The sequence below is a fragment of the Phaseolus vulgaris genome, chromosome 3 (genome assembly GCF_000499845.2).
Source record: "Phaseolus vulgaris cultivar G19833 chromosome 3, P. vulgaris v2.0, whole genome shotgun sequence".
In the NCBI taxonomy this organism is placed as follows: Eukaryota; Viridiplantae; Streptophyta; class Magnoliopsida; order Fabales; family Fabaceae; genus Phaseolus; species Phaseolus vulgaris.
This window is the reverse complement of record NC_023757.2, coordinates 37,101,151-37,169,453: the sequence shown is the minus strand read 5'-3', so window position 1 is coordinate 37,169,453 and position 68,303 is coordinate 37,101,151. Positions and strand designations below refer to the sequence as shown.

General features: G+C 29.4%; 8 protein-coding genes across 10 annotated transcripts in view; 5 read left to right on the top strand and 3 right to left on the bottom strand.

The window, feature by feature from the left end:
- Window positions 1–2,791, top strand: part of LOC137807441 (uncharacterized) — a 4,107-nt gene extending 1,316 nt beyond the window's left edge. For both annotated transcript variants that reach the window (XM_068608087.1, XM_068608086.1), the window contains 4 exons: window positions 464–521; window positions 620–703; window positions 856–997; window positions 2,083–2,791. In XM_068608087.1, coding sequence (XP_068464188.1) covers window positions 464–521; window positions 620–703; window positions 856–997; window positions 2,083–2,451 — 653 coding nt within the window. In that variant the 3' untranslated portion in view covers window positions 2,452–2,791. The remainder of the gene's footprint in view (window positions 1–463; window positions 522–619; window positions 704–855; window positions 998–2,082) is intronic.
- Window positions 2,792–9,643: 6,852 nt separating this feature from the next.
- LOC137807440 (leucine aminopeptidase 1-like) lies at window positions 9,644–15,308 on the top strand. The gene is made up of 10 exons (XM_068608085.1): window positions 9,644–9,928; window positions 10,211–10,625; window positions 10,719–10,913; window positions 11,057–11,282; window positions 12,609–12,735; window positions 13,100–13,195; window positions 13,704–13,781; window positions 14,117–14,177; window positions 14,399–14,586; window positions 14,960–15,308. The coding sequence occupies exons 1-10, from the start codon at window positions 9,740–9,742 to the stop codon at window positions 15,095–15,097; spliced, it is 1,713 nt and encodes a 570-aa protein (XP_068464186.1). The 5' UTR covers window positions 9,644–9,739; the 3' UTR covers window positions 15,098–15,308.
- A 2,065-nt stretch (window positions 15,309–17,373) lies between these two features.
- On the top strand, window positions 17,374–20,741 carry LOC137807438 (uncharacterized). Of its 2 annotated transcripts, none has more exons than XM_068608083.1 (7): window positions 17,374–17,676; window positions 18,024–18,065; window positions 19,198–19,280; window positions 19,372–19,473; window positions 19,582–19,796; window positions 19,978–20,072; window positions 20,156–20,741. In XM_068608083.1, exons 1-7 carry the CDS (start codon window positions 17,535–17,537, stop codon window positions 20,407–20,409), a joined length of 933 nt encoding a protein of 310 aa, XP_068464184.1. In that variant the 5' UTR covers window positions 17,374–17,534; the 3' UTR covers window positions 20,410–20,741. The 2 variants fall into 2 exon arrangements, with proteins under 2 accessions (XP_068464184.1, XP_068464185.1); XM_068608084.1 differs by having other exon boundaries at window positions 17,447–17,839; window positions 19,372–19,474; window positions 19,583–19,796.
- A 2,444-nt stretch (window positions 20,742–23,185) lies between these two features.
- LOC137805907 (transmembrane 9 superfamily member 9-like) lies at window positions 23,186–26,410 on the top strand. Its single transcript, XM_068605788.1, has 7 exons — window positions 23,186–23,400; window positions 23,802–23,966; window positions 24,057–24,166; window positions 24,266–24,374; window positions 24,462–24,574; window positions 24,682–24,832; window positions 24,939–26,410. The coding sequence occupies exons 1-7, from the start codon at window positions 23,281–23,283 to the stop codon at window positions 26,097–26,099; spliced, it is 1,929 nt and encodes a 642-aa protein (XP_068461889.1). The 5' UTR covers window positions 23,186–23,280; the 3' UTR covers window positions 26,100–26,410.
- A 2,753-nt stretch (window positions 26,411–29,163) lies between these two features.
- Window positions 29,164–38,074, bottom strand: LOC137807437 (probable cyclic nucleotide-gated ion channel 5). The gene is made up of 8 exons (XM_068608082.1): window positions 37,882–38,074; window positions 36,510–36,597; window positions 35,314–35,896; window positions 34,130–34,342; window positions 33,698–34,005; window positions 31,812–31,923; window positions 30,505–30,741; window positions 29,164–30,125 (listed from the first exon to the last, which is right to left on the bottom strand). Exons 2-8 carry the CDS (start codon window positions 36,569–36,571, stop codon window positions 29,430–29,432), a joined length of 2,211 nt encoding a protein of 736 aa, XP_068464183.1. The 5' UTR covers window positions 36,572–36,597; window positions 37,882–38,074; the 3' UTR covers window positions 29,164–29,429.
- Window positions 38,075–46,373: 8,299 nt separating this feature from the next.
- On the bottom strand, window positions 46,374–48,083 carry LOC137805906 (early nodulin-55-1). The gene is made up of 2 exons (XM_068605787.1): window positions 47,843–48,083; window positions 46,374–47,023 (listed from the first exon to the last, which is right to left on the bottom strand). Exons 1-2 carry the CDS (start codon window positions 48,039–48,041, stop codon window positions 46,617–46,619), a joined length of 606 nt encoding a protein of 201 aa, XP_068461888.1. The 5' UTR covers window positions 48,042–48,083; the 3' UTR covers window positions 46,374–46,616.
- Window positions 48,084–55,424: 7,341 nt separating this feature from the next.
- Window positions 55,425–59,321, bottom strand: LOC137807428 (uncharacterized). Its single transcript, XM_068608074.1, has 9 exons — window positions 58,023–59,321; window positions 57,329–57,413; window positions 57,129–57,224; window positions 56,873–57,025; window positions 56,662–56,769; window positions 56,431–56,550; window positions 56,049–56,174; window positions 55,873–55,956; window positions 55,425–55,783 (listed from the first exon to the last, which is right to left on the bottom strand). Exons 1-9 carry the CDS (start codon window positions 59,015–59,017, stop codon window positions 55,658–55,660), a joined length of 1,893 nt encoding a protein of 630 aa, XP_068464175.1. The 5' UTR covers window positions 59,018–59,321; the 3' UTR covers window positions 55,425–55,657.
- Window positions 59,322–68,138: 8,817 nt separating this feature from the next.
- LOC137807427 (serine carboxypeptidase 24) overlaps window positions 68,139–68,303 on the top strand; it is a 5,947-nt gene continuing 5,782 nt past the window's right edge. The window contains exon 1 of the mRNA XM_068608073.1: window positions 68,139–68,303. This exon is cut by the window's right edge and continues 778 nt beyond it. The gene's annotated coding sequence lies outside the window, so the exon portion shown is untranslated.

Here is a 68,303-nt window from a genome sequence, read left to right as displayed (position 1 = left end):
CTTTCGACAGATATTTTCTGTTGTCTGGTCTTATTGGAGCTCATATTGATGTAGCGTGAATTGTGTGATTCCATTTGTATGTCATTGTATTATTTAGGATATGAATTAATGTGAAATGAGAGCGAAGTTGGGTTTATCAACACAGATATTTCAGTTGTCTTCATTTGCTTGAAATATAATGTACAACAAGCATGCGTGTGTAGCTGAAGGTCCAATGTATTTTGCCACGGAAATATGCCTTTGTTTTTAGATTTGGGTTGATATTTTTCAGCCATTGAAGAGAAAATTGGGAATCCTGGGTGAATGCATTATCTGAACCTGATATAGCTTGATAGCAGTAGAGTCTAATGCACAGAAGCCCTACCTTTCTTGGAAATTCCTTTATAATTATTGTTTTGAGTTTTCTGGACTACATAGCTTTTTTCAGAGTTATTTCCTGACCAAGTTTACTCATTCATATTAGAACCATGTTACGCTACCTTCCACGATGAAGAATGGGGAGTTCCAGTACATGATGACAAGTATGTGATGTGATCCACAAAAAGTAATCTTGTTATATTGGCCGGAAAAGGAATACACCTTGTATTATATTTTTGTTGACGCTCCTTATCTTGTGTAGGAAACTATTTGAGCTTCTTGTTCTCTCGAGTGCTCTGTCAGAACTCACTTGGCCAGCTATTCTAAGCCAAAGGCACATCTTTAGGTATTACCTTTGTAGATGTTCTTAATTTATTTAATTTTTAAAATTATTCATTATTGGCCTCAAACCTGTACTGGTTAGCTGCTACCTCAGCTGTAGCCCATTATTTTCTCTTTGACTGTTTACATTATTTTTGTTAACAAAGTTCTTTGCAGGGAAGTTTTTGCGGATTTTGATCCAGTTGCTGTCTCAAAATTTAATGAGAAGAAGATAATGGCTCCAGGAACCGCTGCAAGCTCCTTACTTTCTGACCTTAAACTGCGTGCCATAATTGAGAATGCACGTCAAATATCAAAGGTATATTAGTTTTCTCGTGACTTTTGCACCCTTCATTATGGAATATGCAAACTCTAGGGTTGGATCATGATTATTTGTTGATTGCTGGACCATTCAAAGACAAGATTACACCCTTGGTGTTATTGCACCGTCATACCTAAAATAAAATCATTCTATATTAGGTGTCTCTGGATTTAATAACATGTCCAGTGAACAAGTGATATAGGTGATACTTCGTACTTCCTTATTTATGATCAATGAAATAGAGGAGTATTGGGGTCTGCAAGTTTATCCTTATTAGGCATTCTAGTTAGGAATGTAATCAGCTACTTCATATTTCTCAAGTGTGAAAGCATTTTTTTTAATTAACAGCTTTCTTTATTTTCTGCAATTGATCTTTGGGAGAACTTCCTAAAACATGAATCAATTTTAATAAATTTTAAAAAGAAAAACGAAGGTATTTAATTTCTAAAGTATAAAAGTGATCATCCTTGCCCATTTATTTTTCACAAAGTATTAGATTCATAACAACCGGGCAAGCAGAATAATTTAATTCCATTTTAATAATTAAAACATTTTTTGTTTTATTTTTAAACAAGATTGGAGTTTCCTTTCTGTGATTCAGTTTAGTGTTTTTAACACATGTAATTTACCCATGAGATATCTTAAAATTTTCTGCAAAATTAATTGGAAAACTTTATATTTTCTTCCCATATCTCCATGCATTGATAAACTGAATGACTTAAATTGGTGTTTAATGGCCAGTTGATCAGGTAGGTTAGGTAATAAAGGTTTTGTGGTCCTGGCCCTTATTCAATTTCTATGACCCATATGGGACAAACCATGATATTAAGCCGCTGTACAGTCTGAGCTTCTTTTATTCTAAATTACAACAATGATATGCATCCTAATTATTTTTATTCTTTAACCAGCCAGCATGCTTAGCTGGTTTGTCCCTAGTCACCTATCAGTCTTCATACTTTTCTAAACGTACAACGCTACAATGCTTTATTTTCACTTGACTGCCATAATTACATTTTGCACAATTTGCACCATGGTTATGATTATCATTGCAACTAACTTTTTGCAGGTTTTACTGATGCCAGGTAATAGAAGAGTTCGGGTCATTTGACAAGTATATTTGGAGTTTTGTGAACCACAAGCCTATAATTAGCAGATTCCGATATCCTCGACAGGTTCCTGTAAAAACACCAAAAGCCGATGTTATTAGCAAAGACCTGGTGAAAAGAGGTTTCCGAGGTGTGGGTCCCACGGTCATATACTCCTTCATGCAGGTTGTGGGGTTAACAAATGACCACCTCATCAGTTGCTTCAGATTCCAAGATTGTATGGCTGGTGCAGAAGGGAAGGAAGAGAATGCCACCAAAGATGATGCACAGCAAAAGGAGTGTGATCATGTGATGGAATCTGATCTGTCCATTGCCATCGATAATTTGAGTTTATCGTCAGAGTGATTGATTGACGACTCAACAACTGTCTTGGCTGATAGAGATCCTGGTTCTGTTGCAGTTCATCTAGTAGACCAAATTCATACTACTTAGGCCTTAGATCGAGTCGTGATGGAGGAGAACTTGTGTACCTATCTCATGAAACCCCGAAACGGGAAGCATAGCTAGTTGAATTAAATCAACTTAGAACCTAACTACCCATCATGTTGTATGTGGCTCCTGGAGGGAGGCCTTAACAAATTGGAGTACAATTTTTTGTACAGTAAAAAATATTGGTGATTAGAAATATCTTTTATTAAGCCAGTGGCAGCAGGTGATAGATAACCTGCTCTTTGATACCGTCTCATTCTGATTACAGTTGCATACTTTCATGCATGCATTGTGTTGTTTAGCTAGAGTTTGAACTGAATGATGGATGACCATGATACAACAGTGGCGTGCGTTTATTTGTCACCGTGGGAGCAGGACTATTCATTCTGATAGATGTGTGCTTCGTTTGGATTCCACCGGCAGTGGTGGGGCATTGCTTGCTCTCTGAAAGTGATAATTGTGACGGATGGTGGCTTGTCACAACCAATGTTTCATATCTCTTTCTGCTCCAATTTATTTCAATCTTACGCAAAATCCTTTGGCTCCTTTTTTCTGGTAACCAAGAAGTTGATGGGGAGAGAGATTCCTGAACAACAGAATTTCACACATCATCATCACAAACGTTAGTCTGAGGTTTGTTTTTCATCACCCTTTGTTTACCTCCAAAAATACAAAAATAATTTGTTCATGCGTCCTTGCCTGAGTATTTTTACAAACGGACAAACAACAAAACACTCAATTACTATAATTACGAAATCTTAAAAAAAATTCAATGCTGTGGCGATGTCTCTTTTTGTCTTTCACAACCCTTGAGAATGATGAGCTTTTTTTTGTCTTGTGTTCATGAACTCAATAATTTTCTGCGTGTTAAGGCATAAGGAATCTTTATTTATACTTTCCATGATGACAGCTAAGTCACTTTTTCATTATAAAACAATATTACCAGAAAATGGGTGGCATATTTATTGAATCACCAGAGAAGATAACCACAATCTATGACTCGGATATGCATCTATAACCATTTACCACAAACAAAATCTACAAACTAACAAACCATTACTACCCAGATAAATTTATTATAAGAACATATCCTTTATAAGATTCGAAATTGACGCGGCTACCATTCACCAAATGCAAGCTTAGGAATAGATATAAACATATCAACACTAGACTCAGTTAATTAACATTGGTGGTAATTATGATTAAACGTTTTTATGCGTGCTTAGATCATCTAACCAAATAATAGAGTTTTTACATTTTACAATTGTGTTATAGATGATCAACCTTTTACGAGACTTTTTATAATCGAGTTTCATTACTATGTCAATTTGTAAGTAAATAACTGTTTCACATTTGGATATATTTGAATGTAACAACCTTTTTTGTTGAGTACTTTGATTGACTTGCATTTATGAGTGATCATTATAAAATATGCGTTTGTCTTTATGAGTAATTGTACAGAAGAATAATGTAGAATTGAGTACTATTTGGTTCTTATATTATATTAAGGAAAAAATCAATTTCTTCCTCAATATTTTAAAAAGTTTAAATGTTGTTTTAATTTTTTTTTAAAGTTTAATTTGATCCTAATTTTATTAAAAAGCTCAATTTGATCTTAATTTTTTTTAAAGTTAAATATGGTCTTAACTTGTAAAAATAATTCAATGTGGTGGTTGAAACTTTTTAAAAATAATTTAATGTGTGGTAATAACACATAATTTAATGTGTAGAGTGAAATAATCGCTGAGATAAGTCTATTTTAATGAGAACAGTCTAACTATTTAATAAGAACAATCTAAATGAATAAACCAAATTAAATCATTTAAAAAAAATTAAAAACATGTTGAAGTCAAAAGATTAAAGAATACCAAGTAGGTCCAAGAAGAATCTGGAATTGAAAACTCAAAAGAATAATAAAGATAACAAAAGAAAAAAAAAAGAGAGAGAGAAAGAATGAATGAATCTAGTCCAATTTAAAGGTGATAATCTCTTTTCTTTCGTGGTCATATTTTTTTAAGTAAATATTTAAACATTCAAAAAATTAAATAACGTCAATTTAAAAAAAGTAAAATATAAATATTATAATTGACATGATACAATACACAAATTTAAAGAAGTTCTAGATATTGATTAATTATTTAGGGGGGAAATGTTTGTATATTGTTGTTTTATTTTAAAGTTGGATGGCTATAACATTGTTATTTTTCCATTATATTAGCTATTAAAAATAAATCAGAGCACTCAATTGTTCATATATTGGAAAGTTTCAATGCAAAAATAGGTTTCCATTTTCAACCAGCAACCATCAATTCTTAGTAGCATCTTATCTTTATAATCTACATCCAGTACGTCAATTAGTTTCTGAATTCATCTACACACAGTCAGCATTAATGGCTTTCGGATGTTAGGTGTCTCATCAATTTTCTCACAGGAAAATTATAGTTTCGAAGAATTATGATTCTAAAAATTATAAAAATAAATAAATTTTGTTTGATTTATACAAAATTCGCAAAAAATATTTATATTGATTCTCTAGACACTAAAAATTAGTGTAGAAGATCTTAGATTAGATTGACTATAGACTTATACAAATGAGTGTGAATTTTACAAGATGATTTTGGGAATGGGAGAATGAATAAGTTTTAAAACTCACATTTTAGTAATAAGGTTTGATAGATTAATCGTGTTATTTTTTATGGACCATCATTAATTATTTACAAATATCTAGTTATTTACAAATATCTAGTCTTATATATAAGATTATTTATGATTCAACATGAGAAAAATTGTGTTGAAGATATCGATTAAAAATAAAATTAATTTATATGATATAAATGATAGAATTTTACAACGATTTTGTGATGATAAATTGATTTCAATTCACTTATTAATATATTATTAAAATATAATATTATACTAAATCCATTCAATATATGATATTGTTTGAGGTTTTTTTTTATTTTGATTCAAAATATTAGAATTTCGTCTATAAAAGGTTTCATGGAAAACCTAGTAAAATATAATTTTTTGGAAAACATTGATTCATGAAAATGTTATTTTTAAAAATACAAAATTAAATATAACAACTAAATTTTTTCTTTCCAACTAACACTTTTATCAATTTATAAGGGTTGCCATAAAGTAGAAACACGAGTTTGAATCGACAAATTATACTTTCAAGACGTTTCATGATCAGCACAAATAAAAACAATAGGGTAATTTTCAACAACAACTTTCTTTTTACTGATTGGATAATTTTGCACATTTCATTTCTTTTTCATTTATTATTTAACGATGAAACTTAAAAAGACAAATAATAAAAAAAACTTTTATAATTATCAATCTTCCTTCTTTTTAGATTTAATCATCACACGATCATCAAAAGGGAAAACAAAAAGAAATAGAAAATTCAAATCTTAATGAAAGGAAAACAACATTTTTTCATCACAATGATTTTTTTCCCATTTAAAAAAAAAATCTAAGAAACAATAGGAAAAAAAATTATGAAAAAAAGTGAACAAAGCTTTATTTAACACCTAAAACAAAATGTTATAAAAAATAAATAGTAAAGACAACAAAAATTGTATGTGGGAATCGTTATCAGCTGTGTAAAGGTTAAAACATTTTTTTTAATCAATAATTAAAATAGGAACATTTCATTACTGGTTACTTTATACAAAATTCACAAATTTATAAGGACAAAATATTATTTAAGCTTAAATTTAAATTATATATAAATATTTATTCTAATGGGAATACCTAATACCGGGAAAGCGTTTGCTTATATAATTTTTTTACATTCTTGAGTATATAAAAAAAGAAATGTTTATTTTCACATTCTTTAGAATTTTTTCAAAAACTTTTTTTGACATCTTTTATTCTCAAAGGGTAGGAAAATTATATTATTATAAAAATGTGAAAAATCATTTTAACCCATTATAATTTTTAATTTAATTTTATTTTAATTATATAAAAAACAATAAAGTATTTTTACGAATATCAAAATTAATCACATACATTTCTAGATATGTTTAAAGGTAACATTTCAGTTATAATGTTTAAAAGATAATAATTATTGGCATCGTAACTTAAAGAAACGCATGCTAATTTTAAAAATTTCCTCATAACTACGGCATATTTAATTAACGTAGATTTGTTCTTTTCTTTGAGTTTCACAACCGTAATTAAAGCTTTTGATAATTACATTATTGTAAAACACAACATTACTTTTAATTCACTCTCAAGCTAACAGAAAATAATTGTTTTCAAAAGAATTATTATATAATAAACGTGAGTTGTACATAATTTTTTAAAAATATGTGATATCTTCCTATTGATTATTATTATTATTAAAAAATAACTTTAATTCTAACTTAATTTTATAAAATTGATTTAGAGAATTTTTTTTATCTACTCTTATACTATAAAATCTCCTAATATCTAATAGACACGTCTTTAATAATTATTTTAATATTCTATATTTAAGAAACGTTTTAAAACATATTGTATAATTTTCAGTCTATGGTATATTAGAGAAAAATAGTTACTAAATTCTTTATTACCTTAGTCTTTTTAAGTTATACTTTTGCCTTTTGTTTTAAATTGTATTCCTTATATTGAAAAGAATACACACGCATTATAAATATAATTTCTCTGATGAACATAATGGTGTGGTAATCGACAACGGTGACACATCAAAAGTAATGACAAAGCATCCAATGAAAAAAGGAATCTACCAAAGCCAAAAGTCACAATAAGCAACAAAATATCTTGTTTCATCATTCCCTCCAATGCAAACAAATAAATTTAAGAAATCTAAATCAAAGATAAAAAACAATGTAAAATAATAAGTAAAGAGAAATACTAATTCAACTTGTCTTTTAACATACATAATTGCCCTCTATAAGACATAAAATACATTTAATTAGTTAATATTTTAAAGGATAAAATATGATTTTGGTGAACTTTTAGTCCATAATGCTTTGTTTGGATTAGAGAATGGAAAAGAGATAGTGAATTTGAGATGATTTGAAGGAAAAGTGTAAAGAAAGATAGGGTGTTTGGATTAATGTAAATAGAGCGGAAAGTGTGGGAAAAATTTATAAAAGTTTGTGAATGATGTGATAGATGTGACTGAAATTATATATTTTTTAATTGATAAAAATATAAATTTACATATTTATCCTTATATTTAAAAATGGTTAAAAATTAATTTGATATATTTATTTATAAATTATAATTATTTTTAATTAAAATATTATTTAAATATTTGTTAAAAATTTATTTTTATATTAAATAATATTATTATTTTATCTTTCCTTTTTTAATTAATATAATTATTATATAAATTTATTATTTAATTATTAAAAAATATATTTATTTTTATTATTATTATTTATATTTATAATTTATTGTATATAATATATAATATGATTAATTATGTTTTTATAATAATTTTTTTTATAATTTTGATTATATTTTTTATATTTAAATTTTAAATAAAAATAATAATAATTTAAGTTTAAAATAAAAAGGGTAAAAAAGTAAATTAAGGTTAATTAATTAAAAAATATAAAAATATACAACTTTTTCACATATTTGCGAATAAAGTTTTGGATGCAATTTTTTTTTCGATTTATGTGCACTTTTGTGTTTTTATTACGTGGATTCATTCGCATTTCAGGATAAATAGTGTTTACGTGCCTTTCTCCGCTTTGAAACAAACGGAGCCTAAAAGATAATTCATGTGTTTTGATTTTGCAAAACTAAAATGTGTTTAAAAGTGTGTTTGGATTAGGGAGGGAATGTATGAGAATTTGAGAGAGTAGATGCATGAGGATGTAAGAGGAAAATGTGAAGAAAGTGATGTTGTTTGGATTGAGATATGTTAAAGTAGATGTCTAAGGAAAGTGTATGAGAGTTTGTGAGTGATGCGATGGTTGTGAAGAAATTTTGAATTTTTTTAAATATATAAAATGTTATTTTACAAATTTATCCTTACCTATTAAATTTTTTTAATAATAAAATAATTTTTTTAAACATATTCATAGATTTAAAAATTATAATTAAAAAAATATATATATATTAAATGTAAATAGGTATAATTTAAAAATTATAATTAAAAAAAATTAATTTAACAAATTAAATAAGATCATAAACTTTACGTAATTTGTTAAAATATTAACATGTATTGTAAAATCCGAAAATAAATTATATATTATATAAATAATGAAAAATAAAAAATACTATAACAGAAATATAAGGTAATTAAAAATAAAAAATAATTTTATAAAAAATATAATTAAATAAATTATAACTCATAAACATAATAATTTATACACAAAATATATTAATACAAACACAACAACAAATTAAATAAAAATAGGAATTCAAGTAATTTCTCAAAATATTAAACATATATTATAAAATTAGGAAATAAATCACATCTTATATAAATAAACAAAAAATACAATTTTTTAATTTTTTTTTTCAGTAATAGAAAAAAAAACACTATAACACTAGAATAAACGAAGGTAAATTCGAAAAAAATATATGTTGGTGTGACTTTTTCTCTATATTTCTTCATTTTGAGAGAATAAGATATTTATGGTTCATAAGTATATCCATTCATTCTCTTTCTCACAAAACTCTGGATCCAAATAGTTGATATCTTACCACTTCTTTACTTGTGAACAATACACCAACATAAGCAAACAGATCTTAAAAGTATTGATTAATGATTATGTTAAATGAGTTACTTATATTATTAATGAAATGAATTACATATATAAGTGATTCATTCTTAGTTTTTTCTAAAATATGTATAATTTTTTTCTAGTTCATCTAAAATGTGAGTATTTTACTTTTGATCTTTGAAAATTAAAAGAAAAATCATTAGTAAAATTGAATAATTTAAATTAGTAAGTATTGAAAATAAATAAAAATTCCTTTTTATATAATTGCTAACTTAAACCAATTTGATACAATTTTAACTTTATTGGAACAATAACCAAAAGTACATTTATTTCTTTTAAGAACTAAAAGATAAATTAGGAAGATTTAAGAGGAACCAAGATTATAGTTTACCCTTTTTCTAAAATATCACATGAAACAATAAAAAATGGAAAGATATAATATTGTTAGGAGTAGAAATTGAAGGAAAATAAAGATGGAAGATTATAAATAAGGTAGAGTCTGCACTGATATGGCAGCCATTGGTAGCATCCTCGTTTGTTTCAGAGCATCTTCGTCTTCTCCCTTTCTCACTAGATTACCCTCGCGTCTCCACTTCGCCGCATTCCCTCTGCGTTCTCCCACGAGGAAACTCATGTCGCAAACTCTCACACGAGCCACTCTCGGTCTCACACACCCTTCTAATATCGAAACCCCCAAGGTCAAAACTCGTTAACTCATTTTCTCCGTCAATCTCCCTCCCCATCTGATGCTTAACTTTGCATGTGCTTTAACGATTTCGAAAGCTACTAACTTGTGGATTTTTTCATTGTGGGGGTTTGCTTTCGATTTGACATTTTTGGGCATGCGTAATTGAATTTGGATTTCGAATGTATTGGTGTATTTGTTTTAAACAAAAATTCTTTTGTATTTGTATATTTGTGCGTGTTAATTTGTGTGATGCTGAAAATGCGTGTTTTGTGTTTGTGAAAATTCGTGGAAGATCTGTTTTGCTGCCAAGGATGTTGATGTGACGGAATGGAAGGGGGACATTCTGGCAGTGGGTGTTACGGAGAAAGATTTGGCTAAAGATGCAAACTCGAGGTTTGAGAATGTGATTTTGAGCAAGATTGACTCAAAGTTGGGTGGTCTGTTAGCTGAAGCCTCTTCTGAAGAGGATTTCTCTGGCAAAGTTGGTCAATCAACTGTTCTTAGAATTACAGGACTTGGATCAAAGAGGGTTAGCTTGATTGGTCTTGGACAGTTATCTTCCACTCCTGCACCTTTTAAGGGTCTTGGCGAGGCCGTAGTGGCGGCGGCCAAGTCTTCTCAAGCAAGCAGTGTTGCGGTTGTTCTTGCCTCTTCCGAGGGGCTCTCTGCACCATCAAAGCTTAGCACTGCTTATGCAATTGCGTCTGGTATTGGATTTGTGGTTTGTATTTGTTTGAAATGTATTGAGGCCTGTGATTTTGTAGTTATGCTTGACGATGTGTGGGCTTGAAATGTGCCAGGGGCTGTGCTGGGATTATTTGAAGATAATAGATACAAGTCAGAAGCCAAAAAGCCAGCGCTTCAGTCCATTGACATTATTGGTCTAGGGACAGGACCTGAACTGGAGAAGAAACTTAAGTATGCTGGAGATGTTTCTTCCGGAATTATCTTTGGAAGGGAGCTTGTAAATTCTCCTGCTAATGTGCTCACACCAGGTTCATATGGCACTTTGAATGTTATGATATGATATATTGTTTCCAGTCCTTGCAATTGTTGGGCAGGCAGTTGCAGTTCCATATCTGAGAGGGAATTATCCTTCTCTAAAATTGATCTGTACTTGATAATTTGTTTATCTCAGGGGTATTGGCAGAAGAGGCAGCTAATATTGCTTCTACATACAGTGATGTTTTCACTGCTAAAATATTAAATGCTGAACAATGCGAGGAATTGAAAATGGGGTCCTACCTAGGTGTTGCTGCAGCCTCGGCAAATCCTCCTCATTTTATCCATCTATGTTACAAACCATTGAGTGGACCTGTCAATGCCAAGTTGGCTTTAGTTGGAAAAGGTTTGACTTTTGACAGGTAATTAGTTGACCTATTTATTTATTTTTCTCTGTAACTCAATTACGGACGATCTGGAATTGAATTTCCCCAGTGTGTTATCCATGGTTTTGATTTTGGTATTATAACTTCAATCTAGCATGACGTAACTTCAACTGGTTATGATGTTGTAACTTTATAACTGGGATTTTCCCTAGTGATCATTTGGTATGGTTCCAGTATTATAACTTCCATACAAGACTGATCAATCTTAAACAGCTTTTCCCTTGCGTATCTTGCTTGATTTTTTATTCTGGTGTTATAACTTCAAATGGTTTTAAAGTTTATGCTGATGTTCTGCTGGTAAATAAATATTTGATATGAGATATTAATTAGATTGCTTCATTGTTCCCACCTCTACATTGAGTGTGTTTTGGCAAGACATTTTAGTTAACTCGAACACATTTTGTCATCAGCTTGTAGCATTTTTTAAGATACTATTTGAAGCAGCTTTTGAGCATATAACACTTTTTTTTCCATTTTTATTTTCAATGCTTTAATAAAATTTATCATTCATTATTCCCTTTAATATTTCATTGTTTGTTTTTATTATTACGTGATTAATCCTATTTTTTATTTGTTAATAAATATCTATTCTGCAAACAAAATGCAACAATAGTTCAAAACTATAATTACTTTAAAGTATATATATTTACATGGTAAAAAATTATGTAAGCACATTTTTTATGTTATTATACATCTCTCAACTAGTTCAGCTATTAATTTACGAAATGCTTAAGTTAGCTTAATCATTTTTAGCTTTCAATTAAAAATTAACTTTTTAGCTTTTGGGTAGCTTATTAGTTACTTTTGTCCAACATGGTCATTAGAAATTCTGAGTCCTCATTATTGAATAAGAGTGTTTTTTGAAGTGAATTTTATCCTCATTAAGCCTCATTAGACACGAGTTCTCCTGCATTGAACATTTAATAACATTTTTTTATTTATAATTTGTTATTCCTTTTAAATACTATTTCTTAAATTTAATTTCAATTTTGGTTTGATTTCATCATTAAATCTTCATGCATTGCAATATTGTGTCAAATTGAAGATATTTTTGTCAGATAAACTAAAATTTAAGATTATTCTAATCTTGATCAATCTTAATTTGAATCTATTTTCAATTTTTGTATTTGACTCTGATATCAATACAAATCACGTGTCTCAATGTTAGTAATTCATTTTCATAATTTCTTCCACAACGTTAAAAAGTATTGTCTTGTTAATTTATTTGTTTTCTTTGTTATTATAATGAGAACATTATTATTTTCTTTAATTTGAGTTCTTATGATATGTGCATATTATTAGTGGTGGCTACAACATCAAGACTGGACCTGGCTGTTCAATTGAACTTATGAAATTTGATATGGGTGGTTCAGCTGCAGTTTTAGGCACAGCAAAGGCACTTGGTCAAATCAAACCTCCAGGGGTGGAGGTCAGTCATTTATATCATCGGTCATGACTTTCTCTTTCCATAGAACTGACATTTGACTTGATTGATTAACACATGAAACTTATTCATGTGTCTTTCAATCTTCCAATGTTATGTCAAGACTTTACTCAAGGGTATGGGTGATGGTTGGGATGTGGAAATAATGGGCTCATATACATAAAACCTAGTGCAATTTCTGTTGCAGGCTCAGCTAATGTTTTCCATAATGAACCTATGAAATGAGTGTTCATTCTTGTTTCCTGTGGTTTGATTTGTAAAGAGTTCTGATGGATATTGTGTAGTGTCTTTTGTAGTGTAATAATAAGAATTCATGCATTGCCCATATTTAATCATCCCGCATGTGCAGGTTCATTTTATTGTTGCTGCTTGTGAGAATATGATAAGTGGAACAGGTATGAGGCCTGGAGATGTTGTCACAGCTTCAAATGGAAAGACTATAGAGGTGAGAATTTACAATATATTTTTTAGTTTGTAGATTAGTACATTAAGTTTAACTTGTTTTGTCATACTGAATTGTGGTATTTGGTCGATTTTGGTTCTGTTTCAACCATTATTTTGCTGTATTCCTAGTTCGCAAACAAACATATCATAAGGTCCAATGGTAATTCTTTATATAATGATTAGTGAAAATGTCACTGGTGCTTCTTGGAATATTTTATTTGAACATTAGAATGAAATGTATAAGCTATTTCCATTTGAGGTCCCTTGAATTGCTAATCATGTTTTGGGATGGAACCTATTACTATCATTTTCAGTCAGTCAGTATTGCAAATCTATTTTTGCTACATCTGGTACTAACTGTTAATAAATATAAATGTATGTACTTAATGCAACTGATAATCAATGAATTGGAGTTTTGACATCTATGATTTATTTAACAGAACATGTGTAGTGGGTCTACCTCATATTGGTTGGTACTAAGGATTTGATGGGCTTAACATCTTCTGTAGGTTAACAACACTGATGCTGAAGGTAGACTTACTCTGGCAGATGCTTTGGTATATGCTTGTAACCAAGGTGTTGAAAAGGTATACCTTATACAACTATGCATTTGTTTTTGTTTATGCCTGTAATGTCCCCATAAATCATAAAAGTTCCAGGTATCCCTCCCAAAATAATTTCTTAGCATTTACTAGTTTTTTGTATGCTTGATGGATGGTTAGGAATTATTTTTAACAAGAGTTAGAGAAATTATTATAAACATTTTAATTTGTCTGAATGAAATAAAAATTCAAATAGTTGATGAATATATATACTACACATTAAAATTATTTGGGTAAGTTCACTCAAGCTTGAAAATTGTTTGTCAGGTGTGTTGTTTGTTTTTAGAATGATGCTAATAGGGTGATCAACTGTTCTTCAGATTATTGATTTGGCAACCTTAACTGGGGCTTGCGTAGTTGCTCTTGGACCCTCAATTGCAGGTAATTATAAAGTAAAAACTAATACATCGATTACGGAGTACCAATATATTCTTGTGAGAATCACATGAAGGCCCAATATTTTAGTCAGCACTGAAAGCACTTAAAATTAGTACTACTTTGTGGAAGTAGAAGGAAATAAGCTTTAGGAGAGGCTGGACCTGAAAGATATATCTGTGAAAATGCTTGTGATTGATTACTATTGCTAACTATTGTTTTTGAAGGTGTGTTTACACCCAGTGATGACCTAGCAAAGGAAGTTTTTGAAGCTTCTGATGTGAGTGGGGAGAAACTATGGAGGCTGCCATTAGAGGAGAGTTACTGGGAATCAATGAAATCAGGAGTGGCTGATATGGTGAATACTGGTGGTCGACAAGGTGGTGCTATTATTGCCGCTCTCTTCTTAAAACAGGTATGCACTCCAGCCTAATAATGATATAAATCTTGTTATTCTTAATTTTTTTTTCTCCTCAAACTGGTTGGGAAGTCATGACTAAGGAAGATTAATTATATCTGAATGATGTACTGCTATTTCGTCACTCCGTGGTTCTCCCAGTGCCATGCAAACTTTGACAGCAGACAAGCAGTGGCCACGTAAAGTGCATGAACTGGCACATGAACTGTTAATAAACTCCTACAAACCATTTATTTAAGGAGAATTGTTGGAGGAAAAAAGATAGCTGCATTGTAAATATATACTGTGTATTTCTTATTGTCTGGCTTTCAGTTGTGTAATCTTTTTGCACATTTATGTTAGGGGTTTCTGAAACAATTTCCCTTTACAGTTTGTTGATGAAAAGGTTCAATGGATGCATATTGACATGGCTGGTCCTGTGTGGAATGACAAGAAACGGTCAGGAACAGGATTTGGAGTTGCTACTTTAGTGGAATGGATTTTGAAAAATGGTTCAAATGCCAACTGAAATCTTTCAAATCTTGCTCAAGGTGTTGTCTGAAGCTCACACAGGATGAGAAAAACTCATCTTGTATTGTTTCTGCTTCAATGGGGTTTTTGGTTTGCTTTGGTTATAATTATATGAATAAGTTATTTGAAGGGATGGAAAATGTGGTACGGTGAGCCATGATTTAGTGTATTCAAACTCCTTTTTATACAAAGAACCTTTTGGTTTCTAACTATTGGCCATTCATAATTTGTCTTTTTTTTATGGCTTTTATATCTTTATTTAATGGATATATTATTAACAACTCTGCAGCATGAATTTTGCCAATGCATTTTTTAGTGCATATTTTTTAAATTTTATAACCTTTAATCATCATGATAACTTTTAATTAATAATTCATCTTAAGTAATAAAATAAATAATGTCCATAAAATGAATAAAGATTACAACGATAGTATGCTGTGCAGAATCAAATCACATAGTAAATGATGTTAATAAAATGAATATAGAATACTTAATAATTAAAAAGTAAATATGTTGAAAATGAGTGATATACAGTGTGCATCTCAATTTCAACAAATCTATGTTTTATAACTACTGATGTTTTTTAAGAATTATACATCTCTCCTTTTAGTATATTTACAGAACTATATAAATAATAGAAGAAGAAAAATATAAGTAAGATGATAATGTCATAGCATATATTTTATAATTAATAATATATGTAAAATTAAATATAATTTGTGTATTTTAAAATAAAATTCTGGTCACAGTAATTTTTTTACTTTTAAAAAATAAAATCACTATTATAGTCTTCACCAACATTATTTAATTATTTGTGTCTAACAGAATGTTACATGAGCAGTGGATGTTAACGTGTCTGATATGATTATGGTCTATGAATAGCTTGATTAAGTATGTGGATTTCACCAATATCGGATTATATTTTTTAAATATATAATTAAATTTTAGGTTTAGTCTATTAAACTCATAGACTTTGTGGTTTTAATCCCCACATTCAACATATTTTAGAGAAGGAAACATTTAAAACATGAAAATCATATAAGTAGTAATAAAAAAATAATTTCATTTAGTTGGTTATATTTTAGTTTGTAGATTTTATCTTAAATCAAAACTTAATTCACTCTTTATTGATAGGTTTTTGCTCTAAAATTATTTCATGAACAAACTTATCTTTTTCATTTAAAATTCAAATTTCATTAATCAAATCTTAATCTATTGGAACAATATTCACCCTGTGTATAATGTCAAAGTATCTTATTAAGAGTGTGTCTCAGTTTAATAAAAAAAAAAGTTTCAAATTAGATTTGATCAGATTGAACTTTTAGATCTTTTTAATAGATCTAATCCACCTTAATTAAGTTGAATTTTACTTACAATTTTTGGAAAACATTTTTTAAAATTGAAATTTTTTAAACATCATTTATATTTTTTAAATTGAAGTGTAAATATAAAAAAATTATAACTATTAATTAAATATCTAAACTAAAACGAACAAAAATAGCAAACAAGTAAATTACTAAACAATAAACATATTTTGTAATAATTTTGATTGAAATGAATTGAGTTTTTATTTAATATACATAACTCATAGTTCTATCCATAAGAAATTAGATATTTAAGTTAAATTTAATTTAATAACAGAAAATATAGTCTAATTTATTTGAATTGGATTGAATTATCAAATTATCCAACTAATAAACATTTGTAACTTTTATCTTTCCTAAAATAAATACTATGAAAAAATACGTTCTTTTTTATGATTTCACATGTTACAATAAAAATCATCCTTTAACACCAAAATCAAAATGTAATAATTTTATAAATATAATGTTTATCCTATTTATATAATTTTTTCAACCCAGACAACATTTTAGTTCTTTTACTATTATTAGTTATTAGGTTTGGTCTTAATTTTTCTTTCTTTTACTTGGACAACCTAACAAACAGAAATTACAAACCTTAAAATAAAAAAACTTTCATATAAAAAATTAATTTTTTACAGGAAATGAAGTATGAAACTTCACTTTTAAAACATGAAGAAATAAAATTAAGGGTGTCTCTTTATTATTTTAGTTGGGCAGGTAAAGTAGAAGATGGAAAATGGAAGAAGGCATGACACAGAACCTCACTTCACCACCAACTTCATTTCACACATACAGTACAAGTTCAAGTTCAAGTTCAAGTTTTTGTTTTACTTCACAACTACCAAAATAATTAAAAAAGCAAAAAGAAAAAAAAAAGACCACCCTTTTTTTCCTGTCTGGTGTTTTTTTTGTTGAAAGGGTGTTTCTATGACAAAGATTATATATTATATCTATATAAGACCATGACATCCTATTCAGCATTTGTTCTTTCTTCAAGCATTCGTTATTCGTTTCAATCGATTAGCTATGAAGTAGAGAGAAGAGCAGAGAGAGAGAGAGAGTGAAGAAAAAATGAGTGTATCATTGACTGTGATGACCTTCAATCTCCATGATGATGAGCCACATGACAGTCCTAATTCGTGGGAGAAGAGAAGGGATTTGTGCATAAGCGTTATTACCAATTACTCACCCATCATCCTTTGTACCCAACAAGGTTTCTCTTATTGATTTCCACTTGGGGTTGCTCAAAATGCTTGCTTTCCTGCTTTTTTCTGCGATTTGGGTTAAGGTTTTGCTAGATCATTCTTGATCCTTCTGGATGAAGCTTGCTTTCAATATACAAGTTCTTTGTCAGCAGAAATGCGGTTTTTTTAAGGGTGGGGTGATAGTCATTGTTTGATTTGAAATTTTTTGCTTTGTTTGTGTATCTTATATCCCCTTTCTCATCTGATTGATTGATCTGGATTGTTTTAGTCGATATTGTGTTTTCTGTTTCCCCTTTGATTACTGTGATTCAATTTACTTACCCTCTTCTTTGTATTGATGTTCATCTGGATTCAGGAGTGAAAACACAATTGGATTTTCTCCAGCAGGGTTTGCCAGGTGAAGAACCTTTTGAATAAGTTGTTCTTCTGCTTCCGAAAATATTAATTTATGTCCACGCATATTGTGGTACTAGCATGTTTTGTATCTTACGACATAATGCACGTTCCATTGGCCATAGCCACGGCCTTGTTGCTGGATTACATGATTAGCTGCTGGTTATGAAGAGAAATATCTCAACGAAAGCATCATGTTGCTTAAAATCTGCATAAATTTTAAATGAACTACTGCTTGCTAAGCAGATGTTCTAATGTGGTGTCTGTCCAGCAGATTATTTGGTTTTGTTAAAATGATTGAGTAGTGTATTAAAAAGTGTCAAAATTTTACATAAATTAATATTCTTACTAGAATAAGAATCTTCATCTGTAAATAGGAGGATACACCCAAAAGTTGTTTTGATTAAATTCAAGGGGAAGTGGAACATAAGTGTTGTAGAAATTTATTACGATTTCACTTGTTATAAAATGCCAAAATGATCAAAATGTCTGAAATATCAGTCAAAAATCTTGCAGAGATAAGTGTAAGCACGGCTATTAGATGTTTCAGGAAATATTGCCATCTTTCTCCTGTGACTTGTTTATTTTTCTTTTACCATTTGGTCCTTTAATTTGAACACGAGGAAAATTTTCAGCTCAAATTGACTAGCTTGTGAACTGCAATAAAAGCAAATGATGCATTAAATGCAAGGAAGAATATGGGAATACTATTATCACAACATTGTGGTTATCAATCGTACTAATCAGCACGGTGAAACCTGGCGACAATTGGAAACTAGAAATATTAAGGAAAACTAATGCTCTTTACAAGAATGATACCTACCATTGTGTCTTTCAATCACTTATGAAAATCTTGTTTTGTTGAGGTGAGCTTACAAGATAAATGCAACTTCGATGGAGTTGTGTAAAGGTGCAAGCTCTTACCGAAAAGGGCTTTTTTTGAATACCAGTGGTAGTGCTTGTTGTAATGGCCTCTATCAAGTGGAGACTTCATTTTCATTTTCTTGTATTCAGCACTAACTCAAGTCACCGTTAGACATTATAAATTCACTTGTCTTTTATATAAGCAATTCCATCTAAGTATTTTTTTTTTGTACTTAATATTTCTTTGTTTCTACTTTGATGAAATTATTCAGGTTATGATCAGTTTGGGATATCACGGAAAGGGCCCCAAGACACTACTGACGAACATTGCACTATCTTCTATGATAAGGAAAAGGTGCAAGATTTTTTTTCAGTAATTGGTATTATTTTTTATTTAACTGATTGAAGAACTAACTGGTTCACCCATTTTCCCCCCTTAAATAAAGGTCGAGCTTCTTGAAGGTGGAACGTTTTGGTTGTCTGAGTCTCCCTCTGTACCTGGAAGCATTTCATGGGGTTCAGAAGTTCCTTGCATAGCAACATGGGCTATATCCTTATGATTTAGAAATGAAATTGCAGCTTCAATTGTTTTCAAACTTTGTTTTACTTTTGTTGGACAATCTTAGGATCACTTGGTTCCTTGACATGATGTCCACACATTTCAACTGAAAGGAGTTGAGCCTCCTGGATTCTCATTTCAGATAGTAAATACAAACATGGACGAGTTTAGTCCTCGGGCCCGCAGACGAAGTGCTTTACTTACATGGCAGCACATTGCATCCTTACCCCCTAGCCTACCAGTTGTGTACTGTGGAGGATTTAATACACAAAAGGAATCAACTACTGGACGCTTTCTTCTTGGAAGATCAAGGTAGTTTCTTATCACATATACTTCCAATTGTTTGTTACCATCAATATCAATTTCATATCAAGTTCATATTTGCTTTAGTCTTGGTCACCTTTGTTACTCATTTACACTGGATATGTGAAGAGGTACATACAGACTACTGTAGAGTAGTTTGTAACTTGTGTGTTTATGTAACTGAGTGCAGAGAACATGGTGTTGTTGGGGATATGAGGGATGCATGGCCTAGTGCTCGTAGGAGAAAAAATGTTGACCTAATCCGCACTTATCATGGATTCAAGGGTACTTTTCCCTGTGCTTTTTTATACTATTTGTTTTATGGTATTACCAGTCACTTACCTAGCAATATCTGGTGTTATTATTAGGGGAGAAACAAGGAACCCTTGAATTCTTGAAGCTAATTTTTAGAGCTCTTTGCCTCTGCTGGGATCGGCAAACACAGGATCTTCACATTGATTGGATCCTTTTCAGAGGTAGATCTCTGATTCCTGTTTCTTGTGAAGTGGTAAATGATAACATTGATGGGTATTATCCATCATCACATTTTCCTATATGTACCGAGTTTATGCTTCCTCGCACTGTAAGAATGCTAGAATCACCTGTACAAGAAGATAGCTAATATTTTTTACTAGCCAAGGAGGTAGATCTCTTTTTCCCTCCATCATGTCTTTATATAGTGTAGTGTTATTGAGGAGAAGAGTATTGAAGTATGAAAATGTGGACACATCATTATCAGCAAAATTTGTTAGCTGAATACTGGCCACATAATTGAGGATCATGTGTTGAAACACATATTATTTGATTTGCTTGTCATTACTTTGATTTTGGAATGTTGTGATATTTATGACGTATGATGTGAGTCTGTGACCACACTCCAAAATGTGGATGGATTAAATGACTTCAGAAACTGAGTTTGTTAATACATTGATAGAATGTCTGGATTTTTTCCTACTGAACCAGCCTCTTGTATTATCTATTCAACTTATTCATACAACTTTATCTTTAAAGTTTGAAAGGATTTCGTGTGCACTAATGTATTCAGATTCCTCATATAACTATTCCTTTTAATTTTTATTCATGTCATTAAATAGTAAGGATTCGATGATAATTACTTGTTTACAGTTCTACTAAATAAAATTACTTAATATGTGTTGCATGCTGCATCTTTACTAGTTAAAAGTTATAGGAGTAGTATCTCATAACCTCTTAATACTGTGTTTGTATGAAAACTGTTGGGGATCCCACAACTAAAGATAATGATATTGTGCAAACCTTTCACTTTATAAGATCGGTTTTGTAAGGTTGAGTTGGACTAAGTTCACCTTTTAATATGATATGAAAGTCATTTTGAAACCTATTCTAACGATGTTTGTTATGAGATCGTTATCGGACTATTCTTAAATATATTTCCACGTATGAGTTTGAAGGTTGTCTTTTATAAGATTGAGTTAAATATAAAGTTTTTATCTTAATAAAAATCCTTAGATTGAAAATATAATATGTTTGGGATTAAGACTAAATCATTTTTAAAATAATGAAAATTTTATAGGAGATTTTTTTACATTAAAACAAAGAAATTTTAAGTGACACTGAAATAAAAAGGTAAAAAGTTGAAAATTTTGTTTTCTGGTTTTCTTATCAACTGTCATGTTGAAGTTTTTGGTTTTCATTCTTTTATTTCTGCACCTCTCTTTACCTTTGTGTTCTTTTGCTTTTCTCTTATTCTCACTCCTTTCTTCCCTTCTCCATCCTTCTTTCAAACACTCTTACTATACTTCTCTTCTTCTCTCGGTTTTGTTTTGTAACATTCACCCTCCTATGTTTTTTTTATTATCCATATCCTAGTAAAAATGTATTTTAAGGGTTAAGACTTCTGACATTGTTATTCCATCACAGGTCTTAGAAAAAAATAATTTCTTTTGTAAGATAAAAATAACTTGTGAAGGATTAATTTATAAAGAGTTACTCATTTAACATTTAAAGATTGATTTAAATTTAAGCACAAATTAATTTTATTAAAAAGTTATTTTATTTATTTTTATTTTACTCTCGTGTAAAAACTTGTAAATAAAACCTAAATTTGGTATAGTAATGGTTTCTGAAGTTATTATCTGATTAATATATATAAATTGTATACATTTCTTCATAAACGCTTATGAAAAATGAAGAAATAAGCTGCTTAAATACAACTTTTGGATAAACTGTTACAATGTTCTCTATTTAACTTGTTGATTTTAATTTATCTATAAATTAGTTTTAGTTTATGGATTTTTTTTTCTCATATACATATCTATACAAAAATATTTACATAATGCCATAATTATTTATATAGTCTAAATAATTGTATTAAAAATCATACTCAATAAAAGTCAATTAGTAATGGATTAATAATCTTTACACTGATTGTACTTAAAATTTAGTTATGTTTTATGAATAGCTTTGTTATTGATATTTACTTTTTTTATTTCAATTTTTTTTTCATATTTGTAAGTTTGAAATATGAAGTAATAAGAAAGGATTAGATATCTGTTAATCTATAATTATAAGTTCTATATGGATAAATTTCTTTAAAAAATAATTTATTCTAAGTTCATAATTGCATTTCGTCTGGTTGAAATATAATGTCAAATCTAATGTCATTCAATTTAATCAAAAGTGTTATAATTTCTTATGTAAAGAAAATAATGCAACAAGCAACAGAATTGATTATCTAATTAGATACATTTCACAATCTATATATTTGAATTGAATTCAAGTCTTTAAAAGGAAACCAATTTTTTTTCTTACTAAGCCTATATCGCATATTAATAAAAAAAGATATTAAAAACGTTTGCATTTAATTTGAGTTTAAAAATTAAAATTCGAATCATATATTTGGTCAAATAAGATGAGGTCACGGGTGCAAATTTTTAGCTCTAAAAAACAACATTAAGGATATTTCATTAGTATAAAAAATAGAAATTATTATTTCATGAATAAATTATATAAATTTGGGTTTGAAGTTGAATCCAATCACCTAATAAATTTTGCTAATTTGGCATCATCAACTTCTAGATTCAATTATTGAAATAATAATTAGAAAAGATAATGAATTATTAGAGAATTTATGATAAGAAGAAAGTGGAAAAAAGTTATATATGGATGATGCAGTGTAATTAGATTTATTATTAAGTGTGAGTGTGAAGTTAATTGAAAGTAGGTGAATGGAGTTGGAGAGTGGTGGCATGATTTAACATGAACGAACCAATTGTTCCAAACATGGTGGAGAGTTAGTTAATCACCGTTAAAACATCGTGATCCATTCAGTGCCGCACGTCATGATCTCATTCATGTTCATGGGTTGGGAATGTCTCACACTTTTTTGTGTCTCAACTACTTTTTAAAAAAACCACATTTGTATTTTAACGAACAAAACAATAAAATCTGACAAAAAAAATCACCACAGAACAGAACAGGGGAAGAGAAAGAGAGCGTGTGTTGCTTGGAAACAATGGCGAGGGAGCCTCTGGCTCGTGACCTATGCATCTATGTGTGCATCTGCATTCTACTCATTGCCCACCAAACTACCTGTTTTTACCTCCCTGGTGTTGCCCCTGAGGATTTCTGGAAGGTTATTCCATTTTTTCTTTTCCTTCAAAATCTATTCTTTTTAAGTAGTTTAGGCCTGTTCATGTTAGATCAGTTATGGATCATGTTGGTTTTATGCTTTCTCTACCCTATATTTTTCACCTTGCTGGCTGTAGATCCTTACTTTATTCATTTTCATTTGCCGAGGTGATGAACAATTTAGATTCTGTGATGAGATGTGATTTGGATTAGTTTTCATGGCTAGTTTATGCTAATCGTCATTCCATCATGCAATGCCAATGGCTGCAATAAGGCCTGTGTGAAACTTTGCATGTTTGGCATTCTTAGATTGCACCCAAGTTTTGTGTTTCCTAGACATAGTTGAGATGATTTGTGGTGATTTGTGACGTTTAATTATTATGATGCTGTGTTGATTGGTGACAGGGAGATCCATTGAGGGTGAAAGTGAACAAACTGTCTTCCACAAAAACACAGCTTCCTTACTCATACTACTCACTGCCTTATTGTCGCCCGAAACGTATTGTTGACAGTGCAGAAAATCTGGGGGAAGTTCTCAGGGGTGACCGCATTGAAAACTCACCCTATGTGGTTGGTTTGAATATTTTGGGCAGGTTCTAGCTTTCTACCTTTTCTTTGTTAGTTTCAGAACTAAAATATTAAGCATTTCGATTCTTCCAGTTCAAAATGAGAGAACCACAGCTGTGCAATGTTGTTTGTCGTCTAGCTCTGGATGACCAGACGGTAAAAGAGTTCAGGGAAATGATAGATGATGAGTATCGGGTGAACATGTGAGGCACTAATCACCCTGAAGCTTATATCTCATGAAACTTTGTTCTGGCAATAATGCCTTTGTGACAAAAGGATATTTTATCCTCGCATTGTTGCAGGATTCTAGACAATCTTCCTTTGGTTGTTCCTATTAGAAGGCTTGATCAGGAATCTTCCATGGTGTATCTGCATGGCTTCCTTGTTGGTCTTAAGGGACAGTATTCTGGAGTATGTACAACCTAACTCACTACTCACTCATACTTTATACCCATTCTTTTTATTTCATTTTGACCTCCAGTGCTCAACTCTTCACAGATCAAAGAGGAGAAGTATTTTATCCACAACCACTTAGCATTTGTGGTTAAGTATCATAGGGATCCACAGCTAGGATTATCAAGGATTGTAGGATTTGAAGTTAAACCATTCAGGTTGTGTTGTCATTCTTTTTCACGTGGTTGTTTAAGTAGTTTTGTGCTACTCTCTTGATTTCATCGTTAGTAATGCTTGTACATTGAAATTATTCCTATGAATTCAGCGTAAAGCATGAATACGAAGGAGATTGGAATGAGAATACCCGCTTAACCACCTGTAATCCCCATGCCAAAAAGCTAGTCACCAGCTCTGAAACTCCTCAAGAGGTTGAAAGCAAGAAGGAAGTCATTTTTACCTATGATGTTGAGTTCGAGGTTAGTTACCACAACTCACAGCAATTGAATTACCATTGTAGAGTGCTCCTAAGAATTGGATTTGGATGTTGATTTTATTTAACTTGGTGGAATTTTGAGCTTGTAGGAAAGTGATGTGAAGTGGGCATATCGGTGGGATACCTATCTTCTAATGGCCGATGACCAGATTCACTGGTTTTCAATAGTAAACTCTTTGATGATTGTACTTTTCCTTTCGGGCATGGTGGCTATGATAATGTTGCGGACACTGTATCGTGATATCTCAAAGTACAATCAGTTAGAGACACAAGAAGAAGCACAAGAAGAGACAGGATGGAAACTAGTGCATGGGGATGTGTTCAGGCCTCCACCAAACTCAGATTTACTGTGTATATATGTTGGAACAGGTGTTCAGTTTTTTGGAATGATTGTTGTGACCATGATGTTTGCTGCCCTTGGATTTTTGTCTCCCTCAAATAGAGGAGGTTTGATGACAGCCATGCTCTTGTTGTGGGTATTAATGGGATTGTTTGCAGGATATACTTCAGGGCGTCTTTATAAGATGTTCAAGGGAATAGAATGGAAGAAAATCGCTTTTGGAACAGCCTTTATATTTCCTGCCACTGCCTTTACAGCATTCTTTGTGCTAAATGCTCTGATATGGGGGCAGAGGTCTTCTGGGGCAGTGCCATTTCAAACAATGTTTGCTCTTCTTTTACTATGGTTTGGCATCTCATTTCCACTAGTATTTGTTGGTGGTCTTCTGGGGTTCAACAAAATGCCACCAATTGAGAATCCTGTTAAGACAAACAAGATAGCCAGACAGATTCCAGAGCAGGCTTGGTACATGAATTCTTTATGCTCTATTCTAATAGGAGGCATACTTCCATTTGGTGCAGTCTTCATTGAGCTTTTCTTCATCCTCACATCAATCTGGTTACACCAATTTTACTATATATTTGGCTTCCTCTTCATCGTACTCATCATCCTCATTATCACCTGTGCTGAGATCACAGTTGTACTATGCTACTTTCAGCTGTGTAGTGAAGACTACAATTGGTGGTGGAGGTCGTATCTCACTTCAGGTTCCTCTGCACTCTACCTTTTCCTATATGCTGTATTTTACTTCTTCACTAAACTCGAGATCACAAAACCAATATCTGGAATCTTGTACTTCGGCTACATGCTGCTGCTTTCATATGCTTTCTTTGTGTTGACTGGTACAATTGGTTTCTGTGCATGCTTCTGGTTCACAAGGCTCATCTATTCATCAGTGAAAATTGACTGAACCTTCCCAATATTAGTCTAATGCTCGTAGTTCTAAGTTGAAGCACAAAAATTTTAGTGTGGTGTTGTAGTTCTGTTTTTCTTTTTTTCAGTCATCAAATGTATCTCTAGTATTCATATTTTGTATTCTTGCTTAATAATATCCTCCCTCTCTCATCACTGTACTACTATTGTCTTGTAATTTGTAAAACACACAACTATTGACCAATTATTGGTCTTCAATGCCTAACTAGAAAAAAGAACATTTGCAAGTGCTAAATACTAAATGAAAATTTGTTGTTAAAAAATACTAAATGTAAAATTTGTTGTTATAAATACTGGTATGTATGCAAGTGGCTCTACTTGAATTGTGATAGTATAGTTACCTTGATTGCTTAGAGATTATGAAACCAAAAGGTTGGAGGAAGGAAATAAGGTATTGATTATACAACTTCAGTTGGGCAAGTTCTGCTAGTTAGGGGTGTAACTTTTCATGTTGGATTGAATTTAATTTAAATTTTTTACCCAACTTAAAATAAATTTATTTCAATTGAGTTGAACTGAATTTATTTATTTTATTTAGTAATCCGATAAAATTTAGTTATAATTAAATTGGGTTGAGTAATTTGAAAAAAAAAACATTTATTTAAAAACTTTAAAATAAATATTTTTAATGTTTCTTAATAATTATTTCGTAACAACAATATTTATAAATTACACTATATGTATAAAAAATACTTATATTATAAAATATAAATTATTTTTCATAACTAAATCATTAAACAAATAATTTTTTTTATCATATATTTATTATTATGTACTCGAATTGGATCGACTCTGGAATTTGAAATTCATGAATTTGTTACGCCAACCTTCTTCTTACACCTTCCTATAATACTATAATGACAAAATCCTTGTACTTTCTAACAAATGCAATGCGAAGTATATTAAAAAGTTTTTGTATATAAACATTATGAAAAAATATACATCAATATAAAGATTCTAGATAAATAGTATCTAAAATGCATAATCCATAATAAATTTATAATTATTCTGAATTAATCAAAGATGCACTTCTGCAGATGAATTTAGAGACTATGGTGAAGTAAAAGGAGTTATTCTGTTATCCATGCAATGCCATGCAGGGTCTATAAATAATGTACCTATAGAGATGTGGGACCAGTCATGCGCGGGTCGATTTGTAGTTCGTCAGAAAAAATTGTAAGATGGATTAGTATATGCTCGTTCTGCATAAAAGCATAGCAAATCATCAGCAGCGCAGACTGGTTCACTAAAAAAAAAAAATCATAATAATTTCACAACTTACATCAAAATACATCTTTAATAAATATTAATATTTTAATTATTTATGTATCCTGTGACTGTTTTAAATTTTTTGGAAAAATCCAAGTGCAAATTATTTTTTTATGCAAGGCGTTCTTCTTATATATTAATAATAATAATAATAATAATAATATTAATAATAATTAGAATATTATTAATAATAATATTAATATTAATAACTATAATAATATTAAAAATAATATTATTATTATTAATAGTAATAATATTAATATTAATAGTAATAATAATTATTATTATAATAATAGTAATAATTAAAATAATAATAATTTTAATTCTAATTTTAATAATAATATTATTATTAATAATGTTAATTTATACTTATATATAAATGAGATTTTTCATTATAACTGTTTTTGGTGTACATAAGTTTTATCCGATTCTACCTTATTTAATATATTTTATTTATTAATATAAGGAAGTATTTTGTCATTTTATATGAATTATTAAAAAATAAAATTATTTTTTAATTTTTTAAATTAATATTAATGTACAATTTTTATATGACTCTCCACTATTTTTTTTATTGTTCCTTATTTTAAAACAACAAACAGAACATACTCTCATATTTTCACACCAAGTCTCATATATATAAAATAAAATAACCTTCTCTTTTAATATTATTTTTTGTTTCTTCAATAAATTCCACTGAGGAGAATCTCGTTCATCCTTTTCAAAACCATCTCAGCGATTTTCTAGTCAACAATCCCACCCAAAGAATTATAGGCAGTCATCTTCTACTACTTCCAACTTCTCAAATTTTAACAAAACTTAATTTCAAATATGCAAAAAAACACCATCATTCTGCTTCAGATTGTTGGCACACGATCGACCATCTCATTCTTCTATGAGTGCTAATGCATATCACTTTTCTTCTTCAGTTTGTGATGATGTTGAACCCTCCATTCTTGGCACACCTCTCAACTTTCACCAAAATCCCTTACACAGATTCTGATTCTGTTACCATAGTAATAGGTATGGCTTACCAATTAAACACATAGGTTAGGTTCAACTACTAATACTGATTCCATATCTGCCAATCTTTTTTCTCTAAATAAATAAACTTTTACATGTTCCTCATATTACAAAAAAAAAAACTTTTAAACGTTTCTCAATTTGCAAGAGATGACATGTTTTTCTTGAATTTCATTCTGACAAATGCTATGTTAAAATTTAGAAAAGAAAGGAATCTTACTTCAAGGAAGACTTAAAATGGTCTATATGTATGTGTTTGATGACTTTATTCATGTATCTCAGTGTACTGTTAATTCTTCTGTTAATTCATTGCCAAAAACCTTCATGGCAACACCGCTTTGGTCATGCACATGCTAATATCATTAGTCGATTCTTGAATATTTCTCACAATATCAGTCATAATCTTTGTGATTCTTGTGTGCTTGACAAAATGCATCAACATAAATAATGCGGGATCACTCCACCAACCGATCTGGTGTTAACTTTGAAGAAGCAATAGACGATCTTATATTCATGGGGAACAAAATTGAAATTGTTGGAGCTCAGGTGAGAAATCTTTTATTCAAAATGAGTAACTACATTACTTTTATGACTATAATGCTTTGTCGGACAAGCTTCCCGGAGAGCTTTTCTATGAATAAAGTACTGTAGAAGGTTTTAAATTACACAAAGAAAATGATTCCGATGGAAAAGCACTAGCATATTAAATGTCAGTTGCATTGTGAAGGATGAGAAATAAGACAGCTTGATTGTGCAAGTGCAAACCAATAACTTGAAATAAACTTGAGAGCAATATATCAGTTTACATGGCAGGTGGCAGGCCTAATATGACAGCCACTTGGCTTTAATGTAATATTATAATTTACATGGTAACAGAGGAAGAGTCATTACAAGTCTTGAAACCCTCACAACTGTAACCAGGATAATTGTATAATACACTGCTTTCAACCTTCTTCACAAATTAAATCACAGTAAACGAAAACAAGCATTTTAAGAGTAGTCATACATGAAAATTTTAGTCAGCGTCATCTGCAGAGAAATCAGGCTCTGGGGGTTTCTGTAGTTTCACCAACTCTCTGGCAGTCTTAGCAAGTCGATTACGATGTACGCCACGAAGAGTGTGTGCAGCAAACTTTGAGGCTAACAGGGCAGCACCAAAGCTGTAGGAACTTCCACCAGCATTTTCATGACTTCCCTCTGATTCATCAGCATCTTCTTCCTTTTGACGAAGCTTCATAATTTTCTTTTTAGAATACCGACGCCATGCTGCTTGAATAAAGCATGCAGCCCAAGTCCTCCATTGCTGGGAGTAAAATCGGAAAGTGTGTTGAACCTGTCTACTGTGAAGGCGTCTAAATTGACTGGCAACAAATTTTAACTCATCAGCAGTTAAGGCAAAAGCCTCAACCTCCATTAATGCTTTAACTGTTCTAGTAGAAGATGGGAGATTAGAACCAGATTTGGGATCCAGGGCCCAGGTTAATAGCTCCTCCCCACAGAAGTCCGCTTCCTTCAGAAAACTGCGGTTGAAAAATCCACTCCTCCCACCATCTGTGGTAACACTCTCAAGGCGACCACGTATGATGAAAAGCATCTCATCAACTGGATCTCCTTCCCGAACGATGTAAGTATGCTCTGTAAATAAACATGGTTTCAGTCTCTCACAGATGGCATCAAGCAATCTCTCATCCATACTCTCAAATAGTGGAACCTGCAAATCCATGAAAAGCAACCAATGAATTAACAGAGTAGATACTCAAAAATAATTTTATGAGTTAGTCTAAGAGAAATCAGGTCCAAAATATCTGAGAGGAACTGTGTCATTTAATGTCTAAAGAGAATTCGGAAAGCAAATCTAGATGTCGAGTGAATTAAAGAAGGTCCAAGAAGTTATTCTCTTGCAAAACAACCAAATGCACATAACCTGGTGTGATTGTTCAGCTGTAAGATAACCATTAACCATAAATATTGAACAGATTACTACAAGTTGGTCCTTAGTTTGTCAGAGAAAAGAGGGTCCAATTTAGTCACACGCTTCAGATAGAGGGCATTCTTGGTGTTAGTTTATTTTCAAGTGTTTGAAAGCATACCCTCCTCACTAAGGCCAAACAGAGATGACGCTTAATATCTCTTCGAAGATCCTTTGGTAGACTCTGAACTAAATTTTCTTCATCTACACCACGAGTTGCCAGCCACTTATATTGATCATACCGTCTCACACGCTCTCTAAGCTCTTGTGGGAGTAACCGATGATGCATCCACTGTTCTGAATCACGCCTTTTAACTCTCATTTCCTCTAGTCTAATGGTGAGAGACTGAAGATATGTCTGTAATCATGGGAAAGACAAAAATCCTCAGTATCAATTACAAACAATCTTCTCTTACATACTTTTATGGACATAAACTTCAAAGCCATTTATTTGCAAGGCTATTCAGTGATAGCAAGAAACAAAATTTAGAACAAACTTTAAAATATCAAATTCTCACGGCACATTATCTGTGTGTTCATGCGAATATCCATTTGATTTAGTTTCTTATTGCACAGCCACATTAGTTCTTAGACTCTCTTGACATTAAAAGGATAGTTCTCAACTGTGTCATGTAAGGAGCATATTAGGTGAGTTAATGTTAACAATTTAAATTTGCATGGAAAAGTCAAGATTAGTTCTCACACTTTCATTTGATACTCATTATTTGTAATATCATGTGTGTGAGCTTGCTTCAGTTTACAACATCTTGATGGGTGCCATAAGAGCCACCATGAAATGAAAAAGTTGGGAGAAATAAAATTGTTATCGGACAAAAAGCAGCGGTGCCTTTTTTATTATTATAAAATATTGCTTAGAAGTTTAAAACAGACCAACTTCTGTTTTTTCATTGACTACTCACACCATGTTACCCCAAACAAAAACAAAAAAAGTACAAGTACAAATACATGTCAGACAAATGTCATCAATGCGTCGTGTCAAACACACGGGCTCCGTGTGTTCAGACCAAAATAGTGAGTTCATGCTTTGTAGGTTCCCATCATGAATACTAATATGTAGTTCATAAGTTAAGACACAAAATTTACCAATAATGCATTCATCTTCAACAATGCATTCATATGCCATCTCCAGTGCTCTTACAAGGGAGTAACTAAATTACTATCAGGGGCTAGTTACTACATTTTGACCATACATATAGTTGTAAAATTTAATCACTTGGATATCAAAATATTGTTGATAAGCATGAAAATTAGCATTGGGTGATTATTCAACTATTCAAGTATCCAGTATATTTGACCCAATCAAATACAAGTCCATGGAAACTCTTGCAAGTTCTGAACAAACTGAATGACAAGACTTCCAGCAATTTTACTTTCATGATATGTTAAGCTCGTTGATTTGAAGTATACCTGCATGTTGCCAATCAGAAGTGCAAAGAGGATGAGACCAAAAATAGCTAGTGCTATTGAAAAGATAACCTCCCCAGGATAGGTGCTAGTTTGAAGCCCCTGGCCAAGTGTACTGCAGTGAAGTCAATAAAAAGTTGGTTTTGGCATATCAACTGAAGGGAGAGAAAGGGAGGAGGGTAGGGGAAGGAGAAGACATGGGAAAAATAATTTCTTCAACAAAAGTAAATTGAAAATGTAAAGTACATCCAAAATTTCTCAGTATTTGATAGAAACTAATCAGATGAGTGTTAATATATTCAGAACAATAAATCTATTCCCTTTCTGAACTGATATAGAATCACTATCAGTATCAAAAAGAAAGGTTACAGATTATATCTGTCAATGTCATTTTCCGTATTATTGGAAAATAGAAGATAAAAGGTAATGCAACAATTTATTTGAATGACATGGAAACCTCCCACCCTTTTTGCACTCGACTTCTACCTAAACCATGCTCATATCCTCTTTTATTTTCTTTATTAACCGACTTCCCCCCAAGTACACTTGCACTGTGGGCAGATCGGCATAAGCCTCTTGTCTTCTCACACTCTTCAGCCTCAGCAACCAGTATAATTCCCTTAATACCCTTCCAACATTTTTCTATTTACTCCTTTGTAAGAGGGTGGCTAAAACTATTCATGCAAACTAGTATTTCCATAAAACACTTCAGTCCAAGAATGTTTGAACATGGAATTAATAACCATATATATCCTACAAACTTATTAAAATGATAAATTTCATGGACTAGATCAATGCTAAATTTACAGACAAACTAAAAAGGTCTAATTTTAGAACAAATCGTGAAATAGGACAAAACTGTAGGACATATATCACTTTCTAGATTCTAGATTCAAAATAAGAAACCAGTGACCTAGGTGTCAAACTCCATAAAATGATAAAAATTAATAGATATTCTTCAAATGGTATGGTAATGCCATTAATTTTATTTAATGACAAGGCTAGTAACCTACTTTCAGAAATTAATTTTAGGGTTTGCCTTACAGAACAAAATTAACATAGTCTGAGAGATTGTGGAACACTGATTGTAAGAAAAAAGGTTAATGGTAGCAACAAACAAAGATAAGATTTCATAATGAACAACTAATTACTAGAACTATAATTCCTCCAGTGGTTTAGCACATATTTAAATTTTCTTTGCACTAATCTTTTCAAACACTCAAACTGCATTTGGATGAAGAAATAAGGATGAAGGAATTAGAGATGAAAGAAGTGGAGAAACAATAGAAGTGGGGGGAGAGAAATGGGGATTGATACGTCCCACGACAAGAATTTCCCACCTCAAGGGGCTGGAGCAGTTGCTCTTTTTTTGTTTCAAATATTGAAAGGTAAATAAATTTTTGTAACAAAATTTTATCTTTCGTCCAAAATAGTAGGTGTACAAAGTACAATTCTTTTGGTTAACTCTTTATTTGTATACTTTTTTACAATTTCTTTATTTTCTACTCATCCAAACAAGCAGAAAGAAATTTCTACAGTTCTTTCCCTTTTATTTCTTTCTTGCCTAATTCCTTCTTCATTCAAACAACAGAAACACAAGGAATATTCAAGAGGTACAACACAAATAGAGTTTAATTTATCCAATACCAATAACCAACAGTTTTTCCTTCTAATTTGTTTAAACTAAGTACCTTGTTCGAAAACAAAGTAGAAATAATATAATCATTCCATTCAGAAATACATACTTCTGGAGGATCGTTTGCTATTGCTATATCAGTGTATTCATGGTCAGACATCTCACAAAATATACATGTTTCAGTCTATCTCTATTAGCCTGTTTTGGAATGGCCAACAGATGTCCAAACACCAAAGAAAACAAAATTAATTACCTCAAATTCTGGAGCCCCCACCATAAACAGTAACAGTATTTGGAGATGAATTTCTTAGATGAAATTATGCCAGAAGACAAGACTTGCTTGAAAATTCCATAATCAAAAGGTGGAGGATCACCATCTGCAGAGCATGTTGACTTTAGAATATCTTCACTTCTATTATGCCAAGCACTATAACCTTCCATGTGCTGGTTCCCACAATAAAGGAAATTTTTATTGCACAAATTGTCAATGTCACTGCAAGCTTTCTGCCAGCATGAGTCATTGCGTTCAATAGCTAACAAGTACCAAAATGCACCAACTATCTGCAAATGATCAATGGTGAAAAAAGGCCCATAATAGCATGACTAGTGAGATTGTAGCTCAAATAGAACAAGGCAGGGATTTTGCTGAATTAAGCATCATGAAAAAAAATAAAGCAAAGCTTACATGACTGGCAAGCATGTATAGCAGCAAATAATATGCAGCACCAGCCCATGCAGTTTCAGCAAAGACACCAGCTGTTCTCTTAAGCTCTGAAGTCAATGGTACCATTCGGAGAAATCTAGGAACATACTGAAACAAGATAATGAATAGCAAGGCCTGCTTTGTTGTTAGCACATCTGAACCTTTTGACCTCAGAAGAAATCTCCAAACCACAATCTGAAATCAAGAACAGACCAGAGAAAACAAAAGTAGGTGTTGAGTTTTGTTATACTACTTAAAATTGCAGACAATAAGCACAAGCATTGAGTTATGCAAATAACTGATGTAACTTTAACTGGATCCACTAAGCAGTCACTAAGTGTTTTGAATATGTAAACCAATGTCTAGTAAGCAGTTGCAAATTTCATCTGACATTAAAAGGAGAAATAATTATCTATAATCATAAACCAAAACAGTTCAAATAAATTTAGAAGAGAATCCCCGTGTTTAGTAGTTTTAAACCAGGAAAACAGCAATACAAAAAGATTTGGGTGCTTTATCATATTAATAATACCAACTCTTGATCCAAACACAAATAAACAAGAAACGGATGCCATCCAAGATATTATTTTATACTTTATAGCATGGTAGTAGAATCGAGATACAAGTAGTGTATCAGAGAGCTGATATTATGAATTGTAAGATTCATAAACATTAACAAATTTAATATATACTTAAATATATAAGATATGTATACATGCAAGATACAATAAATTATATATATATATATACCACACAATTTCACCAAAACAACCTTTAAAAAAATAATGTGGTGGATACATGTTACTAAACAAATTCTGTCTATCCTTTTCTATTTACTCATTTTTTAAAATCCACGTTGATTCACACAATATGGAATCGTTTCGTTTCGCGATTCAACGATTCTTTGTGCGAATCGCACGATACAGCTACGATTCATGGACAAAAAAGATTCTTCAAACGATTCGTATTGTGGGAGGGTGAAACCGTATCGTTTCATTCGATACGTATCGTAAATCGTAAGATACTAACTACAATGCTTTATAGCAATCCAAAGTGCATGCTACCAAGCTACAAACACTTCAAATACAAGAGTGTCTCATGTCAGAATATTCAAGCAGCTAAAATAAAAAAGTTGACTCAAGATAAAAACAGTTTTTTTTTCTGACCTGTGGTATAGGCAACACTGATAGGAAATCAATGATGAAATACCGCTGCAAGTATCGTTTGGCTATCTGTGCCGAATCTATCACAAGCTCACCCCGTCCAAAGACACGAGAAGATGGAGCAATGTAAGCAGTACGAAATTGGAGAGCCATGTGTATAAGATAGAAAGCATCAATCACTGTCCTTAACGTTGTAACTATTATCGCCAACTTTCGGTCTATGCCAAGACAGTGAAATGAACTATTAATGACTGGGAGATAAAAAAACAGTGGATCTATAGACACAGCCAAAATGCATGAGATAACAAAGAGTTTATTCCATAAGAGCAGGAATTTGTCTTGAGGGTCAAATATCTTCTTTTCTGATACTTTAAGATCTTCTGGGAACACTGCCCTAGATACTCCCAACCCAAGCGATCGCCCAATTGATTTCAGCCCTTCAGATCCCCTTCTCATACCCCTTTTAAAAGACCTAGAAGTCGTGCTGCTTCCGTGACCACCATGGCCTAATTTATCAATACTAAATCCAGATTTTATAACTCCAGCATCAGAAGATGAAGATAGTGTAGAATCCAAGGCCTCCAACCTAGAAATTAACAGAATGCACAGAAAAATATCACTTTTGTCTGAAATCATAACTAAGCAATTGCATGCTCATAAACAGGAATGTCAAGATCAATTCCAGAGCAGAGAAAGGCAAAGAGGAGAAATTAAGAAACAAGAGAATGCTTTGTCATATATCATGAGAGATGAAGGTCGCTATGAGTTGAACACCATGATAAACATTAATTCTATTTAAGAAAGCTACACCAACAAGATCCATGTAAAGCATTTTAAAATTGCAAGTGAGAAACTAGTTTTTCTATGGTTCAACTGGACAGCCATCTGGGGAAATTACACAGTAGCAAATTTTCTACTTCTAAAACCGTTACAGTTTACAACTGACTGAATGAATGAGTGACATAGCATATGGTTAAGTGGTTATATTTCCTTCCACACTATATAGACAAAAAAGTAATTATGTGTACTGATGCCAAAAGTTTGAATCATATTAACATAATTAATTCTATAGTGGGAATTCAGAAATTGCTATAACTTAGGTGAGCTAAGAACATGCAAATAAATACCATTAACAAGACTACCTTCTCCTTCGTATATCTATAATAACTTTTAAATGAAAATATATTGGATGGTGATACCTCAAAAAATTTTCCCGCTGGCCACCCATGTATTCTGACTTGTGACCACAGTCAAACATCATTCAACAGTTGATTACATATCCATAACCTGCAGAAAAACAAAACAAAATTAAAAACATTGAATAATAAATTAATAATATTGCCATCTTCAAGCTCAGATTCCAAATGTTCATTACAACGCTCAGGCTAGAGGTTTCTGATTGAAATCTGGAAAATATATAGTTTCAAGAAATGCAATTACAGAGATTTAAAACTTGAGCGCATGTTCACTTTCTTTGGTTCATAAACCATAAATGTAGATCTACTATTTAGTGAAGATCGATAGCACCAGCCAAATGTACCAAAGGTTGCCACTTGCTTGTTGTGTATCATCTTCCTTCTCGCATGATAATTGTGAAAATTTTCATCCTCCAAACCAAACTGCTGTTTACTCTATAGTTTTTATATAGCATCTTAACATGGTAAAATCAAAGGCTCATACTCTTAAGCTGGCATTAAAGTTCCCGGAAGTATCATTCTTTAGATGTTCCAACATTCAGAAATAATCACTCTCCACCTCTATTCCCCCGCCTCTAATTTCAAGATTCACAAGCAGATCAATGTCGCATTGATACTCTGAAACAACTATTTCAATACATTTAAATAAAGATGGTTCATCCTTCAACATCATAATACCAGTTATTGGAAATCAGCCACTAAGCTGAGCCAATACACAAATTGTAGCGGGGCATAATTAAAATTAAAGGGAGATGAATTCATTTCATAGGAGAGTTTGACATGAAGTAAATGTCAAGGGAGTAAAAATCGTTATCCCTTAAAAATCAAAGATGCCAGAAACATAAAAAAAAAAAAAAAAAAAAGATCCTCGCAATTTCAACGGATGCAGAGTTATTATCTTTTGTTGTTAAACAATGAAGCAATAGTTAGCTCTACCTCACTGCAAATTCATCTTCAAAAACACCGCATAATACAATAAATCAAGAAAACTCTCGGGTATGAACCGAGAATGGACGGCAACCTGCGACCAAAATTTTGCCGCCGGTGATGAATCGGCGTCAACGCTCATAACTCGACGTTGGAGTCAAAATTAGCAAAAAAAATTATCTTTCCTGAGTCCTTATCTTATCAACAAAAAATAAGACTCCTAAATTTTCTCCGCCTAACCAAAATTCGCGGTAGGGTTAACTGTAGATGAAGTTCAAGCTCCAACAAGAGCAAGTAAAGCCTCATCCTCAACAACTCTCTCCGACCAAAATTGAACTCAAAATTCCATCGAAAATCAGCAATTCGAAGCTAATAAACAGATTAGAAACTCGAACGGTGGTTCCATTAATACAGAGAAGAAAAAGTAGGGAAAAAAAGAGGAACGGACCTGGTATGAGAGAAATAAACGGTGTTGAACGGAAGTAGAAGATGGAGTAAGAGGAAGAATGCATTTATGACGGAATCTCGTCTCTCAGAGACTGAGTCGCTGTCATCACAGAGAAAAGGAAAGAGGAAGGAACGCAAAGAAAAATTATCAAATTATATTGAAAATAAAAACACTGTAATAACGAGTGAAAAACAATTATTAATATTTTCTTTTTTCTTTGGCTAAATATATTTTTCTCATGTTTTAAAAAAATACTAAAATTTATATTTGGTTACTTTAGTCAACTATTAGTTAACATCAACACTTCGGTAATAGTTGTAAATATTATCAAGTGGCCAAAAATATTATTTTATTAATATTGCAAATCCTTTTTGGTGGATCAATATTTTTTGCAAAATGTTATTATCATTTATTTCTTAGTGGCTAAAAATACAATACTATTCATCTCTGATCTGATCGATTAATAACAATAATTCTATAACTTTCACCTAAAATATTGCCACTAATATTCAAGTGATAAAATTAATATTGACTGCTTGGTAAATTAAATTAAATTAAATTAAATTACATTTCTCTCTATTTATTTATCCAATTCTGTGTAGTTTTTTTTTCCAACTTTTTCTTATTCAGATTTACTAATGTTTAGATTCTCATTTGACCTTTTATTCTAAATATTTTAATTTTAATTTTTTATTATTATTGGTTATTCTATAATTATTCTTCGCTCTTTATTGTTTTGGAATATTTCTCACTTTTATCTAAACTTGTTGGTAGAAAATGTTTTCAAGGTAAATTTTTCTTTTTTTTTTTATTGAGGATGCATTTTGTAAAATCATGGCTTTCTCATTCCTTCTTCTTTTCTTTTCCACTTTTTATTTCTTCTTTACTCTTATTTTCTCATTTCCATGACTTTCTCCCTGTCATATTCTAGTTTTCCATTCTCTTCTTTTTCTCTCTCAAAATGTGAATTTATTTCTCAACTCTTTTGAAATCAAATTCCACGGTGTAGTAGTTGACCTGATCAAGATAGTCTCGTTCAAACAATTTGAATTTTTAGTAAGTACGATTTTATACTAAAATATCTCTAAATTCCGTTTTATGGTAGAGTGCACTTCTTTTATTGATTGTGCTAATATAAAATTGATCATTTCAACTAATTTAATTATTAATTTAAATTTTAAATTTGTTTGGTTTTTTGTTGGAGTATATTATATTCCTAGCACTTATTATTTATTAATTATCATGTGAGGTAATGTAATGTCCAATAAATCTCACATTGTTTAAAATTTGTAATTAATAACAATTTATATATTTATTTTTTACTTAATTCATCAATATATTTTTTAAAAATAAAATCGTGAGGAAATTTTAAATTTCAAAACAAAACATACTTATGATAAAATTAGTTTATTATAGAATAATCTACTAACTTATGATATAAGTCCAAAAAATAATTAGGATAAATTTTTAATTGAATCCACTCAATAAATTTATCATGTTTCACAATATAACGATTAACTAAACAAAATATTAAGAAGTACTTATGGATATGTGATACATGAATATAAAATAATTATATGATACTTGTGACTAAAAAGTATGTTTAGTATATTTCAATTTAATTGATAAGTCATATATTGCCTTCATTTTGTATGACGTGGTGAGAAATTAAGAATTTTTTTTACACATTTTGACATTTGTAAATGTATGTTCTTATATTACAATAAATTTATCTTGATCTGCGATTCTGAAATATACTTGTAAATATATATACAAGTTTTATATTAATTTAAATATTAGTTTCTAGTTAGACATATTTAATATAAGTCGAAAAAGTATTTGTTTCTTGTTATATATTTTGTGTTCACATGTGTTATATCATTATAGATATATATTAAGAAAATGATCCAAATATAGCTTGTCTATTAAATAAGGGATGTATGCATTATGTACATTAATACATTATTTAATTCTTATAAAAATTGTACATTTTGTTATTCTGTAATAATTTATATATTTTTTATTTTATATAGTTTTTTACTACTATTCAACTTGTTATATGAGTATATAAGGACTATAAACAATTATGGATGCTTGTGTTTTTACATGTGTACATTTCATTTTAAGGTATATTTGTTGTGTAAACTCAATGTTAGAAAATGTAATTTTTTTATGCATTGAATTAGTAAAACATTATGTGATATGGAGACAACTATACAGTTAGGATGTCAGACATTTAAAAAAATAGAAGCGTAAACTCTTATACTGCAAAAATAAATATTATTTTTTAATATTTTATAATGTAGTTTAAAAATATATGAATGTTGTATAGATGTTATTTATAATTATTATTTTATTCTAAACATAAATTGAAAAGCATAACATTTTTAAGATAAATTTTAGTTATACTTCAAAAATCTATATTTATATATTTATTTTTGGTATAATACATTTTAAAAGTTAAAGTCTAAGGTGTTTCATTTTATTCATTTTCAACGCTGTTTAATTATAAATTTAATTTATTTATACTCAATAAAAAAACTTTTATAAATGCATAAATTTTAATAGAAGTTTTGCCTATACACTTTTATTTAATTGTTTAATACAATACGAATTATTTTCTTTTTAAATTATGAAATTTATCTAATTTTTGTTCACCTCTATTTTTTTTTTTAATCAGCATGTTCACCTCTATATTCTCATTTTTTGAAAAAAAAACCTATTTTACTCAATTTATAAATCAATTTCATATAATTTCATTGTGTTCTTGAATTGATATTTGTTAATATTTTTCTTAGTTAATATTTGTTACAATTATTTTAATTAATATGGCATTAACTAAATAAAACCAGATAAATAAAATATAAATAGAAGAGTCATGGATGTGAAAGTGGAAGGAATAAGAATTTTAAATTGGTATTAATATGTGAAATTTAAAATTTTACAATTTCAAATAATTAAATTAATTTATAAATTTTAATTGCAAAATATATTTTATTAACCATTTTATTTTACTTATATAAAAATAAGTTATTTTATTTAAAAAATCATTGTGAGTGTAAAAGTGAAGTAATTAAATTTAACCTAAAAGCTGGTAGAAAGTATTTATTAACCCTAATAACGGCTTAGTTAAGGAGTGAAGCGGTATTAGAATATAACGGAAAAAAAACTATTACTTATATAAAAACGTCACGTTCAAAATTACAAGTTTAATTAAAACTTTTGGGAGAGCCAAAGGATTATACTCAATTAATTTATCCATTAATTTTGACAAGTTTGTCCAATTCAAAAACGTGAAATACCAAATTTATAGTACTTTTTATTGTTCAGTGGCAAACACGTTGGTGTTATATATTATGAGTATAGAAATAATATGACTTACCTTTATACAACAACATTTAATGTTTAATATCATTTTTATATTTATTCTTAATTACTTGTTGTTTAAGGAACTTGTAATATATTATTCAAGTGAGTCTCTATAGTTTTAATTAAAAAGTGAATTAAAAAGCATATAAAGATAAAGTATGTACTTAAAGATTTGTTATTGTTTTTCTCTCTAAACTCTGCAATGTAGATTACATAAATTTAAAAAATAAATTAACTTGAAAGCAATTTGAAAAAAAAAATCTGTAAAATACGAAGCAATTAAAGGCAATAAAAAAATGCAAACTCAAAGTTATTTGATAAGGAAATATAGCTTAGTTGACAGAGTCAAAATGTGTAAGTTATTATAACCCACTCATTTAAGTCTCCAATTCCTATAAATGAAAAAATATATATTTAAAATTAAACTAACTTAGAAAAAATAATTAGGAGGACTTGATTTGAAATTGTTTTTACTAGGTGTTGAAACTTAATGTGCAATAAAGTCAATTTTGAAAAGCAATAACAGTTGCTGGAAAAAATCTAAATAACTCATGAAATTGAATTGCATAAAAAAAAATTGAATGGTGAAATGTAATTTAAAAAGTAAGTAGATTGCAAAATTGAAAGACATCATTTCGGTTTGTTTGATGAACAAAATTTTATTACACAAGTTATAAATTATTTTAATATCATATTTAGAATTTGTGAGATTGGGTTGGTTCTTTTTAGTTGGGTTCTGGTTGGTGTGTTGACTTTGTTATTTTTTTTTTTATTTTTTTTTTTTTGCTATTTTAGATTTGGTTGTTTGTTAGGTGATGGCTTAATTTTACAAGGGTGGTAAGGTGGGGTCCGCTTCAGTTTGTCCGGTATAATCTGTAGCTTGTGCGGGCAACAACGATGGATTGGGGTTGGTTGGTCCGAAAAAAAAAAATTTGTGCCAACTTGAGTTAAGCTTTACAGTGATAACTTGGATTAGAAAAAATATTAATTTTTGAATTAGTTATTTTTAATATTTTTGAAATAGAAAAATATTTATATTTAATTTTTATCTTAGTTAAATTATTGAAGTCCGACTATATTTGAAATTAAAGAAAATATATTGATATATTATAATAGTAAATATATAGATTTGATTTGATAATTTTTCAATAACAAAAAGTAAAAAATATTTTCATTGATATTTTTTTTAAAAAAAACTCAAATGCGGGTTGGCGGGACGGATTCTATTTATTTATTTATTTTCTTTTTGATAACATAAAAAATAATATTTAAAATTTAACTTATTTTAAGATAATATTTTTACTTATAGATCTTCAACATTATTTGAAGAAAGAAAAGTAAAATAAAAAATATTATTTATTGATTTTTTGGTCTAAGAAAGTAGAAGTTTGATAGAGAAAAAAAATGAAAAATAAGGCATAGTAGAAAATGTGCAAGGATGATGGAATGTGGGAAATTAATTGGTGATATCTAACTGCGAGGACGAGTGTTCTCTGGGTGGGACATTCCAGAAGCAACCTTAGCAACATCCAACGCTGATGCTTCAGGCTTCTTGTTGGAGTACAAAACGAAGTAACCCAACACAGAGATTGCTGCGAAGCCCCCAATGGCCATTTTCATGGGACACCGAGGCATTTTCGCACGTTGGTGAAGTACGTCTGTCGAATGTTGCTGAGTTGCAGAAGAAGAAGGAGAACTCTCTTTCACTGCTGCTTCAGCTTTTGCCATTTTTATTTTTCCTTTCTCCATGTTTCGTATATATAAATCTTTATTCTCACTCTCACTTATTGCTAATCTATGTACCTGATGTGTGTGCAATTGAATTATGAAGCCGCGGTGTGGTGTTAATTTAAGGATTTTGGTTGAAGAAAGAGAAGAATCTGGGAGTGGTATCAAGGAATTGAAGGCGAAAATTAATGTGTTGTGTGCAGGACGGATGGTCTTTGCCATTTTAAAACGTGCTGTTGTGTGCTAACTGACAAGGTCAAAGAACAACCTGCGTTACCTTAATTTTCTACATTGCTTTGAACTACGGAATATTTAAATTTTATAAATATATTAATTCAGAAATTTTTGCTTTTCAAATAAGTACAAGAGTATTATTTCTCTTCTTTAAAGAAAACTATATCATCTTTGAAATTATAAAGCAAGTTTTCTCATATTTACTTGTTTTAACATCGTTTGAAAGTTTATGTATTAATTATAATAGTTTACACGGGTAACATGGATTTGATTTTTTAAAATTTAATCTACCACCAATACAAGTTTAATCAAATATATTTAATCTAAAATTATTATCCATTTTAATTGGATTAAATTGATTTTGATTTTTAATTTAAATTAAATTATTAAATGTACTTTGTCAACTAGATGTGGATCAATATAATCGATGTGATCTGGAATTAACTCAACTCAGCTTGACATAGTCTCAACCTAATGTATCAGTTAAACATGGACTTAACTTGACTTCGTCCAACATGACTTAATTTGATTTAATACCACTCAAGTTCGACTTGACTTTGACACAATTGGACTCAGTTCGATCTAAGCCCAACTTGACCTAGATTTTGACTCAGGTGAACTTAGGCTTGGCCCAACTACACTCAACCTTGGCCCTAGCGCAACTCGATTGAACATAGGCTCGCCCCAACTTGGATTAATATGGGTTCAGATCGATTATGTTCGACCTAACATGGGACTAGGACAACTCAATTTGACATGGTCCCGACTTGAAGTATGCTCAATGTCACAGGCCAATAGGGGTCAAACTCAACTTGACAAAACCTAACCTCGTTTGTTTAAACATGAGCTCAGACCGACCAGTTCCACAAGGATTTAGAATGGACTTGAACTTAGTCGAGTTCGACTAGAATTGACTTGACCTGGACTCAGAAGATACTCGACTTAACATATCTTAAGTTGACTCTGCTTGACTAAGTTTAGGCCAAATCAATTTGACTTAAATCCAAATCAACTCAACTCAAATTGAGCTTATCGGTATCAAAGCTAAGTCAAGTTGATATGACTCTAGAACGATCAAGTAACTTTGGTTCCAGATAAATATTTTCTAAAATTGGTTTTGGATAGTAAATTTCCTAATTTTTAAAATATCTAAATACATTGAATTTGAATCTATCTTATTTAAAATTGTTTTATTTTTTAAATATTTTTTATTTAGATAAATCAATTTAAATTGATTGAATTTTTTTATTTAGATAAAGTATTATAATTACTACCAAATACAAAAAATATATTTAAATATAAAAAATGTTGATAATTTAAAACATTAATATTGGTATTTTTTAGTCGTTCTTTGTTAATTTTATTTTTTAATTAAATTTTCAATATTTTTTAATTAATATTGACAAAAGAATTCTACTAATGTCACTTGAATTTTTTTTAATTAATATTTATGACAATTAATTAGACTCACATCAATAAAAATTATTGTCGACTTCCAGATGAATGTCAACGGGAAAGTTTCCCAATTGAGAAGGGTAAAACAATCTTACTTAATCGCTGAAATTTTGTCCAAATCAACATTTGTAAAAATAATCTTAACGAACAATTAACAAAAAAAATAACATTTATGTCCATCATAAGAAATCATTGTAGACGTACGTTGACAAAATATAGTTCACATATGCTAAAAAAAGTAATCTTTTTAATATTGATAAAAAAAAAATCCTAATTAAAATATTAAGCGAAAAGTAGCAGTAGTCTATAACAACAACAAAAGTAATCATAACAATTCAAATAAAAATAACTCCTATTAACATTAATAAAAAAATCGTAATCGGCATTAATAAAAAATTAGTTATCCAAAAATGTCTTAATTTTAGTAAGTTAATGACCTCCAAATCAAAATTAACTTGAGGAGGAAATATAAAAAATGAAATATACATTTAAAATTATAAAGAATTTCAAATTTTTACTTTTAAAATGGTATTTGAAATTCTATATTTTCAAGTAATTCAATTACTACTATAAAATTTTAAAATTTGATTTTTTTTTTAAATTATTTTCCCAAACAACATATTTTTTTATCGTAAACATTTAGAATTTCCACAAATTAATTACTTTGGTAAAAACGTCTGTTAAAACACACTTTGAACTTTGTTTAAGAAATTAATTTGGTAGACAAATAATATGCAAAAGAAAAAGAAAAAATCATCCCAGAATATCGTATCCAGATTTTATGGATCATCAATTGTCACGTTATGCCAACTCCAGGATCTGCGTATCCTCGATTGCATATTTTGTACATATTAAGCTGCAATTGGTTAGATTCAAACACGTGAAAGGATGTTTGGATATGAAATTTTAAGAGGTAAGGTTTTTTAATAGCAATTAAGAAATGTTTGATGATAAAATTATAATTTTAAAGAATTTTAAGATAAAATAATTTATTTGAAATTTATGTCGATCAAAATGATTTCGATATAAACTAAAACCTATTGTGAATTGACATTAATAAAAAATTATCCTTTGTAAAAATATTAACAAATATTGTCAAATAAATAATATCAATAAAATATTTACTAATAAAATCATCCATATTAATATTTTTGGATTATTAATCATTCTTTAATATTTAAATAATCCTTTTCATTTGATAGTAATTAAAATACATTTATTCAAATAAAAAAAATTAAAGGTTAATAAATTGATTTTTTTTTATCAATCAAAGCATTTAAAAAAGCTTAAAATAAGATTAATTTAAATTTAATATATTCAAAAATTAGGAAATTAATAATATTTGTTATAAATAAATATCTTAACACGTTAAAAAATGAATTTTTGAGAACAACTTAACCTTATAATCTTATAAAACGATATATAAAATTATATTTACACTCATTTATTTATTTATATATATATATATTATATTATGAAATATTTTTATCGATAATTAATATTGAATCTCTTAAAAATATCTCTAATTTCTTAAGTTTTTATTTTAATAAAGGTTTATATTTTTCATATAAATCACAAATATTATCATTCTATTTGGTTTATATATATATCACTAACTTTGCATATACAATATCATAATGGAGAAAAAAATATCTTTGATTAATGCAAAATAGTAAAATACAGAACAAGAACAAGAGACAGAGAACTTATTTGGCAACAAAAATGACTTGGAAGAGCCATCGCACGTGCATTTAAAAATCCAAATGACTTATTGAAACTCAAAATCACCAAGACCAGGCATTGAAGCTAAAGGGCTCAATCGTTCTCCTTCCAAACAACCTTTTTTCCCATCAAAGGAAAATCGTTCACACTTGAAAAAACAAGAATAAAAATGCTTGACCTAATTAGCAAATACACATTAACATGCAAATGCATAACGTACTCTGAAATTAAAGAAGTAACATCATCACCCCCAACAACCACAACGTAACTCCCACAAATCCAGCACTTGAACTACCAGTAACACCGTGGTTATTTGGAAGTGGTGAAGGTGATGGTGATGGTGACAATGGTGAAGGTGATGGTGCTGGTGACAATGGTGAAGGTGATGGTGCTGGTGAAGGACAAGGAGGCTTGTCTATGGGTTTTCTGGAGATGACAACCACTGCGAGTTTTAACCCCATGCGGCAGTGACTCTGATTTCCACTTATGAAGTGTCTGAATCCAGATTTTGTAAGCAAGACCTTCGTGTTCCCGTCGTTGAACACCACATGTTCTTGCCCCACCGTGTTGCACCGTTCGTAGTCTGTCTCGTTCACTTCATGCACCGATTCAGTTCTCTCATCGTATTTAAATACTGCATATAGTTACAAAACAAACTTCCATGAATGAAAATTAATACATGAACCTATTATTAAAATAAAATAGACTAATTCGATACGACGGTGAATGATGTAATATCAACAAACTCTCACTAATATCAACTCTAAATAAATCTAATAACATATTAAAAATTGGATTTTAAGTTTAACTCAATCTTACAAACCGAATTATAAAGTGAGATTGTCCGATATTGATTTGATAGTGACGTAATGTGAACAAACTCTCGCTAACTTTAAATGATTCTAATATTATATTAAGAAGTTGATTTTAAGTTTAATTTAACTTTATAAAATTTGTTTTTAAGATAAGGTTTGGCTCTACTTATAACTATGAAATATCTTAGTAGTCAATGTGAGATTACTACAAGAAAATCATGAAATAAGAACCAATTTTTAGAAATAAAAAATAATTAGTTGCTATTATGACTAAATTAGAGATCATTTTAGAGACTAAAAATTTTTTGGTTTCTAAATTAGTTTTTATTATTATTAAATGGTTTCTAAACTGGTATCTAATTAGTAACTAAGGTTTTTGCTACCAAATTTAGAAACTAAATAATTGGTAGCTAAAACCTTGGTAGTTAATTAGATACTAATTTAGAAATCATTTAACAATAATATAAACTAATTTAGATACTAATTTTTTTTAGTTTCTTAAATAGTCTATAATTTAGTTACTATAGCAACTAATTATTTTTTATATAAAATTGGTTTCTATTTCATGTTTTTCTTATAGTGAAGGTTGAAGGAAATAAAAAAAAAATTGGATAAAAATGGAGAGTTATAAAGAATACTGAGAGTATCGCCAATTTTGAAATGGTGAGAGTTGGCCCAGTGGTTGAGTGAATGTGGTGAGGAGAGAGGAGTCTTCCATGAATTTGCAGTGCCTCCAACCACATATTGTTTGGCTTGAGAGCAACAAATCAAGAGGCACATTGAGAGCATCACCAAAAATGGAGATGCATTGTTTCTTAAACACAAACCCATGTTCATTCAATATCTGAGAGATGTATGCTAATGGGTTTTGTGTTCCCACTTAGTAATAAATAAATAGGGTTTTTGTGAATCACACCCACTTGAAAATGCTAGCAAAAAAAAATGCCTTTTCATAACTCTTAGGATGTAAGCACATAAGTTTTATCAAAAGGTACTTAAAATGACTAATTAATTGTTAAAGCCATGGTAACTATAATTACTACCCTAAAATAATAATTGCTACACTTTTCAATAAAAGCTTCCTAATTTTATTTTCTTAACCAACCAATCTCTTTAAGAAATACATTTAAATTCTTTTATAGGTCAAAACTTTTTCTTTATTTTAGTGTGTCATAGAATAAACTCTCACTTAATAATAACCAATCAAATAGTCAATTAATTAATTAATTAAGTTATTCACTCTAATATACTTAAAAAGTTTTTTAATTAAACTGATTACTAAATTTATTCAAACATACACCCATATTCTTTTTGCAAAGTGAAATGCCGACTATCATGTAATTTAAAATTACATGCCTGCTAACTCTTTACATTAAGGGGTAATATATTATATAATGTGTGTTTTATTTTAATTATATAGTTATTGCTATTAGTTTTCTTTTATAACCTCATTTATATTTTTGGAATACACTTATATTTTCTAACCATATAATATCAAATTATTTATTATTTATATAACCACCACTATCATTTTTTTTTAAATATAGAAACATGGATGGCCTCTTTTAGTATTCATAAAAAATATCATAAAAAGAAATATATATATATATATATAACTATTGATTTTTGTGAGGAGTTACTGTTATTTCGTTTGAAAGTAGAGGCAATATCATGTTCCTCTTGGTCTGAGTGACTTATCACAATCGCAAATGCCACATGCTAATAATTATAACATATATAGCTTGATTTTGTGGACTATAATATAATTTCATATATAGTTTAAAAACTATGGATTACAATTTCTCATGATTTATTTTTTTATTAGTAAAAAATAAAATTAATTTAAGAAATATACTTAAAAAAATATTTCAATCTTGTACAAGAACCAACACCCACACGTAGATCAAAGCAATCAAAACAACAATTATATTCAAGAACAAAACATGTATTTGATGGTTGTTGCAGAATTATGCACCAAAAGAGAAAAACCCTGCATAAGTACCTTTTGACAGCATTTGATTTCTCATGACTTGATATGTATTGCAAAGGGTATTTTAAGTCTTATTAAACTTTAAGTATGAGATGAGATTCGCATCCACTATTATATATGATGAAATATTTTTATTTTTAATCGAGGTGGAATCTTCAACACACCCTCTCACGCCGAGACCTATCAACTCGTACATGAAATTAAATATTATGAGTGGTTCGATAGCGGTTGATATGATAAGTTCGATAAACTTCCATTATGATAGATTATAAATGACTCTGATATCATATTAAAAAGTGAATTTTAAGTGTAACTTAGTCTTATATAATTTATTTTTAGATATATATCATGAAATATATATTTTAAATTATATATTATAAAATCTATTTTAGTTATAATTATATATTGAAAAAAATATTATCTTAACAAGTCAGTTTAATATGATCTGTCCAAAATATGATATAATCATAATTTTAATTAAGTTGAGTCAAATTCATAAAATTGATTTTACCGAAGATAATAAATTAACCAGTTCCAATTTGCCTACTCTTATTCTAGCTGTAAAAGGTGAAGAATTTAAATAGAGATGAAAATATAAAAAAATTTAAGTTAAAAATCTGCATATTTTAAACAATTGTAAGTATAGAAACACATTTAAGATAAATGTATTCTTGTAATGATTTATAATTAATTTATAGTATAATTATTTTACATTAATAATATCATCAATTAAACTTCAAACTTAACAATGAAAAACGGAAAATCACACTAATATGACTTGGTGAAAAAAACAGAACCAAATATAGTTATCGTATTTGTTTTAATTAAGTTTTTATTGTTCTAATATGACTTGAGGTTCACCTGCTTTTGATTACTGAATTTTATGAAATTATATATATTTTGGAGAAAGCTCAAAACTTGGGTTTTACTAATGTTTGACTGGAATATGACTCTGCTTTTGTTTGTGCTGCATTTACTGCTAGAACAAATGTTCCTTGAATGCTTCGTAATTGATGAAATACTTGTCTTAACTACTGCAGAAAAATCAGGTTTAGGGTTACTCATATTTTTCGTGAAGAGAATGCGTGTATTGATAAATTGACTAATTTATGATTTATTCATAAAAAATCCTTTTATTGGTATAATAGAATTCAATCTATTCTGTTATTAGAATTCTTTATTAATAGGTATAGTCTACCTATGTATCGTTTTTGTTAACATATGAGTTTTGGTATAGTCCCCCCCATATTTTTGTATATATTTTTTTTAATAATACTTTTTTTCATGTGATGACAAATGATTGTTGTTATTTGAGGTGTCAGCCTAACTAAGATGTCAAGTAGCATAGTAATGTCTAACATGAAAACTTTTTATAAAAAAAATTAAAAAAAAATAAAGTTTTTATTGTATATTTTTAAGAAAATTATTGTTGTTAAAAAATTAAATATACATTATTAGTTCATTTTATAAATTAAATTTTTTAATATTATTAAAAATTAAACTAAATTATTAATATAATTTACATTCATCAATCTATTTAAATTAATTTTATAAACTAATTAATTAATTTCAATCTATATATTAATAATTAATTTATATATACTTTTTCAAGTGATGTACTTTTAAAATATAATGTACAGTTTTATGTCTTCAATAAAAATTTCTACTTCATTTCAAATATTTGCCATGGTTAATTTTAATTTTATTTAACCTTTCAACAATCTAAGTTACAAAAATTATTCAAAGTTTATTGTTAAGAAAAACTATCTATATTTAAAAAAAATACTTAAATATTATTTTTAAAGTATAAAAAAAAGAACTTTCTAATTATAAAATTTTCTTTTGAAAATTTAATAAAATTAAAATGTCACGTGTATATGCAAAATTCACTTAAAAAATTAAAGTAAATTATTATATGCATAAAAAATTTAATTAATATAAAATAAAATCATCTTAAAAATATTTATGAAAACTCAGTAGTGAGATTTGCCTCCAGCTTGTAAAAAAAATGAAATTACTATTTTAAGTGACCACACACTTTGTGAGACGTGTTATCCATTTTTATAAATAAATAACTTTTTTTCCAAATTCATTAAAAACAGATAAAAAATTGCACCAATGAAAGCCCTGCAGATAAAATGCATTTTCCAAATTTATATATTAGTATTTGTTTACTGTTAATAACAAGATAGCAGTACAATTACGCTTTCAGCATTTTTATTTAATTTACATTGTATAAAAAATAATGGCAATAATTATTCGCAGCTAAGAAATAACTGCCAAGAACTCTGTTTTCAAAAGGCTAAGTTTTAATGTTTATTTTATGTAAAATGGTGAAGAATCAGATTAAAAGAGTTATATAACTTAAAAAACTCAATTGACAACATAAGCATACGAAGTTTGAGAAAGAGTTATCTATTTCGATTTGCACATAACACACTTTAAGATAAAAGAATGATTAATATTTGAATAAATTTAATTTTCTACAAAAGACTTTTAATATATGACAAAATTAAGTATATTTCTATGTAAACTAAAATAGTTTATGGTTGTACTTAAAATATTTTGTAGGAACATTAATGTAAGTTACTAACTTAATAAATAATTAGTATGTTTTCTTGTGAATCCATGATTATTTTTTAAATATTTTTCAAATAAAGTATATGATAAAACCATATTTTGTTTTATTTATAAAATTATATTTTATTGAATTGAATTTTGGTTTATTTTGAATAATGAATAAAAAATTAAAAGTATAAATTCATAAATTTTATCTTCAAATAAATATTGTTATCTTGGTTGTTCTTAGAAAAGACTCTTAATCACATTAAGGATGGCTAGTATTTAAGTGTGAATATTTTATATATAATATGATATTTTTAGTATTTATATTTTATTGTAATTTTTATCAATTATAAATTGATTTTTAATAATATAATATTTTATAGTATTAGTATTTAAACGTGAAAACTTTTATATATTATATTATATTCTTATTTTTATTGAACAAAATCTTTATAGTTTATATCTATCCGATTTTATCGATTTTTTTAGTGATGATAACATTGTTAAAATCAACCTTTATATAATAAATAAAATTTTAAATAAGATTAAAAAAATGTTTATATTTGACTGTAACCATTGAAAACTCTAAATAGATAAATTTGAACTAGTGTATTAGTATTACTATAACATTATAAATAAATATTTAATTTTTTTAATCATAATAACCTTTCAACTTCAATTAAATATGTTTTTTTTTTTTTTTTATCGTAAAACTGCTGGGAGAATAATTTATGTGCTTGAAAATTACACATTTGAAATGGAAAGCTTTTTATTAAGAGTTAGCTTAAAAAAGTTGCTATAGCATATAATTGCAATAATATAATTAGTATATTACTAAGTATGTTATAAATATATATTATAGTATGTAATATACATTTATTATAAAACATTTCAAATATTTAGTAACTATTATGTTGTAAACTCTATATATCTATAAAAAAAATATGGAATAGTTCAAAATACTGCTTAAATACACATAAAACATAGATAAATACAATATATTTAGAAGTAAGAGTTTAATAAAAATATATATGGTCTTCATGTGCATCCGGATAAACTATCACTATAAAAAAATCATAAAATAGAAATCAATTAACAAAAAATAATTAGTTGATGTAGTGACTAAATTAGAGATCATTTTAGAGAATAAAAAAAATTGGTTTCTAAATTAGTTTCTATTATTGTTAAATAGTTTCTAAATTGGTATCTAATTAATTACCAAGGTTTTAACTACCAATTATTTATATTCTAAATTTGATAGCAAAATCCTTTGTAGCTAATTAGAAACCATTTTTTTTGTTTTTGAAATAGTCCCTATAACAACTAATTATTTTTTGTTTCTAAAATTGGTTTATATTTCATGATTTTCTGGTAGAATATTGAAATAATTTTTAATATAATAAAAGTATATAGAAAAAAAAATCAATTATCAAATCACAACATTTCAATTTCAATTCAATTACTACAATATATGCAATAAATACATAAACTACACATGGATATATACATCAAGGATATTCAACAAACATAACAAAAGTGCCTTTTATCAAAAAATGACATCTGATCCAATCTATTACTTAAATTTACAAGTGAATCCAAGAATCATGGTATTAAGGAAAGTTCAATCCAACTTATACCATGTTTCTACATATGTTATATGTAAGAACTCTCCCTTTAGATTCTCACCACCTGTTATCTTAGTTATGTGACTTCGATCATCGAGAATCTCTATTACAACATAGTGTCAATACTTAATAATATACAAATCAAACAATAGTTTCACATATTATCCCCATAGATTCATACAATTCCATCATATCAATAAATATTGTAATATAATATAACTTATTTCAACAAAAAACAAAATCAATTAAATTTACAACTTAATATTAATTTCATATTTAAAATAAGAACAAAAATAATTTTAATTTTTTTAGCTTGAGAAAAATATTTTAGTTTAAATCGGAAAAAACTTTCTTGAGCAAAAATAGTTAGCTTGAGTAAAAATTTGGCAATGAGAATTGATTTTTAATGTTGTTTTTCTTAGGTGAACACAAAAGGTTGATTTGAAGTGTTATTTTTGTTTAAGCAAAAGCATCATAATATCAACCTCATGCAACATAACAAACCTATTTTCAAAGTTTTACCCAAAGAGAGATTATCAAATACAACTCTTAAACACAATTAAAGTTATTATTAGTACAATCCAAAATTTACTCAAACATTATTCTCAATTAGTGGGGGATGTGATTAAATTATGAAGAAAAAAAAAATAAAGGAGAGAAAAGTGATATGAGAGAGAAAGGGAGGTTCATTTAAGATTGATTTTTAAAATAACATTTTATAAATTAAATACACTATTTTTTTTAACAATGTTAAATTTATTATAATATTATGTGTTTGTAAACAGATTAACAAAACAATATTTTTAAGAAAATTTCGATGTATTAAATGTTTCAAATCATAGTGCATTTTATTAAAAATTACTATAGCATTGAGGGTAAATTTAGAAGTGTATTAAAAGTTTTATGCACTAGGAATTTAATTTTAGAAATATTGTAGTAGTATTGATGTGTGCAAATTAATTTATTTTTATGTGTTTTAATATAATTGATGATATAAAATGGAGTTATAAAATTCGAAAACCTAATACAACTATTTTTGTGTTATAGTTTGTAAATGTCTATTTTTATGTTCATACACCCCTCTATATGTTCATATATATTTTTTTCCATATTGATCATTTATGAGAAATGCATTAATTAAGTGATACAGAATAGTATTAACAGGACATAATCCAATGAGTTAAAAAAATTAAAAGATGTAGAGTATAAGATGAAAGTCCTATTTCACTATAAAAATATATGAAAGTCCAATCACTCTAAACAAATTTATTAAATAACAACTAATTTAGAAATAAAAAATAATTAATCATTATATTAATTAACTTAAAATATTTTTGATATTTAAAATTATTAAAAAAATATAAAATAATTTTTAAATTAATTAATATTAATAATTAAAATTTTAGTTAATAATTATTTAAATTCTAAATTAATCTTTAATTAAATTAACAGTTAATTTATAATCTAAAATAATTAGTAACTAAATTCTTGATAGTTAATATTTAATATTAATTTAAAAATTACTTTGAATTTTTATATTAGTAATAAAAAACTATTTTAAATATTAATAATTTTTAGTTTATAAAATAATATCTAACTTAATTAATATAATAATTAATTATTTTATATTTTTAAATTAATTTATATTTAATTATTTGTTGTGGGAATATGGTTTCAATTGACAAAATGTGAATAATGCTGACAGTTTTTTTTGGTTTCTTGAGATTTTCATTAATAGAAGCCTTTGTACTTTTCTTATAAAGGATCAAAATGTATGATTTTCTTCTTCATACATTAAACAAAAAAGGAGCTCGCTCATTGAAGACGCTTACCGGTGTAAACAAATTTTTGGGACATAAGTGAAAATAGAGCAAGTTCTGTTCCGTTCCTTCACTTAGGATGAAGTTGTTTAATCTTAACACAAGTGACACAAAATGATCAATTGTTTGGGCTTTTAAGTCTATAACACAAGTACAACAATTTATAACAATCCAAATATAACATTACAAGTAGGTAGAGGAAAATCACATCAATACAACATGACAAAACACGGTATAAATATTTGAATTATCTGCATGGACTATTCACTTATTAAGGTGAGGAAAATGAAATAAGACATGATACATAGTTAAACCGTCTTACACTCGTCATTCTCATGGTGGAAAGAGGAAACAAGTTTACCAATAACAACTGTCTTACAAAGCAGTGGGATCTGCGGGATAATCAAGTTACTCATCAAACAGAAACATTCATGACAGCTATATTTTGATCTCTCATTTAAGGAGCGTCTTCACAATTGACTTCACGTTTAGTTTCTTGAGGTCAGTGTAGGACTGTCCACAGCCCACAAACATCACTGGAGCCCCAGATACGTAGACCATTGAAAGTGCAGCTCCCACCTGACAAAGGAAAGATGTCAATAAATTTTCATCAAGATCCAAATGTTCCGCGGAAATTTAACTTCCTTGTAGTTGTCGAACTTGCATACCTTATCGTCAATAGTGTCAAATTTTGTGAGCAGGATCCCATCTATCAATCTGGGTGTGGTAGATGTTGAGAGGTCCGCTAATTTCTGCAATGAAATAGATTTTCAATAACTATTATGTAGGACAAATAGAAAGAAAAACAACAAAACAGTAGCACAAATATTATGTAGAACCAAACCTGGTTGAATTTCGAAAGCTGATCAACTGCATCATTACCAACCAGTGCTTCTCCAACAAATAAGACAAGGTCAGGATTGTTGAGGTAGATAAGCTTTGACAGGGCTCTCATCAATGGTTCATTATCCTGAAAGCCAGCAGGGACATGTCAGATGAACATGTAAAACCTTTGAAATAAATTCCATCAATGACATCCAAATAAAGCAGATCAACATATTTCATTCTAAAACAAGGGTGGTATTCTATTACAAAATAAATCAGAGTTCATCATAGGAAACTGCAAAGACTGTAAACTGTGATAACAAATCATTGGAGTCCCTAGGTACTCCGTACGCTCATAAAATCACCAAACACTTGACTATAACAATAACTGCAATAATTACCTGCATACGGCCAGCTGTGTCAACAAGAACCACATCTGAACCATTACGTGAAGCTTCCTGAATTGCTTCTTTTGCTACAATGGCAGGATCTTTCTCATAGCCTTTCTCAAATATAGGGATCTGAAAAGGGAACATTCTAAGACTACCTGTTTCCAATAACTAATTGTGGTATGCAGCATATATATGTATGTGTACATGCATTAATCTCTGAGAAGTAAAATCAGTATAAACCTGAAGTCTACGTGCATGAGTCCGCAGCTGCTCAACAGCTCCCGATCTAAATGTATCACACGCAGCCATCATGACACTAGTGTTGTGTTGAAGAAGCCAGTAAGCAACCTACACAAATACACAAAGTAGAATATCTCCTGCTGATTAAAAAAGCAAGTCCAACTATGGAATTTTAAATAAATAGAAGAAAAATAATACGATTTTTCTTTACCTTAGCCAAATTAGTAGATTTTCCAACTCCATTAACTCCAACAAACACAACAACATATGGTTTCCTTTGCTCCTTGGCAGCATGAACATCCCTCAATATGTCAATAGATCGCCTTGGGGTTAAAATACGAACAAGTGCATCTTCCATTGCTGTCTGCATTCATTTTTCGAACCATAGCATCAGTATGAATGTTATAGAATAAATATAAAGAAGAAGCCAGCATCACATGTTGATAGGTGAAAGGATAGTAACGGACATGCACTGTTGAAGATATCCTTGTAAATGAAGCAAGCTTTTTGCCTTCAAGACTTGCTGCCACAGACTCACATAATTTCTCAGCTATTTCCTCAGCCTACAAGAGAGTCAAAATGTAAACAAAATTAGCAAGCTTGATAACAGGCAAAAAAAACAATTGATAACCATTTAGATATTGTTATGTTGAGGATAAATGCATACCACATTCTTGGTCATGAGCCTGTCCTTCAGAGCTTTCAAAGCCGGTTCCAAGTCTGACTTCTCCAAATTGGCCTTTCCAGCAATACTGGGCACAAGGATGTACATGAATATTCTTATAAGCCACTTCAGTTCAAAGAAGGAAATTGCAAAGAAGTAATAAAAATAAAAGCAAATACAATAAGCTTCAACCAGTAGATAGATACCAGCAAAAGGAAAATACAAACTGGGCAGCATCCCTAGATTTACATAAATGGAACTTAATTCAAGATGCCACCAATTTATGGTCCCAACTCCAACTCCCTTACTAAATTTCTTAACACAAAGAGTTTAATTACTGTGCATCTTGCCAATGAATGTGTATATCTTTAAGAGAGATCACGTATAGTACATATTAACATAGCCAAATCCATAAGGTCCCTATTGAATAAAATTTATCACATAATTTGTCACCAGTACCAGAGCTCAGGAATTATCATCAGAAAAATCCAATTCTCTCCAGGTATCGACTCTTAAGGTAACAATGAGACAAACAACAAAATCTTCACAGAAAAGTAGAAAAATCCAATGCACAGCAAGCCCGTACTATATAAAGCAGCAATTATAAAGCAAATGAAACACATTAATAAAACAAATGAAATGCATAATACGTAAAAACAAATTTCATATTTTCACGACATCTGCAATGAAATCCCACCTCTGGAACATAGACGAAAACCAACCCTTTTTCTTAGCCTCAGGCTTGCTATTCTTTCCAGTATCATCATCATCATCTTCTTCTTCATCCTCACTGTCACTGCTAAGAACCTCTTCTTTATCCATCATACTCTCCCCCTGTTCCTTAGCAAGAAAGTCAACCTTTTTATCCCCATCTTCATCCCCATCAAGGTGATCCGTAAAGTCCAGTTTGGCTTGCGGAGGAGAATCATCCCAAACCCTGTTTTTCTTAACCACCTTTTTTGGCTCAGCCTTGTCAGCAACAACAGCAACTTTCTTCTTCCCATTCCCATTCCCATTTCCATTGCCCCCTTTTCCTTTAAGCTTCTGCAGCCTATTTACATCAAAAGCCCCTATATTAGCACTCTCATTCTCTTTCCCAATATTCACACTACCATTACCACTACTCTTCAAGTTAGCATTAGAATTATTATTAGCTACAACAAAACCACCATTCTCCAATCTACGCCCTTTCTTCCCATCACCATCACCATCACTCTTTTTTTCTGACCCAGCGTTTTTCCCTTCCCCCTGCCACGTGGCGTTTTGCTGTTTCCTTTGAGGAGCCACCGCCGGGAGGGAATTCGTTTTCTTGAAATTCTCGGCGCGTGCCTCGGCCTCGATCTGCAGCTGGCGGAAGATCTCGTCAAAATCTCGGTAGGCGGTATTTTGTGGCTGGTAGAGGCGGGAGAATTCGCGCTTGACGGCGGCGAGTAGATCGTCGACGTAGAGGAGGTGGAGGATGCGCTGGTAGACGGCGACGAAGACGAGGCCGAGGTCGTTGTGGAAGGTCCATTTGAGGGAGTAGGAGGCTCCAGGTGCGTCGTAGGTGAAGCTCGCCGCGCCGGATCGCTCCTCCAGGAGGCAGGACCGGATCAACGTGTCGATCGGAGACCCCTTAAGGGCGTTGGTGAAGTGGTTGCAGGTCCACAGGATCAACCCTCCGCGCGTGAAAATCAGTAACTGCTCCAACATCTTTGATCACTGCAATGCCACCGTCTCGGAGAGGTTTTTTTCTGATTTGGGAAAGTCGCAGAATTGAAAATTGAAAAAAATGGAAAAGTGGGTTTGGTTTTCTGGTGGATACGGAAAATGCAGAAGGTGATGGAATCTGACACGTGCTAGATTGATCCCAGGGACGGTGCAAACCGCGTACGCCGCCGTTGACTCAGACCGTCTAAGCCGACGTCGTTTCGAGGTTGATTCTTCTCTAATAAGGTTAGTCAGATATTTTTTCAAAACTACCCCTCTTCGTTATACTCTTATATTATTCTCTTTTATTTAATTTTATCTTTTTAAAACCGTTATATTTCAATTTTAAGATAACATTTAAAGTCACTATTTTACTGAATTTTTATTACTATTTGTAAAATTCAATTTTCATGCTATTTTCAACAACATATAAGTTATGAAATCTTTTGTTTTAACGTTGGTTAGGTCTCATAGTTTGATGTAGTAAATGTAAAATCTAATCAAATACGTTTCTCTCTGGAACTACGGAGTCAAAATTTATGTTAAATTAAACACGGAACTATTTTTGTAAAAAAATCAAATTTTACTCAAATTTTAAAAAATTAAGATGGAAATAAAAAAAAATATGGAAGATTAAACTGAATCCGATAAATAAGATTTAAAATATTATAAAATTAATTTGCTAAAAATATGGGTGATTAGTATTAAAAATGGAGACTTATTGATTTATTTTTGTTGTATTCTGGTTGTGTCATGACTACCAGTGACAGCTAAAATTTAAATGAAATTAATCTTGTTATAAATAACTTAATTCTATAAGTTTAAATAAAAAAAATAGATTATAAATAATTTTCAATTATTATTTTTTCTTATAAAAAAACTTTGATTACTTAATTATAAAAAAAGATATCCAACTAAAGATCACTTATAACCAGTAATAAGTATATTCGAATTAAATATTATGACTCTTCTATTTACCCATTAAAAAATAAGTAATTAAAATATTCATATATATTATTTATGTGTATTGATTAATGATATAAAATTATTATTTATTACAAATTTCAGCATGAATAAGGATTTTGTTTTATCACTCTTAAACATTGTGATGACTTCTTATGATATGATAGAAAATATGGATTATTCTAACAATAAAGAAAAATCATTTAGCCTTGTTAGCATGACCCACAATCATGGTATAAAAGAAAAATTCAGATAGAATCATTAATAATGAATAACAAGTATATGGGGATTGAATATAATGATAGTCGTACGTTACTCATTAATAAATAAATAATTCAGAAAAATCTATTATAGGTCTCCGTTTATTATTTATTGCAAATTTTAGAATTTATTATATGAGAAGCAATTTGATGATTACTTTACATCCTTTAATTGGGAATCATTGAAAGACACTTAGAAGATGGATTGTCCCCAACAATAAAAAACAATTCATTTGGCCTTGCATGCCACGTAATAATCACATAAATGTTTAATGTGTGAAATTATTATTAGTTTTAAACGATTAGTATACGAAATTACGATTAATATTATGGGGTAAATTTCTAATATAAGTTAACCTTATAAGAAAACATTTCATAACTTATATAAAAATTATATCATTTTCACTAATACCTTTTAATACTCCATTAGTTAAGCAATTAATATTCTATAATATGTCTTGAACAACTTCTGTCGAAATCACAAGGATTCTTTGATTTCAAGAATATTAAAGAAAAGAATTAGTAAAAGAATTTGGGTTCTAAATTATTAGTGACTTATTTTTGAATCTTTTGTCATCAAAACATATCTACCACTAAGCATTCCAACTTTGATAATGCAACAATGCAATACATATAAGTATGTACTTTCTTCAAACAATAAAAACATGTTATAAATGGAGTATTGAATAACTTACTAAAATTAAAACAAATTTTTATAACACTTTTCTTTCTTCTAAAATGTATAACTTATTCATAATACACTTTTTTTGAATTAAGAAGTACATCAAGATTAATTCTTCTTATAGTGAATTTTACAAGTTCTTCTAATCAAATACTAAATTTAGTTTCCAAACTCATGTAATCTTCGTGTATAGAAACAACAACTTTAAAACTAGAAATAGAATTATATGAGAATTTTATATATATATATATATATCATTTCTAAAACTTCATAATTCAATTTTGAGTTATCCAATTCTTATAATAATTCGACTATTTTGTTTTCAAGCCATCTATGTTAGCTTAATATTAGACTAGATCAACTTCTTTGTCTTGTAATAAATTTCATTGAATGAATTAAAAAAATTATCATAGTTATAGTTAATCATAAAATGAGAGTAACTTCGCCTCTATGATGATTGACCTTGAGATAAAATTTTATTTAAAAAAAAAATCATTCACGAGAAGGTGTCAAATATACTTTTTTAGGCTAATTTTTTTTTCTCTATTATTTTCTTTGTGCCTATACTTCTTTTGAAAATTTGTACACTCAGTTTTATCTATGTTTTCTAGTACCAAAATAAGTAAAGTGAATCAAATAAGATTTTATTATAATACCTATTTTGAGTGATTTTTTTGTCTTTGTTCTTATTATAAAAAATCTTCCAAATTTCTTTGTTAATAGAGATGAAATTTCAAAACTATGTCATTCTATTTGTTTCTCTTTATGTATCTTTTCTTACCATTATTACAAGTGGCATCAATGGTCTTATGTTGAAGATGAGGTGAGTCAAGTCATAAACGAATCGTGATGTTTGGACTATTACACTCTTAAGTAAAAATATGACTTTTTCTTCCTACACCCCTTGATTACTACATGCATCTCCATATTAACAACAAAAGACTAAACCACCTCTCCTTGTAGTACCATGTCGTCACTACTACTACATCTATTACCACCACTATGTCTTCTTCTTCTTCTTTGATGTGTCCACATTCTTGTTGTACCCATGTTGTTGCCACATCCCATTGTCAGTCGAAGTCAAAAACATTGGGAGTGGTTGATGGTAAAGGGAAGGAACTATGAGTGGAATTGAACGTTAGGGCAATGCAAGCATCTTGATCAAAAGTGATCCCATCGATATGAATCTCATTCTCTTTTAAGATTCTGACAAGTGTGTGGCCAAACTCATCATTACATGTCCACAAAAGTGACCTTGTCATCGAGTCTCGCGACGATAATTATGACATTAGTAGGGGCACCATCAGAGACCTTTAGGAAGTTTGAAGTCTTTGTCAAGGAGAAATGAGAGACAGTGGGAGCGAAGAGAGGGGGAAGGAGTAAATGTTGGGTTTGGTGGAGGTTATATAGTTTTGTATTTTATTTTCCATTATGGGTTGGTCAATTAGTAATATTTTTAGATTACACAATTAGGAAATTGAACATGGTTGTTTATGTAGTGTTCTAGAAAAATCTCATATATTTTGAATTTTTTTTTACGAAAAACTTCTTCTAGAAAACATCTCATATGTTATAGAAGATTTCTAGAATAAGTAATCTAGGAGTCACAATAAAAATGTCATGAAGGGTAGAATGATAATTTAAAAAATCATAGGAGTGCATGAAACAAAATCCTAAAAAGAGTTGTATGTTGACTATTAATTATAACTTATGACATAGTGATAGGCATTCGATTCAATAATTAGTATCAAAGTCAAGGTTACGAGTTTGATTCCCAATGACACAATTATTGATGGGGAGATAATTGCATGTTGGATAAATTTTCCCGTGGTGGAGGTTAGGTAAGCTAGTCACAATCGAATTGTGGCACTTGAGTTGCTATGCACTTATGTAAGAGTTATACCATAACTATCAACTATAGCTTTTAGCCTAGTGATAAATGCTTAGCCCAATAGTCTTGTGTTGTCTTCGGTGGAATACCTCTTTAGTTCTTGTGAGTGACTTCTTTGTTCAACAAATCTATTCATTATTAATTAGTGTTTTCGTAACTTATAAAAAGTGACACAAAATTCATGCTAGACAAATCTTTTGATTAAGAATAACTGTGAAAATATATAAGACACCCAATAACTTTTCCATAAACTTTTCTTTTTCAATTTTTTTTTGCTTAACCCATGATTAATGATCACTACAAGAAAATCATGAAATAAAAATCAATTGTAGAGACAAAAAATAACTAGTTGCTATAGTGACTAAATTAGAAACCATTTTAGAGACTAATTTTTTTATTTATTTCTAAATTAGTTTTTATTATTGTTAAATGATTTTTGAATTAATATCTAATTAGTACCCAAGGTTTTTCTACCAAATTTAGAATCTAAATAATTGACAGTTAAAACTTTGGTAGTTAATTAGATACCAATTTAGAAACTATTTAACAATAATAAAAACTAATTTAGAAACTTTTTTTTTAATTTCTAAAATGGTCTCTAATTTAGTTACTATAACAACTAATTATTATTTTTTATCTAAATTTAGTTTTTTTTATTTCATGATTTTCTTGTAGTGGATGTTTACATAAATTTTTTTTTTCAATTTTTGTTCTTAACCCCATTACATGATCAATGATGTTTGAATTTCCTTTTGTACATTAACTTTTCCTATTGCATTTTTAACATGTCACATTTTCAATATTAACTTTCCTTATTCTCTTTTTTTTCCTGTAATCTCAATGTGTCTCCATCTCCTTCCTACATTAAAAAAATATGAAAATCCATCAAATTTTACTCTAGAAGTAATGATAATTTTTTATTTTAGAATCATAGAGTTATTTTATTTTTCATATCATTCCAATCAACCCATGGTTTCTCAACTTCAACATCATTAACTTTGTACTTTGTAATTAAAATATAAGGATCATTAACAATAACATTTCAAATACCTTTATCAATTTATTAATGAAATTTGTCACTGTTACCTTCCAAAACTCCCAAAACTCGCAGTTTACTCAATGTCGTGTTGATAAAAGCATGGTGTCTTGTTCCAACTTTTATTTCATTAAAAAAATGTTTTTAATATATTAAAACCATTAAATTGAATTTTAAGTGAAGTTATTTAAATTAAAACTTTAATTTTATTTATTAAAACATTGGTACTTGTGTGTGTATATGTATAAGTGTTTTTTATTGATTAAAACCTAAATTCAATCTATTAAAAGAGTGATGTGTAACTTACAAGTTCTTAAGTGATTTTAATTAAAAAAAATAATGAATTTTGGTGCACATGAAATATTTAAGCGATTTTAATAAATTAAAATATTATTTTTTACAATCCAACAAACTTAAGATTATTTTAATCAAATAGGACTATTTTTATTTCATTAAAACAAAATTTAACATTCTAAATAAAAAATTTAAATGACTTAGCTACTTTATATATGTAAAATAAAATATAAAATAGTTATTTACAACCTTTTAAACACGCAAATTACAATCAAAATCTATATTAACTAAAAGATATGAAGTTTCCATCACATATATGTATTCTCTTGGGGGAGGAGGCTGCAGGTTTGGGGAGTCTTTTGCGGAGTTTTGGACATTAAAGACTCTACCATCTTCACATTTTACGACTTGGAGGGTGTTATGATGCGATTGCCACTAAGGAAATCTCTTGAGATGTGGTATACCTATGGCGTGTGTTCGTTGTCCCCTTTGTGGGGGTGGAAGAAGAGACGGTAATACATCTATTTTTTGAGTGTAGGGTCTCTTGGAGAATTTGGGAAATGTTTTTGGTAGGTTTATGGTTAGTGTGTTGTAATGTCTGGTGGATCCTTAGTTGGTTGGGTGCTAGGAAACTTGTTTTGGGTGTTTTGTATAAGGGTTGGAGCACCCCTGAATTATCTCATTTTATTTTATTTATTCTTTGCTAATAAAAGAAAATGTGGCCTATAGTATCAAATATTAAAAAATTAAACATTTTTTAAACTTCTATCTTAACATATTAAATTTATACTTTTCAATTTTAATTTTGTATTTTTTATAATTATAAAAAAAATATGGGACATTATGAGTTTATAATTTTAGAAATTTATATTGAAGAATAAGATTTTAATTTGTTATTATTACCATTAACACTTTTTTTAATAAAGTATATAATCGTGTTTATGAAATTACTTGAAATAATATTAATAATAATAATAATAATGTATTGGTCGGGGCTGACGAATCAACAATCTAACCGGTGAGAGGTAATACACCAAGGTAAAATAAGAAGATATGTGACAAATGAGTTAATTCCATTTAAGTTATGATATACACATTAAATACAACACACTACAAACTCTATAAATAAGCATGTTATAGCTGAATAAGGTACGTTTTGGTCACTACAATAACCATACTAAAATACTAAATACTTACTTGAGCGTCGAATAATCTTTTGCAGGTACACTCCTGTCCAAGAGTCGAAGATCGAATACGAAAAAGAAAGAGAGGAAAACACAACCGAGAGAAGATTCAATTGTCAAAGCACATACTATCTAAGCCTTATACAAGTACCAATAATAAGACATTAAAGTAGTATATATTTAAAAACATATAAAAAAAGCCTACATACATACAAAAATTAAAATAAAAGATTTTATTATATGTCACTAATTTTATACAAAATAACCATATAATAATACTCAGAAATAATAATCCTTATAAATAAGGGATATCAAAGTTCCAAATGATTTTAAAATTAAATAATAACTAACTCATTACAAGCGTTTGATTTATTTGTTAACGATAATAACACAACCTTAAAAGTTATATAACTAAAATAGTTTTAAAATGTTATTTTTAAATAATTAACGGCTATATTTTTTATATTAAAAAATACATTAATTTTAAAAATTAAAAATATATTTAATAATAAACATATTTAAAATTATTAATTACATCAATGATTTTTTTTAAAATTTATGCACTTCGTATAGATATTCCGTTGCTATTAATTGAAGCAGTAACAAATACTAATAAATTTGAATAGGTTGTATTTAGACATGTATTAATTATAATTATAATTAATCCCGCCTCACACTTTTAGTGTATTTTATATGTAACATATTAAATTTTTTAAAATATAAGTATATATTCAATAAAATATACAAATTTAAAATACGAAAATATTTAATTTAAATAAGCCCCGGCATCACACGAATTTAAAATATAGTGTTATCATAAAATATTAAAATTGAGAATGTAATACTTATATATTTGCTAACTTTAGAAATTCATTTTCAGGTATTAGTCATGTCTAAGAAGTAGCAATACCTTTTTTAGTACTCCATTACTATATATTACTATATGTACCAATACTTATTAGACTAATAATATATCAAAACACGTGCCGTGTTGTACTGGAATATAGACCAAAATATTGTTCAATAATAAAATAATATTTAAATTAGGTAAAATTTGTTCAAGAATTACATATTTAAGACTTGGAAGTGGAGTAGTGAAACTAAAATAATCTTTTATTAACAATTAATTTATAGGTTAAATTTAAATAAATTAGTTTCCATTACTTAATAGATGTTATGTTCTTTAATATGAAATTCATATAAAAAATTAAAATATTATATTGAATTTAAATTTAAATTTTTTAGAATAACTTTTTGTACTGGATCGAACAGTCAACACCAGGTCCCAGCTCCCACAACCGAGTCGCCGACCGAACGATACACATCCATGTAGTTTGTCCAACACCTTTGGTCAATTAACGCTCAATCAAGGTTAACAAAGCTAAATCATCATTATACACCTCTAAGTGCGACCCACTTCACTAACTTGGTCCAATAAGGTAAATTCATTAAAATAATATAAAAAGTGCACATTCAAATAACAAAGTACGTCATTAATCACTGTACGCCTCCAAGTGCCGAACGTCCCTTTGCTGACTTGAACATCAGAGTGTCTTCTACAGGTACTCTCATTCGGCATTCTCCTCAAAGGCTGAGCGATCAGACGACCGAGACCTAAAAGAGTAGCACGAAGACTGATGGAGTAGGCTGAGGTGCGAGCTGACTGATCGGTAGGAGAGAGGAAGACGAAACCAGTCAACAGTATTCTAGATCTCCCTAGGAGGAACACTTTTATTTTTTAATTTTTCTATTCTTACATGAAGCTGACTCTGACAACATTATTGTTACTGTGCATTCAAATTATTCTTGATGTTCTATGAAATGTGAAACTATTGAACCCTAAAGATTCAATTCTGCAGAACTTAGTAGAAAAGGGTTTGAAAAAAAAAAGTCCTTGGTGAATGGTAACTCTGCATGATGAGTTTGATGAGCAGTGAAAGCTAGAATTGATTTACTACTTTTGGTGTTAAATGCATGATTGGAATTTTGTTGTTTGAGAAAATAATTGTATATGCAGCATTTATGATTCTTACAGCATCAGCAACATCACTCTGGAACAAAAGTGAGGCGACAAGAACTAGCATTTTCTTGTGAGCCCTCATCTTAATGGTTGGGAAAGAGTTGGGGCCAGCTGCAACCACTGTCTTATATGTCAAGGAATCGATGGCTCCCTCCATTAAAGCTCACAAGAAAAAAAATTAATGCAACCCCACATCACCTTCTGCCTCTTTTTCCTTCTAAGTATGACCACAAGTTAGCTAGTGAAGATCTAGAATAAAGTATTATTCACTCTCTTCCAAAACCATACTTTGAAATTTCTCTATATTTAATGCAGATTCATATAGAGTATTATTTTAGAACACAGATAACAAATTGTGTATGTATGCATTAGTTTAGCTGGCTTGAGGAAGTTGAAGTTGGGAATAGCGACATTGCTAAGCTACCTCATGTTACACAATCTTCCAATCCAAGTTTTAAATTGATTTCATTGAAAGTAAGTCAAAATGAAACTTAATGAATGAAGCAACTGGAATGGTTTGACCAAATAATGCTAACATTAAGGATCAACTTGTGTGCTGTCTCTAGTTTTTAGTGTTAGTTTATTTTAGTCAAATACAAGGCCAAGTGCAGCAGGCTATATTGGATATATCATTGCACATGAATCTTCCAAATTTGCAGCCTGCAAAGGAAAGAGACAAAAACTTTTCTCAACAAACCATATAATATATGTATCTACAAAGAGTCATGACGTAACTCATGACAAAACTCACTACTAATTTAAGTTTTTAAAAGCATTAAGACAGAATTTCTTCTGTGATTATGTGAATAGAGGAACACCTGTGGAGAGAGAACTTGTTTCTTAACTCATGATATTGAAAGAGTTTTCATCAACAATGTTGTTTTACATGACTGATTTATCTCACATTGAGTCTAACTTATGTTTGAAAAACAGTTATTCTAAAATTTTTACCACTTCTC

What these genes read in the sequence shown, in the direction of transcription:
- LOC137807440 (XM_068608085.1), top strand. Translation starts at nt 9,740, where the DNA reads ATGGCAGCCATTGGTAGCATCCTCGTTTGTTTCAGAGCATCTTCGTCT. An exon ending in CTAATATCGAAACCCCCAAG is followed by an intron (nt 9,929 to 10,210) that starts GTCAAAACTCGT and finishes AATTCGTGGAAG; the next exon opens with ATCTGTTTTGCTGCCAAGGA. An exon ending in TCTTGGACCCTCAATTGCAG is followed by an intron (nt 14,178 to 14,398) that starts GTAATTATAAAG and finishes TTGTTTTTGAAG; the next exon opens with GTGTGTTTACACCCAGTGAT.
- LOC137807438 (XM_068608083.1), top strand. Translation starts at nt 17,535, where the DNA reads ATGAGTGTATCATTGACTGTGATGACCTTCAATCTCCATGATGATGAG. An exon ending in CATCCTTTGTACCCAACAAG is followed by an intron (nt 17,677 to 18,023) that starts GTTTCTCTTATT and finishes ATCTGGATTCAG; the next exon opens with GAGTGAAAACACAATTGGAT. An exon ending in TCTTCTATGATAAGGAAAAG is followed by an intron (nt 19,281 to 19,371) that starts GTGCAAGATTTT and finishes CCTTAAATAAAG; the next exon opens with GTCGAGCTTCTTGAAGGTGG.
- LOC137805907 (XM_068605788.1), top strand. Translation starts at nt 23,281, where the DNA reads ATGGCGAGGGAGCCTCTGGCTCGTGACCTATGCATCTATGTGTGCATC. An exon ending in CCCCTGAGGATTTCTGGAAG is followed by an intron (nt 23,401 to 23,801) that starts GTTATTCCATTT and finishes GATTGGTGACAG; the next exon opens with GGAGATCCATTGAGGGTGAA. An exon ending in CCTATGATGTTGAGTTCGAG is followed by an intron (nt 24,833 to 24,938) that starts GTTAGTTACCAC and finishes TTGAGCTTGTAG; the next exon opens with GAAAGTGATGTGAAGTGGGC.
- LOC137807437 (XM_068608082.1), bottom strand. Translation starts at nt 36,571, where the DNA reads ATGATGTTTGACTGTGGTCACAAGTCAGAATACATGGGTGGCCAGCGG. An exon ending in CAGTGTTGCCTATACCACAG is followed by an intron (nt 34,343 to 35,313) that starts GTCAGAAAAAAA and finishes TCTTGATTTCAG; the next exon opens with ATTGTGGTTTGGAGATTTCT. An exon ending in TATACATGCTTGCCAGTCAT is followed by an intron (nt 34,006 to 34,129) that starts GTAAGCTTTGCT and finishes GATCATTTGCAG; the next exon opens with ATAGTTGGTGCATTTTGGTA.
- LOC137805906 (XM_068605787.1), bottom strand. Translation starts at nt 48,041, where the DNA reads ATGAACATGGGTTTGTGTTTAAGAAACAATGCATCTCCATTTTTGGTG. An exon ending in CAAAATTGGCGATACTCTCA is followed by an intron (nt 47,024 to 47,842) that starts GTATTCTTTATA and finishes AACTATATGCAG; the next exon opens with TATTTAAATACGATGAGAGA.
- LOC137807428 (XM_068608074.1), bottom strand. Translation starts at nt 59,017, where the DNA reads ATGTTGGAGCAGTTACTGATTTTCACGCGCGGAGGGTTGATCCTGTGG. An exon ending in AATCTACTAATTTGGCTAAG is followed by an intron (nt 56,770 to 56,872) that starts GTAAAGAAAAAT and finishes GTATTTGTGTAG; the next exon opens with GTTGCTTACTGGCTTCTTCA. An exon ending in TTGACACTATTGACGATAAG is followed by an intron (nt 55,784 to 55,872) that starts GTATGCAAGTTC and finishes TTCCTTTGTCAG; the next exon opens with GTGGGAGCTGCACTTTCAAT.